At 40.2% G+C, this 72,089-nt stretch overlaps 1 protein-coding gene across 2 annotated transcripts; it reads right to left on the bottom strand.

The window, feature by feature from the left end:
* Nucleotides 1–29,762: 29,762 nt before the first annotated feature.
* Nucleotides 29,763–61,500, bottom strand: SLC17A6 (solute carrier family 17 member 6). Of its 2 annotated transcripts, none has more exons than XM_001504988.6 (12): nt 60,640–61,500; nt 57,756–58,008; nt 56,181–56,299; nt 45,116–45,230; nt 43,931–44,018; nt 43,311–43,397; nt 40,389–40,531; nt 37,594–37,743; nt 33,719–33,851; nt 33,191–33,301; nt 32,592–32,719; nt 29,763–31,882 (listed from the first exon to the last, which is right to left on the bottom strand). In XM_001504988.6, exons 1-12 carry the CDS (start codon nt 60,723–60,725, stop codon nt 31,547–31,549), a joined length of 1,749 nt encoding a protein of 582 aa, XP_001505038.3. In that variant the 5' UTR covers nt 60,726–61,500; the 3' UTR covers nt 29,763–31,546. The 2 variants fall into 2 exon arrangements, with proteins under 2 accessions (XP_001505038.3, XP_070129541.1); XM_070273440.1 differs by lacking the exon at nt 60,640–61,500 and adding an exon at nt 58,262–58,694.
* Nucleotides 61,501–72,089: the final 10,589 nt, after the last annotated feature.

The following is a 72,089-nucleotide window of genomic DNA, read 5'->3' as shown; positions in this document are numbered from 1 at the left end:
ATATACCCAAAGGCTTGCAGCCCCTGCGGGGCTGGAACATTAGGATTTATGGGCACAAAATGGTAAAAGTGCATTGAAGAACACTGAAGCAAAATGGAGTGCTTTTATTATTTGTGGGAATGAAAATACATTTCTTTTTCTCCTCTTCTTCATTCCCAATCAAATGTTGCATATTATATTCAGGATACGTGGCTTTAAAACAAACACCATTGTATCTACAATAAGCCTTATATAACTCAATGTTTTCCCATATTTGCTTCACAATTTCAAAATAAAGTATCACAGATAAAAGTGAAGCCACCATTGCATCCCATTCTCAATCACATTTCTCTCCACATCCACGACTATTTGTTGAATTAATGAGTAAACGAACTAACGAATGAATACACTCGCAATATCTTCCCCCTTTCCTTCTCAACAAAGCCATCCCCTAGTCTACTAAAACGCCAGCAAATGAACATACCCTGCCGATTTGAGTGAATAAATTTGAGGTGGAGGTTCCAATCCACCCAGAATGTCAAAGAACATCATTGGTAAATACATCCAGCAGTTATAAGACCCTATTGGGAAACCTTAAATCAACTCAGTCGTGGTCCATTCCTTAATCTGTGATCAACTTGCAGGCACTGGATGCATCTATCTTTTAAAAATTGCCATCAGAATCTCCCTACATCTATTTTTAGAATCATAGAATCACTTCTCTTTATTTGCTAGTGAGATCTGTACGTTTAGGTGAGGACTAATATCACTAAAGTTTATGAAAAATCAGCATCCATATGTGAAAGTTACTTTTAGCATGAAAGGTGTGATATTTTATACTCTGTTGGAAAGAGGAAGATGATATAGACATAGGTAACAGAATCACATCAAAGCTGTGTGGCTTTCAACATCTAAAGAACTCCTGGCTTTGAGTTCTGCTCTGGCTTTCATGTTCGTGGAAGAATCGCGTACAATCTCTGGCTGGCCCTGGACACTGGAGAGAGAGAGGAGAAAGCTGTTCTCACCTCACCAGGGTTCAGAATTCTTCTCCTCAGTGAAGGGAGGTAGAAATCTGGTCTGTAGCTAAAAAGAGACTTTTATAAAATTAAATGTCCATCATAGTCAACAGCTTAAACTCTGAGGCTGGCAAACCTGGTTTGGTAACCTGGCTTTTCACCTGACCAGCTAAATGAAGCCTGCACAAGTGACTCAATCTCTATAACTTAGTCTCCTTATCTGTGACATGGAGGTGATAACAGTAACTCCCACATTAGGCTAATACTTAATTACATATTACATCTAACAGTCTTCGTGTTGTGAATGACACATAGAAGTGCACCAAAGGTACGTAACTTTCATTACGTTTTTTTAATTTGTTTTTTGGTGAGGAAGATTGGCCCTGAGCTAATATCTGTTGCCAATCTTCCTCTTTTTGCTTGAGGAAGACTGGCCCTGAGCTAACATCTGTGCCAGTCTTCCTCAAGTTTGTGTGTGGGGTGCCACCACAGGATGGCTTGATGAGCTGTGTGTAGGTCCATGCCTGGGATTCAAACCCTTCAACCCCGAGCTGCCAGAGCAGAGCACATGAACTTACCCACTATGCCATCAGGCCAGCCCCTAATTAGTATTTTTAAGAACTAGGGACTGAACTGCCTCTCTAAGTCCCTTCCCCTTCTGGAAACTCTACCTCTACCATCAGTCATTTCAGGAGCCATCATGTGAATACATTATCACCTCCTTCCCTGGCCACAGTTGATGGTATTGGGTGGCCATCAGATGAGTCCTTTCCCGAGAATTTTGGAACCAGAACTGAGAGAAGCCACCTCTCTTTGAGTAACTTCTGCCAAAGAAGTAAAACTCAGAAGCTGACTTCTTGGGGGCCATGATCATCTATTATGACTAAAATACTGATGTTCAGTGGGAGGGAAGCATAACATCCATGTGCAAATGGAATAGATATGAGAAGCAGCAGTGTCCTAATGGCATTTGGATTTCTGACAGCAGTTGGTTCTGAGATGCACCCACATCCCTGCATTCTGGAAGGTCCTCATGCTCTGTGGCACATCCCAACAACCTTCCAGTACATTGCCCGTTATACTTCACCAGCTTGAAGCTGAGTCTACATCTCTAGCTAACGATGGCAGCGCTTTATGTATATTCCCTCTTTGACTTTTTCAGTAGTGCTGAGAGGTAAACATCATAATCCACATTTTATAGACAAGGAAACTGAAGTTCAAAAAGGTGAGTGGTTGCCCAAGGTCAAGTCACTAATGAATGGTAGAACCAGGATGGGATGCGATCCCTCTGCCTCCAAGCCTTTATTCCTTCATCTCCCTTCCATCCATCATGTTCTTGCCTTTTGTCTCTGTTCTCCTCTCTCCCTTCACCTAACTTCTGTTGCTCCTTCAGGTGCCAGCCTATTGTTTCTTCAGGAAGCTTTCTGTGACTCTGAGGACCTGATAAATGTTTCCGTTCTAAGCTCCCTCACTTCCAGGCTTCCCCATATAACATATCACAACATGAATCACCTCGCAACCTGAACGTCCCTCTTCCTTGTACTCCTCTACACTGTAAACTACCTCAAGGACGGAGGGGTCTCTTTTCCATCTTGGTATCTCATACCAGCACAGCCCCTGGCATAAAGCAGGCCCTCTGCACATGTATTTTGGATTGAACGGATACAAGATACATTCAGAGGAAGAAGAAGGAGAGTTCTCCAGGGCCCCAAAATCACACCACTGAGGGAGCCACCCACTTTCTCACACAGAAGATCAGCTCAGCAGTCAGAACCTTCTTTTCCTGGCCTTGGTGCTCCTGTCCTATAAAATAATACAAATCATCCTTGTGCTTCGCAGCTCCCCGTTCCACCCCCTAATCCTGGTCCTAATTCCCTGAGCTTTGCACCTCCGCTCCAATTGGGAGGAGAGAGCGAAAATAACAAAGAAAGACAATTTAAATGCTCTGCGTCATCTCATGGAAATTCTACTCATGGAAAAATGTGTCTTGGGCTAATAATGTTCATAAAATTTCTGGCTTTAAATTCAGTCATGCTGTCTCTGTAAACTTCAGGAATAGAAGCTATTGTTTTTCATTGTTTTACTTCAGAATATTAAAATTTATCTGGTTTTTATATTTTTTCTTGATATCCAAGGAAATTTATGCATAAACATAGTATACACCCACCCACACACACATACAGAAAGAGAATGTATAATTAAAATAAAATAAAGTCTAAAATAATTACAATATTATCAAAGATTCTTCAAAATTAAATCAATCATAATGAAGACAGTTGAAAGAACAATATTTAAGGTAAATTTTTAATGAGCATGGTCTGCAACTAATTAAATTTTTCTCCCCAAAACTGTTCTCAAGCAAAGGAAGAGCCACTGGAACGGATGCTAAAATGAGCCATCCGATAGGAGACTTCTTTTTGGTGTTTGACTTGGGGAGCCTCACTTCTCAGCTTGACAGAGAAGACAGCGTGTCTTTTTGTAAAGACCACACTGAAATGGTTTTGAATTATTAGGACTTCTGGTAAAATGTGCCTATTTTGGACAGGTGAACTGTTCTGAAGCTGTGAGTCTGTGACCATCCTCATTAAATAAAATCCCGAAAGATCAAATCCTCAGGCAGGTTGGGATCAGAAGGTTTCAAACAGCTGCTGAGCAGTGAGGGGCTTACTTTGTGGCCAATAGCCATCCCAGCTGTTCTTTGAAAGCTTTGTCTCCTAAGCAAATGGAAGGAAGGGGAGAAGAGCTCTTCAACACTAGAGAGGACACAGCAAACAAAGAGCAATGTAGTGTGAGTGCTTTCAGAGTAGCGCAGCTTAGCTCCAGATACGTGAGATGTCGCCTTTCTTCCTGCAGGTTGCGGGGTGGGGGGTGGGGGGTGGAGGGATGAAAGAAGTCACTGGGGCACAGAGGGTTAACGTAACCAAACCACAGCTCTCCAAATGTGGGGAATCGAGTTTGAGTGGAAGAACATGTTCCTCAATCACTGTCAAAACTATTTTCCACAGGGAATTTTTTGGTTCTCAAGCCGATAAGACTCTACAAGCTGTGTTCACCTTCCATGAATCTTTTCTTACCGAAAGTGGCTATTTCTAAATTTTGGTGTGATGGAAGAATTGTTCCGCTGTAGCTCTTCATCTGCTGCTTATAATAAGCAAAGGGTTAGTTGTTCTACAAATACAATTTATCGTGAAAGGTGCTAACTCAAAGAGATAAATTAAATTGATGTTTGTATTTATTGACATGAAGATGAAAAGAGTTACTTGGAAATAAGCTGCAAACCTGCTCCAATCAGAATGCAAGTGAAAATCAATAATTCATTCTCATACATCTTCCTGTACTTTGCTGGCAATTGCAGACAAAATTAATGACAACCCAGACAGCCAAAAGGAATGACTCTGCCATGTTCCCCAGGAGGGCTGTGCCATTTCAGTCCCACACTACATTTTTCACACTCTTTCCTCTGGGACCTTATGAGTCAGATATTTCCTGTGACTTAAGTTTTATCTATAGTCTGGGCAATTATTATTTTTACGTCCCCAAAAATAATGTTTCTGTTTGCATGTTCCTTCATGCTCAAGGAATGAAACTGTCATTCCTTGGGCATACCAGAACCAAAATTTGATAAAATCAAATTAGTCAAGACCACTTATGAGCTGTAGGAAAAAGCATCAATATTTTACAAGATGTGCGAGCTAGGGTAAAGGAGGGGTCATCAGGTGTCATAATCAGAGATCACTTGGCTGCCGAGAACAGAAACTCATCAAGGCTAGTCTAGATAAAACAGAATTTAGGATAAGGATATGAGAAGCAATCTCATAAACACATAAGGACAAGAAGTGGGGCAGATCTATGTCCTAGAGCGACAAAAATGGAGTCAGAAAATTGCTCTCTCTCATTCTCTTTCTCCGTTGAAGTCATCTCACAGAAACAGAATGGACCTCTGTCCAAAATTTAGTTCAGATATTGAGAGTGATAATACTGCAAATACACCAGAGACTATGAAAAGATTTATTATTCACATAATAAGGCTTTCTGGCGACAGTAGGGCAGGGTCTCAAACAGATCCAAAAATGGCTTGAGAAAGCAGCGATGTGCAATTGGCTTTGTGGTTTATAGGAGTTAGTGGGTGGTACCAGGTGGGGGGGGTTCTCAAACGGGGTTTTGCATGGTTTGGACTTCCCAGCAGTGCCAAGGGAGGGACACCTGTGCTTTCCCACCAGCTTGCCTAGATGTGGGGCAGAGGAGAATGGAGGAAGGTGCTTATAAGCTGTCAGTAGTCAAATGTTAAAAATGTGGTCAGACTCTTCTACACTCTCCCTGTCTCCTTCGGCCCAAATATTCTGTGATCGCAGATTCTCTCTGCACATCTGTTCCTTTATGTTCTTTGAGGACCTACTCCCTCTGTAAGTCTCTTGACTTCTGTGTGTCTCTTAGGGTTCTGTTAGCAATAGTACAAACTGTAGCCATACTCTCAGGGACCTGTTAACCTTAGTGCCTATCATCGTATAAATGATTAAACTTCTGTATCTAAGTCCAGAAGTGAGAGAAAGAAAGGGAGATGGGGAAATAAAGAGACAAAGATAGAGAGAATGAATCCTATGTTTGAATTTCCTCTGGGCAAGGTATCCACTCTGGCCCATTCGATTCTGTCCATTGAGGTAAAGTCATGTGGTCCAAATATGGCCACTCAAGTGTCCTCTTTCTAAAGGTCCTATGGTTGGGGTAAATTTTAATGAAAGGAGTACCCACAAGGAGACTATTATGCCATCTTTAATATACTGAGTCAACATCAAGAACTGCATTGTGAGATCAAATTGGAGGACCGTTGTACGAACATTGATCACAGAAGATGGGAGAACAGAAAGAGATATGGGCAACTGAGGGTATGGTAGTTCAACACATAGCATGGTGTGCTGTACAAATGAGACACATAGACAACTGATTGATTATTGATTGAATGACATCAGAAATAAGTGAAAGGTCAGTCATATTAGTAAAGAGAGACAGATAGATCCATCATTCAATAAATGCTTATTGACTACCAACTATGTTTTAGGTATTTTTTCTAAGCACTAGGGATCTATCAGTAAACTACACAGAAAATATCCTACCCACAAGAACTACAGTCAGGAAAGGGAGTTAGAAAACAAACAAATAAATGAATGACTTGTCATATAATGTTTGTAATGATAAGAATATTTTTATAAAACATACACAACAGAATTCTATGCCAGCTAACAGGGTGGTTCAAGTCAGCAGCCTTCAAAGCCAAATGGAATAATCCAGACAGAAAACCAAACTCTACATCACTCGGAAGCCCCTTTTTGTACTCTTTTTGGAAGGAGACTCTTAAAATCATTGTACCTGGGTAAACAAGTTATAGCTAAATTGGAAAGAGATGAACTCTTGTTAAACTTGCCCAGAGTCCTTTGGGATTTGGGGGAACTGATTCATTACCCTTTGGCTTCTTGTACAGGACTCTAAACAAAATTGTGAAGTTGACCATCACATGGACGCTACACACACACGTTCAGAACTTCCCTTCCTCTTCCACTGAAATTTTTCTCTCCCGTAATTGATTCTTTGCCGACTAACTCCTCACCTGGTGAGCTGACAGCGTTAAGAGGACAGAAAGTACTTCCATTTCTATCTTTTTTTCTAAACAGAACAACTAAATAGAACATATTTGTTTGAAGGCAATGGTGAGCTGCTGAGACAGCTGGAACTCAAGGTACCAAGATCTCGGAAAGATGTGAAGTTCATTGAGGTGAGTCCCTATTATTCCTCCAGTTAAAATATGACTCCTAGTCCTTTCTGAATTCAGGCCTATAGCACACACTAAGGAAGACGAACTATTATTAAGATAAAATACAAGTGAGTGCTGCTCTTGGTCCTCAGGGATTTCATCTGGTAACGTTTGTCTTCTTTCCCGAGTCCTTCATATGTCACCACATCCAGGCCCAAGGCAGTCATGCAGAGGCCCTCGTTTGGACCACAGCTCCAGGGATGTCTCCCCCCAGGGATGCTGCTCAGAGTTTCAGGTGCACTCCACGATGTCTACCCTACATACATCAAGTTTCAAAGAACACACAGAAGATTTTTTAAAATCCCTATGCTATATATTTAATAACAATCTAATTAAAAACAAGGAACACAGGATATCAGAAAGCAATACTAATCTTCCCACAAAATCTGCTACCTTCCCGTGTTCCCATCTCAGTGAATGAACTTCCATCCAACTAGTTGCTTATGCCAGGAGCTTGGGAGTAATCTTTGATATACATATCTCCTCAACACTCAACTCTCCATTACAAATTCCTTTGAATTCCTCAACAAAAATACATCCAATTTTAATAAAGTCCAATTTATCAATGCTTTCTTTTATGATGAGTGCTTTTGGTATCCATTTTAAGAAATATTTGCTTAATTCTCCCATATTTTTTTTCGAGAAACTTTATTGTTGAAACTTTGACATTTTCTATTTAGTCAATTTGCCCAGTTTTGCTTAATCTGTTCTCTACTGAATTGAAAGTGGCAAAATTTCTAGTAAGCCAGGTGACTATATATGTGTGGATATGTTTCTAGGAAACCTGCTTTGTTCCACTGATCAGTTTGTCTATTCTTTTGTCAATACCACACTGTCTTAGTTGTCGTGACTTCATAACAAAATCTTGGTATCTGCTGTGTAAGTTCTCCAGCTTTGTTCTTCTCAGTTTGTCTTGACTGTTCTAGGTTCTTTGCATTTCTAAATAGAATCAGCTTGTCAATTTCCAGGAAGATATGATGAAATTGTAATTGGGATTACATCACATCTACAGGTCAATCTGAGGAGAATTGACATGTAAAGAATATCAAGTCAATAATGTATATACTTCCTTTAACTTAAGCCTTCCTTAGTTTTTCTTATCAAAAGAAAAATTTAGGGGCTGACCCAGTGGCACGGTGGTTAAGTTTGCGCGTTCTGCTTCAGTGGCCCGGGGTTTGCTGGTTCAGATCCCAGGTGCAGACCTATGCACTGCTTGTCAAGCCATGCTGTGGCAGGCGTCCCACATATAAGGTGGAGGAAGATGGGCACTGATGTTAGCTCAGGGCCAGTCTTCCTCAGCAAAAAGAGGAGGATTGGTGGCAAATGTTAGCTCAGGGCTAATCTTCCTTAAAAAAAAAAAAAAGACAAATTTAAGGAAGTAAATATCAAAATATAAATGGGGTGAAGCCATTTATAATTCATATATCTGACAAAAGATTGTATCCATTATATATAAAGAACCCCTCAAATCAACAAAACTAATTAAAATGGCCAAAAACCTTGAACAAGTACTTCATAAAAAATATTCACATGAGGGGCCAGCCCCGTGGCTGAGTGGTTGAGTTCACGGGCTCCTCTGCGGTGGCCCAGAGTTCAGATCCTGGGCGCGGACATGGCACCGCTCGTCAGGCTATGTTGAGGTGGTGTCCCATATGCCACAACTAGAAGGACCTGCAACTAAGATATACAACTATGTACCAGGGGGATTTGGGGAGATAAAGCAGAAAAAAAAAAAAAGGTTGGCCACAGTTGTTAGCTCAGGTGCCAAAAAAAAAAAAAGAAAAAATATTCATATGAAAATAAACATGTGAAAGGCTCTCAACCTGACTAGTTATTAGGAAAGGCAAATCAATACTGTAATGTGAGATCACTACCTCCCCACCAGAACAGCTAAAGGTAAAACGTCTTAACAGTACTACATCTTGGTGAGGATGCGAAGCAACTGAACCTGTTTCTTGATGATTGGAGTGTAAATTTGTACAATCACCTGAGAAAGCCATTTAGCAATATCTACTAAAGATAAACATATGTGTATCATATGACATAACACTTCCACTCCAGAGAATATGTCCAACAGAAATAAATGCTTATGTCTACCTAAAGACATGTACTGGAACATTCCCAGCAGTGTCATTCATAATAGCTAAAAACTGAAGCAAGAAAAAAAATTCACCAATAATGGGATCAGTAACTAAAAGAAGATATATCCATCCAATGGAATACTTCACAGCAGTGAAAAAGATTGAACTATTGCTACACTCAGTAATGTGGGTGAATCTCACGTAACTAACAGTGAGCAAATAATCCAGATACAACAGAAGGCATGCTATATGATGTCATTTATATGAAGCTCAAAAATAGGAAAAACTAATCTATGGTAATAGCTGTCACTAACTTTGTAGGTGACCTGAGACGGATGGAGTATGAGGAGGTGTTCTGTGGTGCTGAAAATGTTCTATGTCTCTAGCTGGGTGGTAGATGCATTGTTTACATATATGTAAAAGTCACCAAGCTGGACACTTAAGTTTGGTTCTCTTTTCTGTGTGTCAGCTATATCTCATAAAAATTATATATGATAATTTATATATATAATTTGTATATTACACAGTCCCCACTGCTTTCTGTCCACAATGCCACTTCAATACTGCACTTGCTCTATAATAATTCATTCCTGTCCCTCCCTCTAATCCGGTAGCCACAGTGGTAATTTTAAAATGTAAATCAGTTACTTGACCTTGTCCCTAAAATCTTTCCATGGCTCCCATGGAACTTAGGATAAAAACCCAACATTTTAGCTTGACCTATTAGGCCTTACCTAATTTGTCACCTGGCCCATAGTAACTCTAGCAATTCTTTGTAGGAAGGGCTTTGGTTTAAGTTTCATAATCTGTTTTGATCTGCTTGTGTAAGACTTACGCATGTTTGATAAAATGTCGAGAAGAAGAAATGGTTAGTGAAGATTATAAGGTGTGGCAGATTGGATTACTGGCTGTAATTCTTCACGATGTCCTGTATTTACGCTCTTTGCCATGTAATTTTGGAGTTCCTCCCACAAACGTTGGAGTGGCCTCCTTTTTACCCTTGGCCTCAGCTATGTGACGTCCTTTGGTCAATGAGATATTTAGAGGCGATCAGGCTTAAAATGTGCGTGGGCAAGGGGACTTACCCTCTTGCACTTCTGCCATCACCCTGAGCTTGCTTGTCCTAGAGGGAGGATGAGAGATATGGAACATATCTGCCCAGCTGGACCTTAGAGCGAAGCAGAGCTGCCTCAGTTCATTCATAGACTTGTGAGCCAGAAATAAGTGTTTATTGTATATGCCACTGAGCTTTTATAGTTGTTGGTTAAGCAGAATTATTGTTGTAACGTTGGCATGAGAATTAAACCCCATCCCAACCCCCCTTTCATTGCTATCATCGTTGCTTACCTGGCCGTTCTTGTTTCAGATCATTCCTTCCTTGGGTCCATGTCCCAACCACACTGACTTCCTTTCGGCTTATAAAATATGCAAATTTCTATTTGGCCCAGAGTTCTTAAAATATACCATCTCTTTATTTGAACTGATTAATGCCAAATATTGACAGAGCAATTAAGTTTAAATATCATTGTTAAATTTTAATAATATCCATTAGAAAATAGAAATAAACTATATGAAGGAACTCTCCTCTCAAAGTTAGTCATAACCAAGGCAGGCAGTGAAAGAAACAAAGTAAAAAGAAACAATATGAAAGCATGATGGGTAGAAACCAAAAATACAGTGGTAGTTGGTTAAAAATCCCAGGAATAATAATAATTTTGAAAAGGTTAGATTCTCCCAATTAAACTCAAAGACTTAAGTCTCGTGTTATAAAACATCAGGCATATATCTATGAAAGGAACCAAAACAAAATAAAACAGAAAATTTGGAAATAAAGGATGGAAAAAATGATGTAAGTAAATGCTAACAAAGAGAAAATGGAATTGGCAATATTAATATTTCAAAAATATAATTCAAGAGGGAAATATTAATTAGACAAACCAATTCTTTTCCAAAGGTACAATTCAACAAGGAGATATGACTTCTGTGGACTGCAAAATTGTACTCCCCTGTCCTTTGCCTTCTGGTTGGATTTGGCCAAAGGAAGAGAGCGCAGGAGATGGAGGGTGGGAAGGGAGTAAGCAAGATCTTACACCCTCACTTCTTCCCTGCAGTGGTTGCGATGGATCAGGGTGTCCCTCTACCAAAGCCGTAGCTGCAGCCCGGTGGCCTCTCCCTGGGACTTCTCCTGCAGCCACATCTGCGGTGACTCTCCAGTTCAGCTCAGTGCTCCTTCACCTTGCCCCTTAGGGTCTGAGGTGTTAATGCCTCCTTACCTCTCTGAGCTTGCTACCCCAGGAGCGCTTCGCCATCTCTTGGTGGTTTCCTTCCACCAAGCCCACATTGGTAAATAGATCTGTAATAACATCCTTTTCATTTATTTTGTTCATGTTGCATCTTGATGTGAACCTGGCTCTGTATAAACATGTATAACATACATTTTAAATATATACATATATTTAAAGCAATGAATAGAAGTATCTGGAAATTATTGCTTAAATCAAAGAAAATGTTAATTTGACTTTCCACATTGTGTGGGATAAGTTGAAAATTTAAAACAGATTATTCAATTGTCAAGAAATACTTCCAATTTATAACAAAGTTGAATAGTAAGCTAAGCCTCTACTTGGTTAGTCCTGACAGCCTAAGAGATCAAACCCTAGAATATAATATAGACATCGCTGTGCTAATCAGAAACACTGTTCCCAACATTAAATATGCTCAGCTGCCCAAACATTTATTCTATCTCACTGTGTCGCCATGTGCAGAATATCTGACTTATAGAATTTCTATTTTTCTATTAAATACTTTCCCCATAAATTCAAAGAATAGAGATATTGGTGAATTTCATTATTGTTGTTACTGTCTGAAGACCTAGAATCTTACAGAAGTACAGGGAAAGGAAAAGACAAGAAATCAAAGAAAATCGTCGTCAGGCCCAGGCTCCAGTATGGCCCTCAGGAACATTGTGAATTTGACAGGGTCTTCTCAGCTCAGCCTGAACCACCCTCCCATGGTGTGCCTAACATCCTATTTTTCTCTCTACCTTTTCTCAAAACCTACTCCCGAACTTTTCACTCTCATTCAGATTTTATCAACTGATAAAACTTGAAATTCCATCTTAATTTATTCTGATCTTCTCCCCTATGTCCTTGAATCTTCTTTATACTGACCCATCAAAGACCCTGAAATCCAAGAATCTTGTCATTTGTCACTGAATCTCCAAGTCATAGCACTGTTTTATGCCAATGACTTTTGTGTCTTGAGTACCAACCATACGCCGGGCCCTGCTCTACGTCCTTGATGCATTCTCTCACATTTAATTTTCATAACTGCTATCACGTAGATACTCTGATTATCCCTGCTTCATGGATGAGGTTTCTGAGGCACCAAAGAGGTTTGTGGCTCAAGCTACACAGCTTTCAAGTGGTTGAGGCAGTAGCAAGGTCTGCTTAATGTGAGAGAAGGTGCATTTAAGTTCTGGGTTGTCTCGTGGTCCTGAGAAGGTGTCCAGTGCATGTATGAATAATACATAGATTCCAATCTCAATTACCAGTGCATCCCAATGAGAAATCTGTGGAAACCCTTAGCAAAAAATATTCTCTGTTCCAACAGCACCTGGATTTCTTTTCTTTATTCCCAGTTGTTTTTGCAAAGAAGAGCCAGAGCACCTCACAAGCCAGTGGACTAATTGTGAAATTTCTCCTGATCATGATCTCACAGGCAATATCTTTCACATCAAGTGGGTTTGAAAAATGGCTGAACTTTGTCTGTCTTAATCAAACTTTTCTTTTAAATATATGCTCTTCTCTAGTATTTAAAGAGCACATATTGCTGTGGTTCTTAAGCTTATCCAAAGGTCACACCAAGATAAATTATAAGTGGAAGAGGGGAGAAATGGCAAGGGAAAGGAGTGTGGATTTGTGGCAGGGGGAAAGAACAGGCCCAGCAAGAAGACATGTGCATCAGTGGGAGACAGTCAAGGTTGATGAATGAAGGAGGAAAGTAATCTAATTCCTACAATTGCCCATATTTGTAGGACTGAAAAGGGCAGGTCCAAAGCATAGTCCCTCCAAAGAAGGCTTTCTTAGAGTCTAGGAAAGGATCCTGCTGAAAAAGAGTCTGAATCCTCCTCATGTGTCTGTTTGCCGCCTGCCAGACAAGGTCTTGCCTGCGAGGACCTGCATCTTACCAAGATGAGAGGCTTCACGTAAAGACCGTCAAGACCGTCACAGGGGCTGGGAGGCAGCAGTCCTGGCTGAGGGGCTTCCCCTTGTTTCACCTTTCTTGGCTGCCTTTTATCTTATTTCTTGGTTTCTCTGAACCTCCCAGCTAAGAACTTTGCTCTCAGACACTTTGACCAATGCCGCGTCAGCTCCCGAGTCCGCCCACAGCTCTGTTTGCCTAATAAGTGACATGCCTAGAATTCATGATAAGAAAATGTAGTCTAACCAACTCCATTTATAGATGCATAGCAATATTCTGAAGATTTCCTTCGCTCACTCAGGACTTTGAAAGTCGTCAAATCCACTCTATGAACTTTTTTTTAAAAACATGAAAGGTCATTTTAACACAACAATATGGAGTAAACCATAAATAATACACAGCGTAGATTTAACTTAAAGTTTTCTCCCTTCTCCACTATTCTCAGTTCTTGTCCAATCCGATTCTTTCTCTTTTCTTATTGACCAGGATCTTTCTGTGTATATTTCATAATGCTAGTTAACTCCTTATACCTGTTCTTCCTTTTTGTTTGGCTTAATAGTTTTTGCATATATAATCACTCAGATAAAGACTGCATTTTCCAGCCTCCTCTATAGATATGCATGGCCATGTGACTGGGTTTTGGCTGATGGAATAGACAGAGCAACGTGTCTAACTTCTGGAATATGCCTCTTCCTGTGGACTGGCCTGTGGAAATGGAGGAGAGCCATCTGTGAACATCAGGTAAAGGCAATGCCCTTGAGATGGAAGAGCAACAAATGAACAGGCCTTGGTCCTCAGTACTGTCAAGTCATCTTACCAGCCTTGGACTCCTTCCTTGGAGATGAGCGGGAAGTAAACTTTGATCTTGTTTAAACATTTTTTTTTTTTTAAAGATTGGCACCTGCGCTAACATCTGTTGCCTATCTTTTTTTTTTTCTTCCTATCCCCGAAGCCCCCTGGTACATAGTTGTATATTCTAGTTGTGAATGCCTCTGGTTGTGCTATATGGGATGTCACCTCAACACGACCAAATGAGCGGTGCCATGTCTGCGCCCAGGATCCGAACCAGCGAAATCCTGGGCCGCCAAAGAGGAGCATGCAAACTTAACAACTCAGCCTGGGCTGGCCCCTGTTTACACCTTTTAAATCACCATGTTTGAAGTTGTATTCTTACAACAAGCAAGGCTACATCTCAACTACTGTTGCAGATGGCATAGAAAATCAAACCAATAAAGAAGAGCATAAAGTTTAAATAATTTCCTAATACTCTTTCCATTTAGCTTTTCTTAAAACAAAACTTTGTTTATAGTATATAACATTAGTTCATTGTCACTAAAAATTTATCTTAAATCCCACGAAAAATAATTTGCAATTACCAATAAGCCCAGTACCATTCATAGTATTTTGGTTTGTATTTTCCTGTTTCATTTCTGTTATTTTTCAAAATAAATGTAATAATACATAATTTTCAGATTTAAAAACGCAACTATATATTATGTGTATTAGTCAGGGTATGCTACTTGCTATAACAAACAACTCCAGTTGCAATGCTTAACATAACAAAGGTTATCTCTCACTTAACTTATAGTTGAATATGGTTCGTTTGGGATATTTACTCCATTCGGTCATTCTGGGACCCGGACTCCTTCCATCTCATGGCCATGCCATCTTCTGCTGCTTCAAAGTCTTACATTAGAGGCTCAGGATGTGGCAGGCAGATAAGAGTTAGCATGAAGGCATGGAGGATCTCATAGGAGATCACAGGATTAAGGTTTGAAAATGACATCCATGACTTCTGCCTGCATTCTGACCAAAATTCAGACATTTGGGGACAGCTAAATGCAAGAGGCTGGGGAGTGCAATTTAGCTGTGTGCTGAGGAAGAAAAGGTCACAGTTTGGGTGAGCATCTGCTTATCTCTACAACATAGTATTTTCCCGTGTGAGTAAATATTCTTTGAAAATGTGACTTTAAATGATTCCATAGACAGTTCCTGCCTATGCTGATGCTCATATCCCTGATTCTCAGGTTGCTGACTCTATATCCCAGCTTCCATGGCTGTTTTTGGAAGTATCTCATCAAATTTCCATTTTGTCTTCCCAGCTATTTCTTGATTCTGTTCTCTCTTCCCGCTGCAGCATCTCGCCATAGTGTTAGTGAAGAATTTTCTACTCAAAACCTGAACCTGCAGAAACCTAATTAGCTCCCAAAGTTGGTGTGCATTTGGAGGAATGGGGAGCAGAATGAATATTTGGAAGCTGTCAACATTCATCTTTTAGTGTTTGTGAATGGCCTCCTGTTTCCTTTCGGGAAATCATGCCCTACACTGCTCTCAGGTCATGAACTCCAAGTGGAACTGACTGTCCCTGTGATTCCAGGGATGTGGTTTAAACCTACATCTGGCTGATTAGAGCATCATACTCCCCTCTCCAACGCAGTTATTTCAAAGTGGCTGAAATTTAGAGGAAAGCAAATTAGACAGATTCCTAATTTCAACATTTTAATTATTGGATACGTCTATTCTTGAAATCTGTAAACCAATGGATTTTTCCATTTTACATAAGCCAATACATTCCAATTAGGATTAGGCTTCTGTCTCTCTTAACAAAGAGTTTCAACTAATAATAAATCTGGAGATATGAGGAGTAATTTAGGTTTTACCAGTGCAAGGAAATACCACTCCACGAAAAGAAAACAAAGTGACATCTAGGAAGCAACAGAACATATCAAAAATGAAAAAAAAATTTAAGAAAGCATTCTTATTGGGGAACTCAGTAAGCTGAAAGAGTACAGCAGAAGAGGAAGGGACTATTGGAACAAGTCTGTTGCAGAGAAGATAAAGTTTCAGAAATAGAAATAGAAGCGTCTCGGAAGCTGTGGAACTAGGGTGCCAAACTGCTTGATGTGCTGACATGAATGTTTGTTGATGTTGGGCTTAGCTGCATCTCTGAATACCATGTTTCCTTCAGAGAAGTTCTAATTTCCAAGTAAGGATTTAGAGCAGTGTGCCTCTGAAATAATTTGTGGAGCTATATGGGCTTCCTTTGGACTGCTTTGTCACAAGAGAACATTTGTCAACATTATTGACAATTTCCATGTTGCAAAACCTAAGCACTAATTTCTTTCCTCCTTTAAATTACTCTCAGCAGCATTTGAGAGTGTGGTCACCCCTTCCTGCCTGAAATGCTCTTCTCTTCTGAATTCTGCACCAACTGGAAGGCCTTGGATTGCAAGTTACTAAATGATACAAGATCTGGTTGAAAAAATAAAAAAGATTTATTGGTTTATACAAATATGAAAAGTTCAGAGGTAGCATAGGATAGATTCAAATAGAATTTGGTCCAGGCTCTGGATCCATTTATACACAGTTCTTTCAACTCTGCCCTTCTCCAAAAGTCAATATGCTCTTTACAGTTACAAGATAGCTTCCAGCACATCTAGGGTTAATAGCGTCCTCATTTACAACCAGGAAGAAAGGACAGCTTTTCTTTAACTATGGAAAAATAAAAACCTATGTTTCATATTGATTCGAACAGACTAGAATGGAATCCTAGAGTCGAGACAATGTCATGCACTACTTGACTCAAGCCAGGGCAACCAAACCAATTACTGAGTCAGGGGAAATGAGATTATCTTGAGAGATTCACACTAATTGGGGCATTTTCTTGGGACAGAGTGAATCCCACTCAAATTCCATGGCCACCATACCATGAAAAAGGGGTGAAATCAGTGATGGTTAACCAATACAAGGTTAGTCAAATACAACTTGGGTGAGATAGTCTCTTGTTCCACACATTTCCTTTGTAGCGTTCATGACTGGCTCTCCTCCCCTAGCCACGCTGTAAACATCGCATGTTCCAGAGCTTGACCCTGGGCCTTCTCTTCTCCAAACTCTCTCCCTGGCTGATCACACTTTCTCCCATAAAATTACATATCATCTATTGGCTAATGGCTCTCAAATTTATGTCTGTAGCCCTGACCTCACCTTGAACTTTAGACTCACTTATCCAACTTCTTATGTAAACTCTGCAGGTGAATGTTGAAGAGATATCTCATATTTAGCATGCCCAACATAGAATTATTCATTTCCTCTCTTTAAACCTTCCCTTTTTCCTGTCTACCCTATTAATTCAAGCTAATTAACAGCACCAGCACCTACCCAAATGACAAAAATTCTAGAGGTCATCCTTGATTTCTCTTTTTCCCTCACCTCATTATCCAATCCATCAGGAAATCTGTCAGCTTTTCCTTCAGAATATTTTGCAATTCTAATAGCTTCTCATCTTTTCTATGGTTACTCTCTCAGTCCAAGCCCCATTGTCTGTCACCTGCACACTACAGTAACCTAACTGGTCTCTTGCCTCTATTCACGCTTCCTCTACAATTTATCCTCCACAAGGTAACCTCAGGTCTTATTCTGAAATTTAACTTATCATGTCACTGCTCCCTTAAAACCTTATAATGAGTTTCCCATAGCACTTACAGGAAAATACATAGAGGTCTCGGTTCCAGCTACATTTCAGCCTACGTTCCCCATTCCCACTGAGCCCAGAAGCACTGGCCGAGCTTGTTCCCATGATAGAGAGGAATGCTTGCCTCTCTTCTTCCCCAAGCACTCTTTCTCCAGATATTTGCATGACTAGCTGTTTCTTACTTCCAGAGCCAAGATCAAATGTCACCCTCCATAGGAATACGGTTGGTGCCTGCTCATATCCTTATTGCTATGCACCTTTCCCCAGCTGTTGGGTATATGGGTTAACTCACACCCAAGTTAGCTCACAGCTGCCACCTTTTACAAAGAATTGCCCTCAGCCCCCTGGCCGAAGAGGATGTGCCCACTCCCCTTGCCCACCCCCACCACCAGGGGGCTGCCTGAAACCAATGACTGACAGGGAGATACAAGGGGCCAGCCCTCTTGCTTCAAGATGGTACAAATTTTATGGCGCAATTCATGTTCTAGAGCTCCTGGTGGGACCAGGCTTAAGAGACCTATAGCTGAGACCACCTCCCTACTTTGGTTTCTTTTCCCACCCTCTTCTTTCCCTAGTTCCCCTTCTCCTGAGAGCACACTTTCAACAAAACACCCAGGAATCCCCTCTCAGGCTCTGCTTCTAAGGAACCCTCCTTAGAGAGACTTTCTTGACAACTGAATCTGAGGTAGGACTCCACCCTCCCACCATTCTTCTGTATCTCATCACCCTCTTTTATTTTTGCCCTATCACATACCATTCTGGAGTTATCTTTTATGCTTAATTGAGTATAAAAAAATCTGTCTCCTAGACAGGTAATTAACTCCATGACACACATACATATGCTTAGAACAGAACCTGCCTATGTGGTCCACAGCCCATGTTTGTTGAATGAATGGAATGCAGGTTTAAACTTGAGTGAGGAGGGAAATGCTTCCTCTCTATGGACTTCTGTCTCTCAAGCCTGGCCTCTGAGGTGGGTCCATGTTTTGATCATAGCTGCCAGTGAAAGGGAAAAGGGGACCTCTGCCCCAAGGTTGTAGGCTATGAGCAAGGCAGGGAGCTAGCCCTAGACCTCGCCAGGAAATCAGGCCTGTAATGAGTGTGGGCCACCCCGCAAGAGATGCCTGAGGAATTCGCAAGTCACATGGCCTCTGGAACTGCCAGCCCAGAGATTCCCAAGTGTGAGCCTGAGGGCCAGATTGGCCTAGGGACATTTTGTTTAGCTCACATTGTTTGTTAAGGTGCCACCATGTTTGTTGATATTAAAAAAAAAAGTGAGATGTCGCACATATACCTGGATTTTCAGCCTCTCTTGAAAAAAGCGGCATCATTTCCAAATGGCTACAAGCAACTGGAACTGAGGAGCTGCTGCCTGCTTTCGGCTGGGCGTGAGTTTTCCCTCCACCACATCCCCGCTAGCCTTCCTCCTTCTTTTGCATGCTGCGTTTGGTCCCTACAGGCCTCTGAGTTCCAAACACAGTAGTGACCAGGTGAAAATCTCTATATTGAAATCTTCTATAATCCTGCATCCTTTCTTTGATAAACCTTTGTAGAATCTTCAGCTTGTCTAGAGCTGTGCTGTGAGTAACTAAAGGAGAGATTAGAGAGGTAAGAGGGACAGACCGAGGGAGCCACTGGGGCTAAAACTCAGCCAGAACTCTGCATGCCAAGCCATGTACCCTGACACCAAGCTGCCAAAAGGAGAGGTGTCCCTCTCAAGTCTTATCTGCCTCTTTGTCATTCATGGGCCAAGGGCAGGACACATGTAGAAGCTCTGGCCATGCAGGAACTATACCCGCTCAGGCGAGCATGGTGAAAGAATGAGGAGCTCCTGCTGGAACTTCTAGTAGTAGCATTGGCAGTGACCCATGGGTGGGTCAACTCTCTGGCACCAAATACAGTAGAAGCCCAGTCGGTGACTCAGATGGATATGGCAGTCCAAGGGGAGGTCCCCAAAAGGAAAGTTGCACATTGAGCCAGGAGTAGACTGCAGGCTTAACTGAATGGGATCACATTAGAACCCAGAAGTAGAATGATCTAGAATTCTGATTTTACTTGATTTTCAAGCAACTTCTTAGTTTCATATACTCTGCAGATCTCACATTGAGATATTATTGATTCATAAATAAATACTTACTCCAAATGATAGCTCTACCTTCTGCAGTGACTGGTGTTGCCATTACATTGGACAGCTTTACTGAATTTTCTGAGTGATGTTAAGCATAGACCGAGACACAAACCACCAAGTGGAGGAAATCAGACTCTTGAGTGATTTGGGACACCAGTCACACAGCCAGTACACTTGTTTTATGCCCTTGTCTCCAGTGCTCATTTCATTTCTTGCCCTTTGATCTAGGACTTCTGCCATTTGATCCTTGAGGGGATCGACAACGTGTCTTGTCAGACTGACTCCTTGTCAGCAAAATGCCGTGCAGCGTCTCTGTGATGTCGTCCTCGCTGTCCAGAATGCATGTTCACTCTCCCATTTCTGGTTGTGTTAGTGGTGGGATCAGATGATCTCGTTCCTGCATGCCTTGGAAAACACGCTGGGAAAACAATGCCCACAACAAGCTAAGTGTACAGCACTTTGCAAGAGTCTTATTACCCATAATAACAGGGAGAAATGGAGAGATCATTAAGAGTAGATGCTTGGTGGCCACTAATCAAACAAGTTCTTAACAACTGAGAGCCTTGTAGGTTCTCTTAAGACCAGAGGGAGGTTGTTATGGGTTGAATCGTGTCTCCCCAAGTTCATATGTTGAAGTCCTAACCCCCAGTACTTCACAATGTGACCTTATTTAGAATTACCATCATTGCAGATGTAATTAGTTGAGTTAAGATGAGGTCATACTAGACTAGGGTAGGTCCCTAATCCAATATGACTGTTATCTTTATAAAAAGAATGCCTTGTGGAGAGACAGACAAGCAGGGAGAAGAATGCCATGTGAAAGTTGGAGTTACACTGCCCTAAGCCAAGAACTACCCCAACCTAGGAGAGAGGACTGGAATAGATCATGGCCTAGTGCCTTCAGCAAGATCGTGATCCCCTCAACACCCTGACTTCAGACTTCTGACCTCCAGAACTGTGACACATTAAGCTTCTGTTTTTCTAAGCCGCTCAATTTGTGGCACTTTCTTATGACAGCCCTGGAGAACTAATACAGAGGTGTTCTGAGTTACCCTCCACTTGATTCTTGATTTATTAGGTGGACAGCATAGGTTTGGGTACTGCGGGAACAGAAGAGAAATAAGACATGATTCCTACCTTCAGTGAGTTTGATGGGGAGCGCGTATTTAAGCACAAATAAGAAGACAATAATAAATACAGGCTACATGGAAATAGAATTAACTTGCTGCCAGTGAGCAGAGAAAAGCATGACATACCAGCCTCCAGACCCACCCCTTCCTCCTCAGTGCTCCTTTTCTCCTCACGCTGCAGGGGATTTCCATTCAATCAGGTGGCTGCCCCTGCCCGCCCCAAGCCACGGGGGGCCCAACTGAAACTGCCCTCCCTGGGGAGCAGCTCTTTCCAATTACCACCCCTCTTGGGACTGACTTCTCTTGTGTTTATCCCATCCAAGAATGAGTACTGTGGTGTATCTGAATTAGCACTAGTTTGGGTTCAGCCCCAAACTGGACAAATCGAAGACTCTCTCTGTGTCTCAATATTTTTTATTTGAAAAAATGAGAATAATGACCCTTCCCCATTCTACCTCAAGGCATTGGCTTGAGGATCAAATAACGGAGAATGTCTGGAAGCATTTTGAAAACCTGTAATGTGTCATAGAACATTCCTGGTTCCTAATGGTCTAATATGTTTACTTCTACTTAAATAATTCCCTTTCCCAGGAGCCTCTGGGGGGGGGCTACCACCTCCACCCAAATGAACTGACTTGGAATCCTGCATTTGTTTGGCACCTTGTAAAGATTTGCAAAGCTTACAAATCAAATCACGGCACTTCATTTTTATCACAATTCAGTGAAAGATGTGCTGCTAGGCCTGTTTGCCGAGGAGGATATTGAGCTCAGAGCAGTGCAGTGGTTTGCTTGTAAGTGATTAGAGGTGTGATGCGAAAGCCTAGTCCAGTGCTCATCTCACTGCATTTGGCAAGCCCGAGTGAGGGGCATGTTTTGGATCACCCAGCCCTTTCGATGTTTTTCAAAATAAATCCTTAATACAGGCGACCACAATGTCCATTGTTATTGACGATGAAGTGCGATTTCGACCTTGAAAACCCTCTGGTGATACACCAAGTTCTCATTTATGTTTCTAAACACCCCATAAAGAACCATGCTCTGTGAAGAGCAAATGAAAACATACAATGGAAAAAAGCACACAAAAAAATGATGGGGCTGTGGTCAAAGGTTAAGGGGAATCTACCGTTAAGAAGAGTCTATTGTTCCCTGGGTTGAATGCATCGATTTCCTTGCGGAATGAGGTTAACTTGGGGATACCTCTGGAATAAATATGCCCCTAGAAATTAGAGAGAAAACAAAGCCAAAATTGAGACACTTTGTCTTCTCCTTGTGTATAACCTTGAGTTTCAGACAGGATTTTGAAAGAGAAGGAAGAGAAAGGGAGAATATTATTCATAAATATTGGGCATGGTTCTTTCTGTCTAGAGTTGTAGATGCCAAGGACAAGTGGACCACTCTGCCTTGGAATCATTATGCAAGGTGCAGAAAGCATGAATCATGTGTTTGTTGATATGTTTTGATTATCCACATCTTGCTCTGGGGTTTGAGTTGGGAGTGGGTGGGTATGGAGAGTGAATATGCCAAGATTTTGTCTTTACATGTGGAAAGACAACACGGTCTCCAGCACACACCGTCTTCCCCCCATGTCTTCCTTGGTATTCTTGTACAGAAACTGCTTCCAGTCCCTGTGCAACATTCTGCAAGAGAGATCTGAGCATCTCAGGTCCCGCTTAAAACTCCTTCAACTATAAGATGTCATCTGACCACCTTAGTCTGGCATCCAGGGCAGTGCATAGCCAGCCTAATCATCCCGTCCAGCCTCTGACGTGCTCCTCAGCACACTTGATAGTCCAACCACACTCTATCCTCCAAACACATCACGATAGGTACCCCTCCACGATCCGCTGATGGTATGGCCTCTGCCTCTGTGCCTTTTCTCCACTTACAAAGTTGATGAACATCTACTCCACTTTCAAAGTGTAATTTTATGTCTTCTCTCTATCTTCCTCTGACTTCCCTTCTGACAAGAAGAATTAATTTAATTGAGAAGGATAATCTCATCCTGCCTACCTCTAGAATTTTCTGTACATATCAAATATGACATGCGTTCTTCCATTCATTATGCATTGTTTAGTTCCTTATCTACATTAGGCCTTAGATATAGTATGGATAACAAAAGATGTTCCTGATGGCATTTATGGTTTAGTGGGAGAAATATGTAAAAGTTCTAAAAACTAATAAATGTCTAACTGCAAATTGTGATAAATCATATGCAAAAGTATTCTGAAAACTTTAAGTGATACACTTACGTGAGGAATGATTGTGAATATCTGTTGATACTCAGAATTTGCTGCCCAAATGAGAGATTCTGTGTATGTGAAGCTCTCTTTTATTTGCTCTGATAACATTCTATACCTATTTCTATTTATCTCCTTTGTCTCCTCTAAATCTTGAGCTTCTCAAGATCAGAGACCACACTTAATTCACTTTTGCATCCCCATAGTGCAGTAATAAACCTGCACATAACTTAACAGATATTGAATGAAGTAAAGCACAGCAAATATTATAGTTCTTGAAAAAATGTTTTTGTATGCTAGGCTTAAGCTTCGCTGATTAGCGTTTCTGTATATTAAATAAATCCCACTCATTCTGTATGTATGCTCACTAACATTTGGTAGTGCTAACACTAAATACTGACCCAGTTCTTTCTACCTTGGGGGTCTTTGAACATATCAATTCCTCTTTGTGAAACTCTCCTCCTATCGTGCTCTGCCAGCCTAACTCATACTCACCTTGAGGTCTCACGTCATATGTCACATCCTTGAGGGAATTTTCTTCAACCCATAGACTAGGCCAAGTGCCCCATTCGAACTTCTCCAAGCACCTGTACTTCTCTTTCACAGCATCTGTCACAACTGTGATTGATTTTTTTGTTCATGGCTTTGCCGTCCATCACCTGCACTGCATTAGGAGTTTTATGAAGGTGGGATCCATTTAGTCTTCTTCCCCACTGTCCCCCACTGTCCCCAAGTACCTGCCACATGACACATTCTCAATAACTACTTATTGCTTGATAAACTGCCTAACTTACTGAATGGAGGAGTGGTTCTTAATTTTCTCAAAAGCACTGTTGTGAATCCCAAGATGTATGTTCAAGCTTTCCCTCTGCCGCTGGTGAGTTGGGCAGACTTTGAGGAGTCTCTTCATTTTTCTAGCTGCAGCTTCCCCGTCAATGAAATAAAGGGGTCTGAGCATGCATTTCCACCCTTTCCAGCACCAGGACTCTATAACTTATTCCATTAAACTAGTAAAAGTTGCATGTGACCTGTTGTTAGAACTTCGACATGTTTTTCACAGAAGTATTCTAACCTATTGCAGAGTGTTTATTTGGTAAAGAGTTTCGTGAAATTCCCAAATCCAGAGTTCTTCCAGAAGAGTCAGGAACAAAGGGGCATCATGGAAAGAAGTCCATCAGGATGAAGGAACCTCGAATAATGTCCATCCTGTCAACTATCAGGACAGTAGCTAATTAGAAAAAAAAAAGGCAATAGGAGTGTAGGCAGAAAGTATACATTTAGTCTTAACATTTAATGGAATTCTGAGAAGGATTATAATACTTCTTTAAGTTGACCAGGAACTCAGCTATTTGTCAGTGAGAACAAAGTCAGGAAATTTCAGAGCTTCAGAGCTGGGGGATCTTTAGAAACCAATGATGCTAACCATTTCCTTTGTTTTCCAGACAGGGAAGCTGAAGCCCAGAGAGCTGACGTGACTTGCCTTGGATTATATAAAGGAGCAGCGGCCGACTTAGGGTTTGAACCCAAACAATTCTGCTTTTTCTGCTGTCTCATTGCAACAGGAATTGAGAGAGTTGACATCCCTTGAGACTAACAGTGATAGACTCATGTTCACTCTGCATTCATGGAGATGGACGTGTCCCCCTACACCCCTTTTTTTCAATCTCAAGAAGCAGTCCAATCGACTCTGATGAGATCTGTCAGAAAGATGGCTTTCATCTGTGACATTTATTCTCATGCACACTTTTGTTGGCTTTATGCGGAAGAACTTCATTTGGATTCATAAACCTATTCATAAATGTGGATAATTCTACCTTTACCTCGACTTTATCAGATAAAAACATTCTCCCAAAGCTGTTGCATTAAATTCTATGGCTTCAGAAAACTTTCAAATCCACTTGAAGATCATGACAATATCTTCATTGGCAGCTCAGAGATTAAAAAAAAAAAAGCTGGCGAGAAATAGGAGTTGTGTTCTCTGGAGAAAATATCTTATTTGGTTTGCTTGTTTTTGTGTTTTACAGTACAGAAAAGTACCATGAAAAATATAATAAAAAGCTATATATGAGTTCCCAGAATAAACAAATATTGATATTTTCCTCATATTTACTTCAGATCTTCTTTCAAATTAAAAAACGACAAATTTGAAGATTCTTTGATGCTTTTCCCAAGTCCACTCTCTTCCTTGTTCACCAGATGCAACCTCTATGAATACTTCTGTGTGTATCCTTCCAAACCGTGTCTTTATCTTCTTACTACACAGCATATAGTTTCTTATAGTTTTATAAATACATATATTAGATTTTACATAAATATCACCCTATAGTGCCTCTTGTTCTGCACATGTTTTGTGTCACCTAAAATTTATAAAATTTTCTTTCTTTTTGTTTTTTTTGGTGAGGAAGATTGACCCTGAGCTAACATGTGTGCCAATCTTCCTCTATTTTGTATGTGGGACCCTGCCACAGCATGGCTTGATGAGTGGTGTGTAGGTCCACACCTGGGATCCGAACCTGCGAACCTCAGGCTGATGAAGTGGAGTGCACGAACTTAACCACTGTGTAATAGGACCAGCCCTGAAAATTTATAAAATTTAAATGGAAAAATAATTTAGGTAACCAATCTAAATAATTTAGTTATGGTAAAAATAAAAAATATCTCAAAACAGTTTCCAAAATGGCCCATTTGATGAATCTGACATTGAAGTTTTACTTAAAGAATTAAGACATGTGCTTAGCACTATGGGGAAAGGGCAAAGGGAGGTAATGTGCGTGGTGCACGGCTAAACACTTTATATGTTGTTTGATTTAATGGCAAAACTAGCTACAAATGGGGTATTGAGTGCCATATCATAGACGAAAAAACTGAGCCTCAAGAAAGTTAAGTAACTTCCCAAAGCCACACAGCAATGTAGAGGCCGTGGACCGCAGTGAGGAAGAGCACAGGGTCTGGGGCCAGGCGGCCTGGGTTCACCTTCTAACTTGCCTCCATTAGCTGGATGACCTTGAAAAAGTTACTTAACTTCTCTGGGCCTAAGCTCCCTCATTTATAAAATGGAGTTAACAATAGCATCTACCACAGAAGGTTATGGTGAAAACTAAATGAGTTAATATATGTATAAAACCCTGAGAACAGTGCCTGGCATTTCATAAGCCCTATATAAACGATTCCTCTTGTTATTATTGGATCCCTCAGTCACTACCCCCTCCAAAATAAAATCTAAGGTAAATAACACCTAAACAAACAAATAGTGAAAAAGAGACAGTAAATGAAAATGAGGAAGGAAAAGAAATCTAGAAATGGAGCCCCAACGTGTGTCTCTACGCTTCCGGAGAAGGAGACAGAGAAAGAGACAAAGGAGGAGCCGTGGGGCGCCGGGCCCTTTCACGTCTGGCTGTTGGCGGTGCGCTAATGCGGCAGGAAAAGCATGGCTCACACGCGGAGAAACGCGGCGATTTTCATGCACTGCGCGCTGAGCAAAGCAATAGCACGTCCTCAGCTGTGACTCAACGAAACTGGCGAGGGTCTGCCTTTTGCTTGCTCCCGGTGAACGCGGACGGTTTCATTCGATAAAAGCTGCAGAATGTGGACAAGGGACAGCGAGACACGTCCACATTCTGCAGCTTTTAGGGGCCTGGCAGCATTCGGGGCAAAGCTCGGAGAAGCCTGAGCAGGGGACTGAATGATGCGGACGAACCTTCACAAATAAAGTGCTTTTGACAGCAGCTGAATGAAAATTCAGGTTTGAGGTCTTGCATGACGATGGAGAGAAAAGAAGAAAACAACCCTGCTAACTATATCACTATAATAAGAATTAAACCTCAAAGGCCATTATTTGTGGTTAAAACTGAGGCAGGGAGCACTAGACAAAGGAAAAAAATGGAAGGAGAAAATGCATAGGTCACTAGAGACCCAGAGGAGGAAGACAAATAGAGATCGGAAGGAGAACTGGAGAATGCGCTTAAGCGGGTCAGCCCACCCATCTCCCATCATGCAGAGATGCTGGCACTGTGGGCAGTTGACGCTGATCTCCCCCCACGGCCTAGACTCCCTGCAGTGGGGGACCTCTGAGTCTGAGCAAAGGTGAAACGGAAAAGGAAATTGACATGGGAACACCTTGAAGACTGTCCAACTTTCAACTTTGGGAATTTGGGGGATTGTGAAAAATCCTTTCAGCCTAGTGGTTAAGTTCAGTGCTCTCCACTTTGGCAGCCTGGGTTCGTGGGTTTGGATCCCGAGCACAGACCTACACGAGTCATCAGCCACGCTGTGGTGGTGAGCCACATACAAAATAGAGGAAGATTGGCAACAGATGCTAACTCAGGACTAATCTTCTTCAGCAAAAAGAAAAAAGAAAAGAAAAAAGAAAAATCCGTTCTCAGGGAGGTTAGCCAGGACCCCATGTCCAAGAGCCTCTTCTTTTGGTCACATCTCTGTGGCCGAACTGGGCAGCTGCAGGTGCTGCAAACACCTCTGGGAGGGAACTGGACTCCCAGTCCCACAAGAGCTGGGACTGGGTCTGTTCACCCACCACTGTATCCCCAGAGACTTCCACAGTGTAGGTGCTTCATAAACGCCTCCTGAGTGAATAAGTGAATTAGTAAATGAACCCCAGAAAAGCCAATTGCCAGTCGTACTCTCTGTGGACAAACACAGGAATAATAAATTACAGATAGCAGCTTAAATGTCCATCATGGTTCTGGAGGTTAAAGGCGTGTATGTGTGACCTCGCATTTCCCAAAAAGATCCACGTGAGCAGAAAGAGAAAGGGAAAAGGCTGCAAAGATGAGGTGTTCATAAACAAGGTATTAGATAAATAGATTAACTATAGCTCACGTCACATGATAGAACATCAGACTATAGAGTTTTGTTATTCAAACAGGAAAATGCACCTGCTGTATTGTTAAATGGAAAAAGTAGTTTGCAACAGTACGTCAAGTACTGTTTCCAAATTTGCAAATTACAAAGCATAGTATGTGAGTTTTCTATGTAATTTTCATAAAAAAGATTCTAGAGATGTTAACAGTACTTATCCGTGGATAACAAGATTATTGTTTACCTTTATTTTCACTGTTTTTAATACTGGTCTTTACCTAACGAAGCTCCCTTCAAACTACCTTTATAATCAGAAGAGTAGCGAAGCCATTTAAAAGTAAAAATAAATTACTCTCTTGCTGCGGCCAGAGAGTCTGTGTTCTTGTTGTAACTTTGCCTGGGGCATCTTTAGGAAGTTAACTACACCCTCTTAGACTTGGTGCCTTTACTTGAGCAATAGAAATACTAATATTTATACGATAATTAGAAATTGGAAATACTAATATTTATATATAATTTTGCAAGGCAGATGTGGGGACAAATTGCGGTAATGCATGGGAAACATTTTGCAAATTGCAAAACACTAGATACATATAACAATCCAGATGGGGATGGGCATTGAGGTGAGGAAGGAAATGAGGGAAATGGAAAGACGAGGAGGAGAAAGGGAAGATGCATGACTGAGATAAGAGAAAAGGAGTGTGGCCAGTGGTGAACATCGTTAGAACAATTTTCTTACAGGAACTGTAAGCTTTTGTGTTATGGAATTGGGGGAATTATACGGTGTTAGATTCAAGACATTTTCATTTCTACCATCACGTTATGCAAAGGTGGCACGTGAGCCTCCGTAAGGACTGGGCTGGAGCTCTGGCCATTGTTTCTCTATGCAGAGGACTGCAGGAAGAGAAAATATATTTTCTCATCTCCTCCCTCACACACACACACACACACACACACACACACACACTCTCTCTCTCTCTCTGAGGTTATGTGAGTGGTGAGTATGGGGTAACGGTTAAAGAAATAAATATTCTTTAATTAATTCCTTTAACAAAACCTGATTTAAAAGAAAATAAAAACAAAAGTACAGCTAACCATAACAACTTCTTTCCAAATCCATAACATCCTCTGTGTCCTCTTGATCAAGCCAGTCCCCTTATTGATCTTCAGCATCCTCATTCGTTCAATAAGGGGTGTCGAATACATCACCCGCTAAGTCCCCTTGAGCAGCAGAGTTCTATGAGTCTCAGATCCCCGTGCTGCAGAGTTCCAGTCTCTCCTTTCCCCACATTCGTAAATTAGGGGAGCTGATCTACAGGATCGGCTTTGCAGTGACACGGACCTTCCGTTGTCTGCCTTGATGAATCTCGCTCACTCCTCACTGGTGTGGCTGACACATTATAATATAATGTCATTACTCTATTTACCTTGGGAAAATTATTTAACTTTTCTGAGCTTCAGTTTCTCTATTTGCAATCTGGGATAACAAGACTACCTCCTTTGGAGGGTCACTGTGCAGTTACGGAAGATATTCTACACAAAATGCTTAGGGCAGCGCTCAGCATAAGGCAGGTGTGTGCAGCCAAAACTGGATAGCATCATTGACCTGGCAAGTTTTGAGGCTCTTCCTAAATTTTTCTTTATGCTTAGCAGAACTTGTGAGAAGACTGTCATTGAAAGATAGAGTTTGACTGAGAGATCTATTTCCTGATGTAAAACTCTCTCTACAAAAACACATCCCGTACAATCTAAAGAATGTCGTTTTCTTCCATTAAATCTCAGGTGGCTAAAAAGGCTGCTATTTTTGAGTCTAGATTTGGCATCGTTGGAGCATGCACATGCTCAATTCACATGAAAGCTACAAACTAAATGAAATAAACCAGCATTAATGTATTGTTTTCTTACAAAAGGATAAATAGAGCATTTTATTAACACTGTTTTTTGCAGCAACAAATGATAGTCCACATCTTTTCATTCAACACAGGAAAAGCTATGATCACATTACGTCACTCTGAGACACAAAGCAAAAGATACTTTTATTTTCTTAAGGTCAGGAATGGTTTGCGTTTTTAAAACAAACTTCATGTTTAGATTTGCAGTAGCAGGGCCTCCAGTGACTAGCACAATACAATAAACAGACCAAATATCCGGAAGAGACAATTAAATACACCAATAATATTTTGAGTTGAATCGGGAAATGCATTATCATTTTAGAACATTATAAAGAGGTCTGATGTTAACATTTTTAAAAGGAAAAAAATCATTCCAACCACCCAAACAGCTACCACAAGCAAAAAGAAGATAGTATACAGACAGGAAATTTTACGCATTGCACTTATTGCTTGGTACACAAATGTTGCAATTCCTGTTGAGTTATATTAAGAAATGACAAGCAAAATGCCTCTGCCCCATCTAAAATTCTATGACTCTAGGAAAGTAGAAATTGCAATCCCCTAACCCAACATTAGGTGTATGCTATTTTTGGTTTTTTGTGAAGAGTGTTTATTATGTTTCTGTGCATGGATATGTGTAAGATATACAGATATATATAGATATAATTTTCATATAATTTAGTGTCCTATATATTTAAGACAAATATCTTTTAAATGGGACTTTAAATAATAAAATTGTCTACTTACAATATGTCTATTTATCTTCTCATACTCTATATAGCTCTGTGGCACAAGTTTCATATAGTATTTAATTATTAAGGAAGAAGGAGAGCTAAATCATTTTCTCTTTTGTTGTTAATATTGCATTTTAAGGGCTATGTTTCCATAGTAAATTTCTTATTAGATTCTTTACAGTGTGTGCACTTTTGTTTTTCTAATGCAAGTTACAACCAGTACAAAGTTGTAATAAAAAATACATTGAAGTCTATTTCTTTTTTATATTTTTTGCAAAAGAGTTATGTGCTATGCTACATGAAAAGTCAGATTTTCTTGAAACGTGAAGTGTTTTATACTGTCCGGTACATGAATGGAAGAACATGAAGCATACCCCTCACTTTACAAGTTCTCTTTCACATATAGAAGCGTTTGTGCCCAAGCATTTCATATAAAACACGGCAAGATGTTCATTTTGAGAACCAACAAAATATTCCACATTATGTAATAACAATAATTATTTCGTACACCTTGCTAGTTGCTAGCCTACAATATTCTTCTCCGATTGAGAGATATCCCAACTCCATGGTTTACACTCAATAAATGTTGCCAACACCTGATGCAGCCAACATGTTTTTTTCCACAGGACTTCTGCCTGATATCTTGCAATACAGTGTAACAAATATACAAGTGCATTTTGCATGACCAAGTAGCTTTGGCTTCCTAACCTTTGTAGGACGGGATGTGCCAACTGTTTTAGTTGTGCTTTGTCAAATGGTGATGAGTTTTAGCTCATGTAAATCCAATGAGGAACTACTTGCTTCTACAGTTTCGACCAGTCAATCTTTAAATCACAAATGCGAGGATGGATGACCTGAATGGAAATGATGGAATTTCACAACTTCTACAGATTGCACTTGATGGTAACTTCGTGAGTTTCTTTTGATTTCATTTTTACAGCAAGACTTGCCTGGTTGATATGTTTACATGTTTACACCACGTTTTTTTAAATTTTTGTGCAATCACAATTAATTTAATCACAAACACTAAAAATAAACCCAGCAATTAGCTTTGTTATGAATAATCATTTCGATCCTTATAGGTGTATGAGCCTTGTCCTTCTTCTTGTACAAATTCCTCTTTCTTTTCCCAACCATTGGGCCAACCTCCATTGGCTTGTGTTGTGGCACCATAAGACTTGGTGGTACCATAATTTATATAATTTTGAGTAATGTCTCCTGTTTCTTCATCAAGCTCATCTTCGTGGATAAATCCACATTTTTCTTCACTTGTCTCCTCAGGGTCTGCCCAGGGTTGCTTCTCTCCTGAGGCAAATATTGCATAAAAGATTACTCCGCCGTAGTGGACTAGGGCAGCGATCAGGAAGACATACTGCCACTCCTCACGTGACTGCAGGGACAAAAAGCGGCGCTGTGAGAACAAACTCCCCACGTCTGAAAAGCCTCACGTCTTTGCTGAATGCCCCACCATCGAGCTTTTCGTACAGCGCTATCTTCAGGGGAAACCTCTGTTCTGATTATACAAAGCGAATACTGTGCTGGAAACTTTCTCTAATACTATGACTTTCATTATTTAAAAATTTTTAAATCTAAAATTCTGAAATAAAACCCCAAATATATCTATGGTCTGCTAATTTTTAAAGTATTCATAATGTCTCTTTTAACTTCCAATGATTTACTTATTTTTTCTCACACTTGTTTATTTCTTTTTGGTAAATATAATTTTTAAGGACAAGTAGCTAATAATAATATTCTTCCATCATTAACTGCAGAGAAGCCTGAATTGAGGTTTACAAATAAAGCTCAGAAGACTTCTGCTCACCTACTCTAACAAGCTAGGAGAAAAAGGGTTTGTTGTGGTTTTGCCACACCAGGAATATCAGGAATATTAAAAGGTGTTGAAAAGCATATAGTTTATTGTTTGGGGAAGAGGGCTCCTCAGTATTCTTCAAGATCTCCTTCTGAGCCTCGATTATTTACCCTCCTCAGAGATACAGTGACTGGCCCACAGGGAGAATGCCAAACAGTAGGTATTAACACTTTTCCCAACCCTGAGAGAGAAGCTTCTACCACTGAACATCTCTTTTGCTCTATCTTACCTTATTTTTTGTCATTGCACCAACAATGATAGGGCAAACCATTCCTGACAATGTGCCAACACCATTTGAAATGCCCATTAGGATACTGGCATATCTTGGAGCAATATCCAAGTGGTTAACATTGAAACCTGCAACACACACACAAGCTTTGACTCAGAGAATCCTAAACCTCTTAGATGCAGATGCCTATAGAGCATCCTCCACCATACTCACCACCCTCCTTAAAAGATACCAGCTACATAGCATGTGCTTCACAACTACCTTTTGATTACTTAGGTCAGGGATGGAATGGGAATGGAATGAGGCATGATTTCTTCTCCAACACTTAATACGTGGTGCTCACTGCACAGAGAAGGAGATGTCCTCTTAACAAGAACACCAGAAAAACCAAAATTAAATGTAAGCAGGGAAAGGTGAGTAGTAAAAAATCTAAATGATAATTTCTAAATGTTGTATTGTTTTTATTTCCTAGTGGAAATGTGCTGAATAAACTTTCTCAAAAATCAAAATATTAAAGAGGAAAGTAGAATATATACAATTTTTATCACCAGAAAACATCAAGATGTTACAAGTACAAATAAAAAAAAAAAGTCTCTTACCGGAAATGGCAAATCCACTGAATCCCACAGCAAGAACCAAGAAGGAGATAGCGACCCCCCTCGTATGAGAGTAGCCGACCACCAGAAGCAGTGTCGCTTCCATGCCAAAACCTTCAGGAACAAACACATGGGATACTGCAGAAGTTTGTGTAAATTTTTTCAATGAGCCAAACCTGCTAAAAATGCTCATGCTTATTCGACCTAGCAAACCACTTCAGGGAGTCTATCTTAAAAATAATAATAACAGTAATAATTTATGTGCAAGGATTACTGAAGGCTTTGTTGTGTTTTAATAAAAACATCAAAAACAACCTTAAGCTTCAGTGGTATGAAGGGTCAAGTTAGTAACACAGCTGTTTAAAATTAGGAGTTGTGAAAATTTGAAGTAGTATGGGGAGATGATCAGAAATGAGCGGTGAAGGCACAAATGTCACTGCAGATTTGATAGGCATAGAATAAGTTACTCACGCACGTAGATCAGAACTTGATAAACTAAAAACCTGTCCTCAACGTCATTTATGTACTTACCACCACAGTTCATGATCTTTCTTACTGTAGTAGTTGAAAGAATTTGTTTGCTTCTTAGAAAATCTGCAATCTGTCCTCCAATGGGCACAATAATTGTCATCACTAAGTGTGGCACAGCAGATAGCATGCCAACCTGACGAAACACAACACCGGGAGAAATATACGTGACGGTAAGTAACATGGGCCACTTAACAGTCTTGGTTTTTTTAATCCATGGTAAACTCTTTACAGACAAAGGAAGGAAAAAATACTGTCTCAGAATGACCACTTACTCATTCCTAGAATAAGCAATAACTTTCACAGAATAAATGAGAAAAGCTAAGTAAATTTACTTTGACCTCTTTTTTTCTTCCAGGAGAATACATTTTTTTCTGTTATGAGTCAGTAAACTTCGAGTTTATGAATAAATTATCCTGAATCTTATTGCAGAGTGATTCACATTTATGTGCCTATTTTATATTCTTAAATGTGTTTGCAAAAATTCATCACTAGCAAGAGACGGGGAGACAGAGACAGAGTCAGAGAGAAGAGAAATATGTTCCACAAACCTTGAAGAGCCTGTCCTTTAAAATTCATTTCTTAATTCATAAGAAGGCTAAAAGCCTCAGTTGCATTTTAATTGTATATCTCATATGAGTTTTATATTAGGTTCTGTAGATTAAAAGCCCAGAAAATGCAGGTCACTTCTTCCATTTTAGGTATTTTTCTATGTCAAATATCAATATTCGGTCACATTGTCATACAGTGATGTATAGCTTCTGAACTAATTTCATACTAAGTGGCCCAGTCTAAAACCTACCCAGCCACTATCCATTCAACACACTTTTTTTTTTTTTTGAGGAAGATTAGCCCTGAGCTAAGTCCTGCCAATCCTCCTCTTTTTGCTGAGGAAGACTGGCCCTGAGCTAACATCTGTACCCATCTTCCTCTACTTTATATGTGGGATGTCTACCACAGCATGGCTTGCCAAGTGGTGCCATGTCCGCAGCCGGCATCCGAACCAGCGAACCCTGGGCCACTGAAGCAGAACGTGTGCACTTAACTGCTGTGCCACCGGGCCAGCCCCTCAACACACATTTTTTGATCAATAATTACGTGCAAGGCACTGTTCTCTGGGAATCATGGGGGCAGAAAGAATGATAAAATGCTTTTTACTTGTGTATTACCACGTATCTGGACTTAGTAAATTTTGAATATAAACACATAAGGGAGTGTTTACTGAGTATATTTTGAGGCACAATTCCTGGCAAACGGTAAGTACCAGAGAAATGTTTATTATTTGTGTATAAAGATATCTTTCCAATTAGATCATTGGAGTGTGGAGACAAAGATTCTGCTTTATTTTGCGGTGGGTATACTGTGGTGTCGCCACCACGGACTGGGTTTTTGTAACGATTAATCAAGATAGCAAATGACTAAAATAGCTTATGTCCAAGCTATTTAATTCTCTCTTTCACTCTGGATGGAAGCTTTTTACATTATTATTCCCATTGTATCGATGAGGAAACTGACTCAGAAGGGCTAAGTGATTGTCAGAACCAAGTTTTGAACCAGTTCTGCCTGAGTGTAAAAACTGAGCTCAGCTTCATAGAAATCCCAGGTTATCAGACTTGGCCCACCCTCCACTTTGCTTCTCTGGGTCACAGTCTGCATTTCTCTCCCTGATCTGTTCCATATTCTGCTCAGAAACTGGCAGTCTACCAGTCAACAAAGAGCCGCCACTCAACACTGCTCTCCTCCACTCCTAAATGTGAAGTTCAAAAGGAATGAGCATCTCCTGTCATTTGGCGGGCTTCTGTGATCTGAACTCTCAAAGTGCTGGTTAATCCAAGCACTGGCCCTCCCTGGCTATGCCATTTTCAAGGGGCTGAAAAATGCTATATATGAGCATAGGCTGAGATAGATCGATCGATGGATAATGAAGATTAAGCCACTGCACTTGTGGTTTTGTCTGTTGGACACCCAACTTAACTAAGGTTGGAAAGAACTACCCTCCATGTAAGTATTTTAGTTCACTTAAATTTCACTGTACTTCTGAAAAATGCAATTAATACCATTATTTATAGAGAAGAAAATTGAGGCTGACAATTATTCAGAAACCAGCCCAAGGTTATGTATCAATAGTTTATTGTAGAGCTCGGACTCAGAGCCATGCCAGCCTGGACCCAAAGCCCATGCTCTGTGGCCTCCATCACTTCTTTTACACATTTCTCAGGTAAGCCAGAGATTTTTGTTTGTTTGTTTTTAACCAGTATAATTAAAATCTTCAGGCTAATCTGTGTGTGTAGAATTTATCCAAAATTTAGTTAAAAATATACTAAATGAATCAAATCAACACATCTGGTTACTATATTTAGTTTTTGCAAAATATCATCACTTTCACTGAAGCATTTTCAATTAGTTGGAGCTACAGGGTCAGAATGACCACACGGTTTCATTAACATCGGTTGGCTCCTTCTCTCTCCCCCATGGGACGTGACTTTATTAATAGCCTCTCAGTGTCACATTTGTCCTAGATTATGAAAATGGACTCACACCTCCAGCAGCCTTTGTTGAGAAGTATAGCACCTCTCAGAGCTCCCGAAGGCTACCCCGCAATGTTTGATCAGCTCCAGAGAGAAGAGGCCTGTCTAAAGCGGCCATTCTTCTCAGGGATGGAGGAAACAGTTTCCTTAGAAACGGGGATTACAAAAGAGCTCTCAGAATAGCTACTCCTCAACTCAGGTTTTCCTCAGTTCCAGGCCTCAGATAGTCTTTCAAGCAGAGATATAATATGAATAGTGAGCCCATCTGGACTTATGTAAGGACGTGAAGAGAAACGGCAAGTCCATGGCCAGGACAGACAAGTGTATTCAGGACTCAGCAAAGTGCTTGGCACAGAGACGGCATTCAACAAGTACTGGCTACAAGCTTAAAGGAACATATGGTTTACCTGGATTTAAATGGTGTAGCAAAAGGACTTGAAACATAAATCAGAGGATCTGGGCTTAAACTTCATTCTGTCATTTACTATCAGCTTGGCCTTAGCAAATTTAAATACCTTCCCTAGTTTCTGTTTCCCCATCGGTCCCATAGAAATGAGACAGTTATCTAGCTGGTCAGCCAAACAAGGTTGTGCATGAATATCAAAGGACCTTGTAAATTTCAAACCCTTATATAAAGCGTTATTTTTATGTACATTTCAACCTTACAGCAAATCTCAAAGTGATTATATTTTCATAGCTAAGAATAAATGTCTGTAGCATTTAGCATGCTGTGCTGTGATTGGTAACGTTGTTTTTGTCTACACCACCAAATTGTAACTCTTGAGGACAGGAACCGTGTTTTTATTTCCGAACTAATACAAAGCTTCATATAAATGTTCCACAAACGCATGCTAAAAGAATAAACTGGATAAACAACATACAAGAAGGTTTTCAGATATTTTTGCTATCCTCGAATCTTTTAGCCAGACGTATTTCTGAGAGCATTGAAGAAGAGTTAGATTGGTAACTATACAAATACAATTCCACTTCAATAAAACACTTTTTCATTCACTGTCATATTGTTTCCGACCTGAGATGTAAGAGGAGTTCTGTTTATTTACAGGGAAAAGGCTACACTGCTGGCCACATCGACTGACATGGAAGCTGCATGAGGGCAACGACTGCGACTGTTTGGTCTGTGTTCCCAGCAGCAAAGAGCAGCTCCTGGCAGACAGCTGAGTGCAGGAGACGCTCAAATACCTTATTAATCTTTGTTTCCCAGAAGTTATTTGTTGAATGAATAAATAAATAACTCATGAAATTTAGAAGATAAAATCTTGGCAGAGGAACTTACTAGTCACTTAAAGACAAAAATAATGCACTAGTTGAATAAGGATAATTTTTACATACCTTGCTGATTTCAAATCCAAACACTTCCTCAAAATATGCTGGCTGACTAATAAGCAATAAATAAAACGTCCAGCTTCTGCAGAAGTTTGCAACGATTATTGCATAGACTGGCATAGATGTAAAAAATTTCCTCCATGGAGTCTTGAATTTCTGAAATTCAAAAAAAGGAGCCATTCTGCCTATTTTAAATATTTTCTAACTTAAGTGGGAATAATAGGCGCTGTAGATACAAACTTCTAGTGACTGCATTATAGATGGATTCAAAAAGTGCAGGATTTTTTCTTAAAAAATTAATATGTTCTGGGGAGGTGACACCAGATGAATATACTTATTCTCCAGAAAATAAAAATAGCCAATACAGGAATATCTACATTATCATATTATATTTGTACAGGAAATAACTTCAGAAAATTATTAGAAGGCAATAACCTGCTCCTGCTGGGAAGGTATTTCTTTTATTCATACGAGGATCATCTCCACTGAGAATTTTACTCTTCAAGTCACAAAACACTTCATCAAATGTGAAAGAAAAATATCTAATTTTATATGTTAAAAAATAGTTGGGGGCCGTAGGAGTTATGGTATTCTGATAACAGTCTGCTCATTAAACTAGCCGTTTCCTGCACAAGTGTGTTCAGTTTATAAAATTCAGCAAGCTGTTAGCTTATGATTCATGCATTTTTTCTGTATGTTATATTTAATTTTTTTAAGAAAAGAAGAGAAATTTAAGACATACTACAGTCAGCTACAATGTGTGACCTTTAATTGGATCCAGATGCAAAACAAAGACACCATTATAGACTAGGTATTAGAATTTGGACTGAGTATTAGAAATTTGAATATAATCTAGGTATTATATAATGTTGGGATATTATTCTAATTGTGTTACATATGATGATACTACTTCAATTGTGCAGGAGAGTATTCTAATTTTTATAGAGATATATGTGAAGTATTTACGGGTAAAGTGTTATGATACCTCATTTACTTTGAAATTATTCAGCAAAAAGAAAAACAAAATAAATAAGGGAAGATGCTAGCAGCTGTGTGTCTGCAGTGGACACATGCGTGTTCCTGTTCTTGCTGTTTCGCTGTGTTATGAATTTGTTCACAATAAAAAGTTCCCAATAACTAAAGTACAAGTTCTATTCCCACCTGACCTCAGTCTTAAAAATTTCCTTTGAAGCTACAGGAAAGTATAAAATACCAGCAAGAAGTGAAATATTGTGTTTAGAAAAGCAGTAAGGAATAGAAGATAGGGAGTTTGAGATTATCTAGGCTGTTTTATCAACCTCGTGGGTGTTCTTTTGGGGTCATTTCCAGAAACTGGTTTTCAAAAGAACTAAATTTCTGATTGTTTTAAAAAACTTATGCCTGATCTGGACATACAATCTCTCAAGAACGGGTAAATAAAAGAAGTATATTTAACTAATGAATCTATAGGCTGATCCGATTATTTTTGGCTGGAAATTGAAGCTCAGTTCCGAACTCACCACAGGCCAGCCTATATTCAGCTTCTGCTCGCACAGCTGCCGCTGGTGGGCACCAGGGCACACTACCAACACCTCCCACCCTCCCCCTGCCACTGCCACACCACCACTTGTTTCTGGAGTAGCCATTATTAGAAATTATCAGTCCATTTACAGAAGGAAGCAGGAGGGAAAAGTTCCAACGCCAGTCTATTCAGTTCATGGAACAACCAGAATGTAAGGGTTTTCCTTTAAGTATGGAAGTTCAACTTCTGAAAGATATGCAATATGGGATTTTTCTTATTAATTAAAGGCCAAGATACCCTTGGCAACAATGGGTGATGGATCTTTTTACCTAGGATGAGATGTCAAAGACAGGCTTTCTCTAACAAATGAAGCAGACAATCAGAGCTGGAATAAAATACAATTAGGATGACAGCAGGGGCCTTGAAAAGAAAGAGGAGAAGCTTAATGTATAAGGAACATTGGTCCTTAGCCAGTGTCTGGTATCACCAACTCTTAGCATAAGGAAACTGAGTTACTGATTATGTGCTGAATTACTGAAACTGTCTAAATATATTACTTTTGCTTACCAGTTTTTTCTTTTTTATAGTATCAGATGGCTATTAATAACTATTTATGATATATTAATGTCACATGGACTAAAATATCTGCATTTTTGACATAGAACTGCATTTTTCTTTCCATAGGTGGATCCTGTCCAAGAAATCAAATCAGAATCAGAAAAAGACTTCACAACATTATCTTGATCTTCATGATAATAATCCTGAAAAATGGTAATATTTTATCAATAAACGGATTTTATTATATTAAGAATATTTTTGTCAGCTATCTATTATTGGCATTCTAATGCTTTAGTATTTCCTAAACTACATATAACTAAATATGGATGTATAAAATTTACATTTAAAATATTCAATAAACAAAAAGTAGCCCTTTTTATGACTGTATTAGGGCATTTAGCATTTCCTACAGTCTAAAATGAACAAATCTTGACTGATTTTTTTAAAATTATGGGCCATATCGAACTGTTGTTAAAAACTTGTTTAGGTTTACAGTCATAGTCATAATGCAGGTAAAATCTGAAGATGCTTAAGAAAAGATAAATTAAAAAAAAAGAAATTATAGATGAAGGAAGTAGCAATCATTTCTAAGTCAGGGAATGTGGATGGAGTAAAGAAAACAATAACGATTGATATCAAATTATTTTTGTTGAATAGTGAATCATAAAATAGTTTGGTTGGTTGGAGGGAGGTGAGATGGAGAATAAAAATAGGAAAATATACACCATAATAAAGTTCTTACTTCCATTGCACCTAAAAGATTTGCACTCTCTCCAATGCTTTCTTCTATGTACCTACGTTCTTCATCTGTAATAGTAGGATGCTTTGCAGGACTCTCGTAAGACACCAAAAGCCAAAACATGTACCAGATCATCCCAAAGCTTCCTGCAAGGAAGAATTCAAGAGGAGGACATCAGAGAAAACTGTCACAAGTACTTCCATTTAACGTCATTTGCTGGAATAAAACTACAATAATCATGTGACAAACATTCTAGAGAACGTGAATTCCAGCTTATGTTTCTCCAACTGACTTTAGCCATCTCTTCTTGTCTTTTGCCTTTAGACTTCAAGCTTCTTGAAGGCTGGTCCTGTAGTTTTATCTCTTTGTCACTATTAAATAACACTAATACACAAGAAACTCACGATAAAGAATTATTGGATGGTGTGGTCTGGAACATGTTCATACATCCAACAACATTTACTGAGCAATTACTGTCCCAGGCACTCTGCTAAATGAGACAATTATGAAGAACAAGACCAAATTCCCGTCCTCAGAGAACTTTGCTGGGGGTGAGTCCTTTTATTATTTGCCTGCCTTGAATATATGAGACTAGTCTGTATTTCCAGAGAAAAGAAATGCTCTTTTCCCTCTCCTGTTAGCACTTCCATATCTAGTAAACAGACTATTAAATCAAATCTAGAAGATTATTTTAGCTTAACTGGCTATGGTACGTGAAAAAATGGGCTTCTGTTATTAATGTAGTAACATTTGACACTTGATGTGACTGTATACCATATTATTTTCAGTACATACTATTGCCTATTGATTATTGTTTGGATAGATGAAAGTTATAAATTCCAGTGCAATAAACTATTTGCAAGTCCTTTTTCAGTCCCCTCTTTATTTAGCACTTTCACCATTAAAACATACCCCTATTGTGCAATATAAATCAGAAGCATTAATAATAGAAAGAATTTCAAGTGATTTATTCCGGTTTCCCAGCAACTGGCCATTTCACTCTTGCCTCCTACTGTTCTCTTTTTCCCTTGGGTAACAATCTAAATGCCTCTGATCTCTATAATACTTTTTCTTTTGCCTGTTCAATCTCCAAGAAGTATTCCTTAATCTCAGAGCTTCTGATGTGCCATGCTCCTTGTAATTACTGAACATGACAGCATACACACCTGTGGATCAGAGTGTGTGCGGAAATTCGGTCTCATGTAGTGGTTATGGCCTCGGACTCACCCAGGTTCAAATGCTGGCTGTGTCACTCATGAAACCACACGGTCTGATCACTAACTGAAGGTCTCTAAACCTCACTATAAAATGAGAGAATAATTCCTTTTTTATGAGATTGTGGCAAAGAAATGTTAAAGGAGATAATCCATAAAGCAATGATCACAATGGACGGCACAAAATAAGCACTCAGTAACTGAGAGTTCTTGTTCTTGTAATTTACTAATCATTATCATTACCATTAACTAAATGCATCCACCAGTCACTCAGATTATATGCATTGTCTTTTTTAACTTTAGCCAGGTCTTATCTTATTAATTTTTAAAATATCAATATTGAATGTGTGGCTCAAAGATCCAATTTTTGCTACAAACAGCAAGTAGGCAAGTGCTATGATCTATTTTCAGATTATCTAATATTTAAACTTTGTACCTCTCAATGATAAATGAGATATAGCTCGAAATAATGAGACTGATTTTCATGAGTGCTTTGTGGAAATTGATATCCTTACTTTAAAGTCACATTATATCTCCAACTAAGTAATGGACTAAGGCACACATCAGAGGATTTAATGGGTGGCGATCCCAATTTGTACTATACACCCTATAAACAAGTGTTTTAGTTTTCTTTGAATTATGGACTCTTGAAAATTTAATGAAAGATATGGATTAAAATCTGATAAAAATTTCTCCCCAGAAACAAAGAAAATGTACAAATGCATGTGTGGCTTACTATTTAGGGCATTCATGAATCCCAAACCCATCCATGGCTTCTGAACCAGGATAAGAGGCCCTACTATAAAGTACACTTAATAACATCCTGCAAACAGAATTTTCTCTGATGAGAACATTTCAAGATGGGAATGCATCATGGGAAACGTGGAAGCAGCCAGATACCGTTCTGTTCTACTGCATGACTTCATGAATCTTTCAGATTCTCACGCCCATGCCCAAGATGCTAATGATCGTGACCACATCAGCTGGACTCCACCTCCCTCACATTTCTCCTTTCTTCTTTATTGAGAAAGCGTCTCTTAGAGACAGACTTTAGGGCTAACCTGAAGTGGTAAGCTGTTAGCTTCTGGTCAAAAAGTGAACAGAAAGGGAGTCTGAACTTAGGGTTTCTTGTAATTTTTTATTCCCACTCGGGGGCTTAATCGCCTTTAGTTCTGGGGAAATGAAGACTAGCACGCGCTGCTGCAGCAGCCGACTTGCTAAGACTTCACCCCAGAATCACACTGCCACATCCACACTCCGCTCACCTCCCAGCCCTCTGCCCAGATTCAGTCTGGAAGAGGCATGATCCCAGAAATGACCAGGAAAGCAGGGGCCACAAGGAGAAGTGGGTGCTGCCCAGCTCTTTCCTCTGAATCAGCTCTGAATCAAGAGCTAATTTAATCCTCTTCTTCGTAATCAAGGACAATATATGTTACACATCACAAAGTTCCCATCAGTAATGTGGTTGCTTTTAGAAATCCTAAGTTACAATGCAGGGAAAATCATAGAGATAGAACATTTTCCCTGATCTTCTCAGAATATAAGGAGAAGATATAAGGAATATAAGGAGATAGAATATAAGGAATATAAGAAGATATAAGGAATAGAAAAAAATTCAATGAGTAAACACAGAAGTATATTCAGTGAGCTATCTCACTGTCTTAGCTTATGCACACTTCTTTTATCTTTATTGTATAGAAATGCAACATACCATAGACATAGAATACTGAAGACCAGCCGGTGTACTGTACGAGAATGCCAGCCAACGGCATTGCAATCACAGCTCCAGCATAGGAACCTAAAGTAGAAGGAGAATGGGAGCAAGGTAAGTAACATCGACAGAAATTCTTGACTTCATCTCATGTCCCTGGGTTGGCTCACAGAAACGCAACTTGCATGCTCAGGTACATGTGTACTCACACCCATATACTTCCAAACACACGTATGAATGCTTAGCCAGGAATACAGGACAACACAAGTGGATATAACCTACTTCCCCAAGACTCAACAGAGGTTTAAAAATAATAAAAGGCTATCATAAAAAGTAAACTGAAAAGACTATAATAAAAACCATTCATGAATATATTTGAAAATCTAGATGAAATGAATGAACTAGAAAAATATAAAACCCAAGAAGAAATAGAGGATTTAAGGAGACTAATAAGAATTAAAGAAATTGACATGGGTGGTAAAAAACCTTCCCTCATGTACACACACAGACATACACACTCCCCAGGTGGTTTTACAGGTGAGCTTTACCAACTTTCGATTCTTATCCAAGTTAGTCCTGAATTTTTAGCCCCCAAGACTACATCTGCGCACAGTGCTCACCACAGAAGGAGGTGGTTGCCAGTCTACTCCTCTCGAGAGGTGGCGCCCATTTGCTCCAGATGCCATGACATGCTGGGTAGGTGACGCCCTGTGAGGGGGGAAGATAAATATCACTATTCAGGATCCAGGATCACTGCGAAAGAAGCACATTCCCTTCTCTGATGCTGTTTCCTTAGGATGGGCACCAGGGTTTAGGGAAAGCTGCTACCTATGGCCTGTGCTGACTCCCTGAAATCCCGTTTTAAGAACTTTCAGCCCAGACCAGGTAAGACATGACCTCTTTTTAGTGATCTGTTCAAATTCTCCCCACTCTTCAAGTCTCCCTTCTACTTCAATATTCTTGTGATTAATGCAAAAGCAAAGATTCTATATTACTCAGTTCATCTGTAATTCGGAACAGTTTGAGAAATTTGGGAGACCCTTTTGTGAGGCGTTAAACTCAGTGATTCCCAAATATAAGGAATCCATATAAAGGAAGGCGAAGCTGAAATTCTTGAAGCTCACACTTCCTAAAAGTCTTGCCTAGAACTTAACACCTTTAAAATAGCTATCTTTTTTCTATTATTTTTATCCTCTCATTTTTCTTTCTTTTTGGAGAGAAAGAAGATTGTTTTCAGCACCTTAATACTTTATCTGATTTGTCTATTCCCACCGTACTCCACGGAAAGAGAAGAGGCAGAAGGTAGGCCAAACTTAAGTTTTTAAATGATATTCTTTCAAAGGATATAGGTTGATGGAGCCAAAGTCACTGATTAGAGTCAGATGGCCAAAGAACACATTCAATGAAATATTCTAGTGAAAACTCAAATCATGATTCAAGGCCAACAGGGACTTTGTATAAAACTTACAAAAAGTATTAATTCAGGGTCAGCATCAGCAAAGGACGGACTCAAAAATTCTTATCATGACACATTAATAGAGGCGCTGTTCTTTTTTTTTAAGTCAAATAGTCACTAAACATTTCTTTAACATCACTCAATTCTAGAGAAAAAGAAGTAAGCAATCACAGTTGTAGTTTAGCATCATTTAAAGACAGAACATCTGATCGCCTAACTTTTCCAATTTTTTTAACACTACAAGATATAACCTAATAAAATATATTTTTTTGTAGATCAAGACAAAGATAATCTGCTGGTTCTTATTAACATGCCAACCTTAGGATGATGTCACCCTGCAGTGCCATACCTCAACAAGTCCCTGCAGTATCCGAACAAAGATGACACACCCATAATGCACTCTGGCTGCTGACGGGATTAGCATATTCAGGGTGGAGGTAAGAAGGATGGCAGCTCCGAAAACCCTGGAAAAGAAAAGGAGTGAATAGATCGAAATTGCTCAGGTCTAGCTAATTACAAGCAATTTTAAGGTACATTATTTTTTCTAAAAAAAAAAATAAGATACATTCGGGACTTGATTGGACAACCATTGCAAATAAACACTTGGACTATCCTGAAATAATGCATTGTTTGAAGCGCAGGAAATAAAAGAAGGCTCCAATAAACCTGGTTAAATGTACTTGTATTTATTTTCTTCATAGATATAATGAAAAATTGCAAATATTCAAAGAATCATTGTGTATGTTTTTGGTCTACATCTCAGGCTACAACACAAGCTGCTTATGAGCAAGAGCTGGTTTTTCAGATACACTGTTCCATCCCCGATACATAGCACAGTGCCTGACACATAGGAGATTCTTATTGAAGAGTTGTTGAAAAAATAATAAATGCCTGAATGGAATTGTGCCTCCCATTCTACAACCATTTGCAACTTCCCTACAAGCAGCATATACATACAAATTTTATGAATGGAATCATATTTTAAATGCCCCAAGAAATCTCATGATGAGATCCCACAGCACATGTTTTTATGACAGAAATAACTATTACTTAATATGTCTGTCTCAGGTTTTCTTTCTTTTTTTATGTGTGGGTGGGTGAGAACTCCTGTCTGAGGCCACCTCTAGCTGCACACACATACACAACAATTCAAGAAAGAATTGCTGAAAATATGGCACAAACATCTTTATCCATCTGCAAGTAAAAATTCCATGCCATCGTTTAAAAATGTATATTCCATGACGTTTTTACTAAGCAAGAGAAATACGCCCCTAACTGGGTAACTTTAGAAGGTACTTGCGGAGAACTTTGGGGACACGCTATCTCTAATGAGCTAAGCTGTGTTCTGTGCAAGTTTTCTCAAGTCGAACATTGAGTTTTGAATTCAGTCAAGATGGTTGCTTCGTAGACGCTCTAATTCTTCCAAGGGGCACAATTAAATGTAAACTGTTAAAGACTTGAGTTTCTGGAACAGGCCTTGAACATTATTAACTTGCTACTGAAATCTGAGCAATGACTTTATGAAGAGCTGAAGTGGATCAGCTCTTTTTCTATGAATCATAGACCAGGTCAAATATTTTTGTTTACGTGGTGCAGCCTAACATCCGCCTGTCCTCAGTGGCTTCTCTTCACTGAGGTAAATAGTCTCTCAGGAGGTGAACGTTCTGTTCCATTCTTCCTCTGTGCTAGTTGCTGAATAGGTATCTTTGGGTTTGAGTCAAAGTATAACTTATTTCCTAAATGTTTCGCACAAAATAGAAGCTTTCTATTTCTAGAAATGATTACTTCCATTAAAATGCCGCACACTCAGTGATATTACACTTCTGCCAAATATGAATTTATTTTTCAGAAAATAAATGCAAAAATACCATGACCTATCTTTATAAAGTAAGAATCCAAACTTGTTATAAAAATTGATTTAAAATGTATTTTATTTTATTCATTTATCTTTTTGCTGAGGAAGATTCATCTTGAGCTAACGTCTGTTGCCAGTCTTCTTCTTTTTTTTGTCCGTGAGGTGCCACCACAGCCTGGCCGCTGACAGACATGGCCCAGTCTGGCTTCATCCTTAAGTCTTCCAAACAACGTTATAGAATCTCCTGAAACCAGCTGCCATTATGCTTTCTGTTCATCATGGCGTCTTCATCAGCCTCTGAAACCACTGTCTCTGAAGCTCTACTCTCAAAATTAGGTGGTAATGCCTCAGAGGTGATATATTGTCCTCTTGAAGAATCTCACTGTTTACCAGTACTTAATGTAGTTGTGTATACTGTATTACGCTCCACAGTCGTCATTCCTATTTGGCCTGATGTTACAAAAACAAACAAATAAAGGCTGGCCCAGTGGCATAGTGGTTAACTTTCCATGCTCTACTTTGCCAGCCTAGGGTTTGCAGGTTCAGATCCTGGGTACCGACTTACACACTGCTCATCAAGCCATGCTGTGGCAGCGTCTCATGTGCAAAATAGAGGAAGATTGGCACTGGTGTTAGCTCAGGGGCAATCTTCCTCATCAAAAAAAAGAACCAAACAAACTAACATAAGCATTGAATATACTTTTGATATCTCAACAGACAGAAGGAAATAGATTATACACCAAGAAACATTTAATAGTCCTGTGTGTTTTATTATCCCTAGCACTGGTCCCAACTTTGACACATACTTGTGTTTCACAGCAGTCCTGCCCTGAAAACAATACCCACCAAAATAGGTTTTTCAAGTTTACCCTCTGATCAAAAGACTTGTCTAAAAATCAAAATTATGCAAATAAATACATCTTGTAAATTATTCTACAGTCATGCTCTTTCTTGTTGACCAAGCCCCGCACCAAGTAATACAGTGAATTCTTTTAGAAAAGCGCACACAATAAAGCTACTCGATAGGAGAAATGTGCTTAGTAAAGAAGCATATTATTTGAAATCAGATATACCAGGGTTAGTGGCCCAACTCTTCCTCTTGGCAGCTGGTGATTTTTGGGAAAATAACATTGCTAATCTGTGTTCAATTCTCTCATCAGTAAAACAAGCATAAGAGTGTTTGCCTTACAAAGTCACTATAAGGAAGAAATGTGATGTACTATATAAAAAGTTTAGTGATACATATATTTATTATTCTCTTCAATTCTAATTTCATCTGCCTCCTGAAACGGAGAACTAAGGCAATTATGAAGATGATTTATGATTCATATCCTCTCTCTCCCCACCCCCAGCACAAATGTACTATCTAGGGAGGGGGGGGAAATTTCATCCCTGAATGATCTGCTTCTCATGGATTGAAAACCCGGCTGACAGTCACCACCCCCGCCCCACCCACCTCACACGGTCAGAGCATCTCTTCTGTGTTTCCACTCAGTTGAGCTGGATTTCTGTATTTCCCCGTTTTAATCCAAAAGCTAGATTTCTAGACTCTTTTTAGCTACAGGGAAGGAGAAGGCTGCCCCGTACTCCATCATGAAAACCAAGCGACTGAGTTACTGCCTGACATCAGTGGCCTAAAGAGAACATTTGTGCTGTTTTTTTGGTTCATTTTCATAATCTTTTTGTCTTAAAATTCCACTGTGGATGTTTCCAGGTGCATTTTCAATGTTTCCCCATAAGATAAATGTTAAATTTTATAACATACCAGACAATAGTATAATTTATCTGAGGACATTTTAATGAATTGGTGATGATCCCATAGAAATTTAAGGTTCTATTCAATACAATTAATCAAGTACACATTTGTAAAATTAACCTGACTTCTGATTTATATTCTGGGTTTTTGCTTTATTTTGTTTTTTGCCTTATAGTCCATTTCAGTTAAGAAACTCACTCAAGGTCTGATCACCGCTTCTTCCTGATAAAGTTGAATAATGTATGAGAAAATAAAGAAATACTATACTCACATAAAAAAACACTTTCTAGAAATAAATAAATTTCCCCGAATAAATATTTGTCCATTTTTTTTTACTTTTGAATTGTAAATCTAGGGTCTTTATAACATCAGGCAGTATAGTTCTATCAGCGTATTTATATTAATGTTAGTACTATATATAAAAATAAATCATTAATGAAAATTCTAGCAAGTTACACAAATTCTTTCAGCAACAAGCTAACATATCGCTTTTGCTGAACAAATCATCAGACTGTACAGTTATCAATTAGGTAAATATTGCTGAACTTGAAGTTCCAAACAGTAAGTTGAAGCTCAACTAGAATGACATTTCATTTTGCTTAAAGTCCTTCTTTTCATAGTTGGCAACTAAATTGCTACCTTAAAAACCCACTCCTGGTCTCAATATAAGTCAGAGATGGGCCATCAGTAACTGGGCTGAGAAAAAAAAGCAAAGTATCTGCAAACTAAATGTGAAACTCTTGGCTTTTCTATGCCTTAACAACAGAACTAGAAACTGATGGGTGCTCTCGATTTCTCGAAGAACATCATTATAATCTCCATGAAATAAAATAAGGGCCATTTGCTTATTAAGATTGTTTTCCAAAATGATAAACCACTTGAAAGCTACTTAAAATTGTTGTTTTCCTCATGATTTCCTCTGCAGCAAATGACATACTAAAATGAATTCAATCTGCTTATTTTCAAGTTAAAACTTAATTTCTACTTGTTTTTCCACTGCTTGTTACACACACACACACACACACTCACACACACATTTTTTTCCCTCCTTTGTCTTCTAGTGTGAAATGATTATATTCCCCTACAGAGAATCACTTTAAGAGCACTGGTGTGTATGTGTGTTTGTGTGTATGCATGTGTTAGGAGGCTCAATATTACTAAACAGATTGTCAAAATTGAGAGGCATACAGTATCCCCCCAGTACAGAAATATCTGGGAAAGCAAATGTAATTGCTGCAAACCTGCCTCACCCCTGCCTCAAGATTAGCATCCAGTGTGGGCCGGAGCGAGTGAGCTCTGAGATTCCCAGTCATACTCGTCTTCTATGACCCACAGCCACAAACACCCTCACGTGTCAAGCCCACCCGACAAGGTCTTGCCCAGAAGAGGTGACAAACACTGGTGACCTGTCACTTCTACAGATGATATCCATTTTCCCTGAATCAGTCAATCAGTTTCCATTTGGGCAATGGCTTGTCACCTAACAGGGAACTAGGGTGCTAATCCCCTCCTGGAGGGTGTGTAGGAATAGACTGGTTCAGGCTGGTTAATCTATTTAATCTAATCAAATCTGGGCTCAGGCACCTCCCTTTGTCACATCTGATGCCCCCTCTTCCATATTAAAAAAGGAATACACAAGCACAAGCCAGCCCTGTGGGTCCCTTGGTACATTATTAAGTTGTAAAAATGACTTCATCACTCATGACAGAGAAATGAGGCAGCCCCAACAGTGGCATATGGCAGCGGGAGAATCATTCTACCAGCTGCCCACCTGACTCTCTCCTCCCTCAAAATCATGTCCCTCCCCTCCAGGGGCTCCCCCCCTGCCTCCCCCCCCCCCCCCCCCACACACACATAGGACACGGCAGCAGCCGCAGGGGAAGCCAGAGCTATAAAGGGGTGAGAGGAGAGGAGGGGGAATGAGAGAGAAGCTGGTGTCAGCAAACCACGTGCAAGCCCTTGGGGACCCCTCCCGCTCTCAATCCCTCTATTCATCTTGCAGAAAGGGTATTTTCTTTTGTCAGAAAAAGGAAGGCCTCTTCTGCATTGCCCTAGATACCTACCCTATAAGAGCCACAATTGGAAGGTGGCTAGATGTTTGATAGGTAGCTGGGGGAATGAGATAGAGACAGTCACCTCTGGCCTTAAAAGACTGGATGCTATAAACTGTTTTTTCCACCATAGCAGGATGGTGGTCCCTTGCAGCAGGCTTTATGTTCATAGCCTGAATTATTTTCTCACACAAAAGGAATCTGCAAATGTTTCTCACTGGAAGGGTTAGGGAATCCCTGATTGCAATGGCTGTTGCAATGGATAGGTAAGCAGAGAGGAAAAAAAATATAGATAGACAGATAGATAGATAGATGGAAAGACAGATAGATAGTAGACAGATAGATAGATAGATGATAGAGTATGTTGGTGCACGTGTGTGTTTGGTGGTGAAACCTAAGAACTCACTTCCAGTGCTTATTCCAATAAATAAAGCAAATCCTCATTGTTTTATTTCTGGGAAGGAAAAAAACAGAACAGCAATGGCAAAATCATTTATTCCTGTGCTTAAAATATGAAGATGTCGTGTTTTAAATCTCTTCGTACCTCTCTTTCTGAAAATCATTCTCACAAGAGGATTTTTCATAATCAGGCAAGCCAGAATATTTACCTAAAGTACATCAAATTTCACTTTTATAAATGCAAATGGACATTAGTAAACAACTTTAAAATCCATGCATTTGAATTTGTTCATTTTTAAGTATAAATTACTCTCTCTTTTATCATATCAGTGGGATGAATTGAACTTTTTAATCAAAATCCCAAGGATGCACCCTTCTTCTTTGCAGACAAAAGACCTAAATCGCTCCCAGTCGTGCTCAAACCCCTGCCATCTTCCAGGAGCCCAAACTGCCAAAGGGGCCAGGCAGGGAGAAAAAGTTCTAAATACTATGTTTTCTTCTACAGAAAATCAGACTCTTTGTTTAAGACATCACCACGTTTGGGTTTTGCCTTCTGCAGAGCAGAGAACAGAACCACTCATGTTGTGGCCGAATATTTTGGGAGCCTGTACACACACAGAAATACAGTGCTTCTCCTGCCACAAAAATCTAAGGATCCCTTGGGCCTGCTAAAGGCTTCTCTCTCTAATTCGTGGATTTCTGTCCCGGATTTGGGACATGATAGATTGTAGGTGCTCATTCAGAGAGCAGATGGCTCAGCCACTGCTGAAAGTGAATTTGGGATGAAGCACATAACGCCAGGCAGAGATGTTAAATTTCAATGTAGCGATAACCTGTGGTCATGTATTACTGCACTCCTGATTTTAGTCACAGTCTCTTAGTGACCTTGGGTAAGTCACCGCCTCCGTGATTCTCTGTTTCCTTTCCTGGTCTGTGAAATGAGAGGACTGGATTGGAGGAGCCCTGTGCAGCTCTAACACAGGTTCTTTCTGTTACCAGAGTTTATTCTATGCTTCAGAAACATGGGACCCTCAGTCTCTTATTCAAATAAAGAACTACTTTTCTTTAGCAAAAGTCAAGTTAGAAATCCAAGAAATACCTAAAAAGACAAAATGGTGCCCTAGGAACTGAACCCTCTCTAAATAAAGGGTAGGGACTGGGGATATAAATTGTAACTTCCAGCAGAGAAATCTAACCTCAAGCTTAAATGGATTTCTCTAAGTGTATTTAAAATATTTGGCTAGAATTCAAAGATTGCATGCACCAAATTACTAGCACTCTCTATACTCTTGGTAAAAATATTTTTTAAGCTAGCTCTTTAAAAGCTTTCAAATGAGACTTATGGCAATATCAGTGACAACAATTTTAATTGTGAATAATGTGTATGGGAAAATAACTTTAAAGGAAAAATTTGACATGTGAAAAGAGGTAGGCTTTTATCACAATGGAAAAAATCGTCCTTTTGCATTACTAATACTTAAGGCAAATTTAAACACAAGTAATGCTGAATGTTCATAAGAGTTTTTTTCTTTCAATTTTTTTCTGAATTTAAGATTTTATTAATGAGAAATGACAACAGCCAACAGTTATTGAGTGCCAGGCACGTCTAAGAACTTTACACACACTTTCTTACTTAGCTGTCATGATAGCTGTATCAGACAGGCACTTGGATTAGCGCCCTGTCACAGAAATATAAACTGGGGCTCAGAGAGGTTAAATAATGTTTACGTCATTCAGTTATTAAGAGGCACATTCAGGAATCTGAACCCACACAGCTTAGCTGGACATCCTCTATCTCAACCACTTTGCCATCCTGCCTTTTGTTAAAAGCCCAAAACACTTTGTTGTGATGTTTGTATTATTTATCCAATGAGTATCTACCCTGGGCCAGGCACTATTTGAAATGCTAGGGACACAGCGTGATAGCAACGTGGACAGAAACTGTCTGCAGTCCAGGAGCATGCATCTTACTGGAGAAAGGCAGACATTCAACAAACAAGTAAACAACTAAAATATTGGTATGACAAGTAGCAAAACATGCCATGTAAAAAATTAAAGCAGAATTGGCAAATCAGGAGGACGGTAGCAAGATCGAGAAAATGTTTAAGTAGGGTTTAAATAAAATTGCCACCTAGACAGAGGCAGGAATAGTCTTTGTGAGCACTATGCCATCCATTAACGCAATGTTGCCCAAATTTCCTTTGGTAAATCTGACCTTCTTTGGTTATGGCCTTTGCAAAAATTCTGTTGTTTCTCCATTAAATACTTGCCCAGGCTCCTCATCACTCTCTGAATGAGAGGTAAAAATAGTCCTTGGCAAGTTCAGATTTGTAAATATCTGGATTACTGTAAGCCCCATATCCTATATTGTTTAAAGACAAAATTCATTTGCCCCAACACCTTTTTATCACCTTATTATACCTTATTAAATATGTTCTCATTTTAAAACATCACAGATTTTGTGGGGAATCTCCCTTTGATTCCACCCTAAGGCCCTCCACGGAGGTGAGCTGGCCCATGAATTGCAATAGCCCTTTAAAGAAAGACAAAGGAAAGAAGTAAAGAGCTCTTCTCAAGACTGACTTTCCTCTCCTCACTCCTCCCCTCCATGAGCAGGAAAGCATGAATACTTAGACTTTCACCAGAAAAAGAACCAAGATTCTGTATTCTGACCAAGAGTGGGGCTATGTTTGCTTAATCCATAAAGTGGAGAAGCCAAGTTTTTACTGTTTGTTTTTCATTGAGAAATTTGCCAGGAGGTGTAACCAGGAGCCCTTCTCTCTTGAGATGTTGTCTCCACACGCCTCTACTCCAGTTCCACCAGGAACAGTGATGTCAAACACTTTCCAAAGTGAGCTGCTTTTACATCTAGAGGGAGAGCAATCTGTCCCCAGTACCCACCCAAGGGAGATCTTGTTCTATGATTAAATGATCTATGGGGAGAAGCTTATTTGAATGGCCATCCAATACTTATAGGTGGAAAACTGATCTTGCTGTGTTGCTTTCACTGCTTTTTAAAAACAGATCATAATAGGAAATACATATCTTTCAAATCAATTCTAAATATCACTGAGAAGTTGTGTTAAAAAAGCCGTCTGAGATAAAAGTCTATGTAGCACGTGTAGGACTAACTGGACATCTCCCAACATGTTAATAATAGATGTCTCTGGGTAAATACATTACTTATAATTTTTATTGTCCTTTCTTTTTATATATTTTTCTTATTTAGTATGCAATACTTTTATATATTCAGAAAAGGGAATGCTATAAACTTTTAAAACCTGTTTTCACAAGTGCCTTCAATTGTATTTGTAATGGCTCATCACATTTTAAAAAATGAAGTGAATATGTCAAAATCCTAAGATGTGATAAGAGTTAGTCTATAGTCTTCTATCTGTTCATATTTTTTACAATAAATTTTGATTTAACTTTCTCCATCTTGTAGAACACAAAACATTGTATGTGAAAATATTGTCTCTCTCCCTTGAATACCCTTCTAAAGGTAAGGTGAATTCAGACCCAAATAAGAATTTTAAAATTCAGAAATATTTTCTTTGAAGAAAATCTATCAAATAAATTAGACCCTGAGTCAGTATCAGTCTTTTCTTTAATAAACATGACACAAATGATAGCAATGAGCTTGCTTTTTTTTTTTTTTTTTTTTTTCCAACCAGGAAAACCTGTTCCTGCCCTCCCAGTGTTACAGAGAGGGAAAGCCAGGCATCCCTGGTGTTTTTTGCTGGCAGGAAAATGTTAGCATTTTAACATTTGGCAAGCTGAAGGTTTTGACTCCAAAGAAAACTTAAAGGCACAGCCATTATATTTCCATTTCATACTATATTGAGTTTCCTGTATCATTTTGGGGTTTTGGTGAATTATTGGATGTTTTCCCCCTGAAGTAAAAATATTTTATATATGTATATTTGGAGTTTCTTTCTGGGAAGTTTACTTTGTTTTAGAAAATACTTTTCAGGAAAAAAAAGGTTCAAGACACTATGCATTAGGGATATAAAAGTCAAAACTGTAACATGTTCATTACCAGTAATATTTAAGGGAATATTTCCTTTACATTTTTCTGCCTAATAATTTTTTCCTTGATCTATCCCATCCGTAAAATTGGGTTCTCTACACAGTTAATGATTTTCGTTTTAAACTGATTCCTTTTTTAAAAGAATATTTTGTCCCCTGTTGGGTCTGTGCGCTAACCATGGTGCTGTTAGGCCTAGTAAAGATGACGTTCAAAAGGTGCTACTCCTAATCTGTTTTGCTCTCCTGTTGACATTTTGAAGGACTGTCCAAAAAATCCTCGCCCTAAGATCCTTAAGCCTAAAATCTATTTCCAAGAATTCCTCCCTAGGTCTCCGAGACGACTGAGAAACCTTGGGCCCGAGACACCTCTGGGGAATGGGATTGTTCTGACAGAAGCCCGGGAAAGGGGGCTGGGAGAGTGTTCACCCAGAGATGAGGAGGGACCAGTTTATAGAAGAGGAGAGGAGATCAAGACTAGAGAGCTGCCAGTTTTAGATCTCTTCCCGCAAAATTTGACTTTTGGAGGGAGGGAAAGGGGTGAAGTCCTAGGTACAAGGTCTGAAGGAAGCCCGAAGTCCTTATTTAGGGTCTCTATGCAGCAATACCTGCAAGACGCGTGCTTTCTCAGCATAACAAAGACTTAAGGAGCATTTACTTTCATTTATCATAGTACACACAACGAAGCTGCCTCTCATCGCGGTGCGAGGGTGTGCTCCTTGACACCCCCACCCCGTCAGTCCTCATGCCCACACTTAGGGTCGTCGCTGCAGGGGGCGCTGGGGCGCTCCTGCAGGCTGGCGCTAGGACCTCGGCTACAGCCACCGCAGCAGGGCCGGAGGCCGCTGGACGCAGCTGAGCGCCCTCCCACCCCCGCCCCTGCTCAGCGGAGCTCATTAACAGGTGGAATCGCACCCCAGGCGCCTGAAATCCCGCCCGCCTCCATAGAAACAAATCCTACAGACCCAGAGCACCATCTGGGCGGGCTCCCCGCCGGGCTTTCGACGCGCCCTGCCGGGAGGTCTGCGTGGCAGAAAGCCGGAGCCCCGCGGGACGCGCGGGCGAGGGAGCAGCACGCGACCCCCAGCCCTCGGGGCACCCAGCGCCCTGGCCCTCCCCGGCCTCCGCTCTCACCAGGCTGTAAGGCACGTCGACCACTGCACGAAACGCCGGCTCAGCCGCGCAGAGAGGGCGAGAGAGCGTGCACTCGTCACCAGAGCCCAAACCCTAGGAGACTCCGCCCAGGGGTTCCCGCCCTGCCCCAGCCCTGCTGCCCCTTCCGAGGGCACAAGCCCACGGCCCGAGCCCCCGCCGCCCGGCGCCTTACCTGTTGGCGGCCAGCCGAGACGCGATGTAGCCGCCCGGAATCTGGGTGATGATGTAGCCCCAAAAGAAGGACCCGTGGATCATCCCCACGGTTTCCGGGTCCCAGTTGAATTTGGCTTTCTATGGAGGAGGAAGAAAACGGGTGGAGGGAGAGAGCAGAGTCAGTGCTTGGGCTGAAGATGCACGTTCAGTCATTCTCGGACCAAAGAGCCTTCAACCCCCGGGTCTTCCCTGCATTCCAGCGGGGAGCGGCTTAACTTTCGTTTCCTAACAAAATTGAATCTATACCTTCTTATCGAAAATTGAAAAACGGTGCTCGTTTGAAATGTATTGTGATTAATAGCGAATCTGGGAGCCCTGGCTTTGCTCCCCGATACTGTCAGGCAGGTGGGACCACCTCGATGAATGCGGCATCAGCAGGGCCTGAGTTTGGGAAATCTGGACCCTCCAGGAAGAGATTCCGTTAGCCGCCTGGCCGGGCCCCGTTGAGCCGACGCCGGGGTGAGGGTGCGGAGGTCGGAGGAGCTGAGGGGGAAGGGCGGTCCCAGCAGAATGGCAATGGGCGTGGGCCAGAAGATTTGGAGTGGCCTGGGGAGTCGGGGGAGAGGGAGGGGTTGCCCAGGGGTGGTTCAGAGAGCCGGCGAGGGGGTGTGTCTGAAGGTCGAGGCCTAACTCCGCCCTTGCCAGGCTGGGCGGCCCCACAAGGTGAACCTCAAAGTAAACTGGGGCGACGTATCTGCATCGCGGAAGGGAAAGAGAGCGAATCTGCCGGGGAACTGGCGATCCTTCTCCCCTCTTTCAGTAAAATTTTGAAGCCTGCACTTTGCAGGGCCTCCGGGAATCTCCAGGGCCCAGCGGCTCTCACCGCTTCGCATCCACAGTCCTCTCCCTGATTTCTCCTCCCAACCCTTGCTCTGCCTGGCTTACCGTATCTCATCTCCCTGAACAGGAAGTCAAGACCCACGGGTTTCTGTGACCTTGACGTTGACCCTCATTCCCCGGGCGTCTCCCCAACACACGCGCCATAAGACCGCGGGGCCTGGACTCCCTGTGTCCCCAGACACCTGCTCTGCCTGTGGGTCCTCTCACGGCTCGTTAGGTGGTCTGCATCTAGAGGCCCGTGGGCGGAAACTGCTGATATGCGCACAGTTGATTTGATTTGTTTTTTGATTTGTTTCATTTTGATTAAGAATATTTGGCGGGAATTGGAGGAAGCCAGGGGGAGGGCATTATAACCGATATGCTGTCCTATTCCTCCGAGCAAAAGAAAAATGTTCCCATTTAGATTTAGCGGACATTATTAGGCACCAACTTCTTTTATGAAGTCACACTTCACAAAAACCTAGTGAGCTAGACGCTATTTTCCACTTTGCAGATGAGAAAGGAAGGCCCAGAGAGCAGAAGCGACTTGCTTCAGGAGCGAACAGGGAGGCGGTACCACGACCGCGGTGCGTTCTACAAGGGCAGTGCGGGAGGGGGCCGAGGGAGCATCCAGGCCTTCCTCATTCCCCAGAAATGGGCTCAAACAGGTGATTTGGCTTTGTGGAAACCACAAGGCCAGTGAGCAGGTGCCCACCTCCTTGATGACCTTGCCCCCGCGGTGGATGGTGCTGTTGTTGACCATGTCCACGATGGCCACGCCCAGGTTGCAGCGGATGCCGAAGGAGATGCAGAAGCCCAGGCCGCTCATGATGGCGATGATGTAGCGACGCGGCAGGCCGAAGCACGTGCAGTCGCACATGGGCGCCTTCTTCTCGGGCACCTCCAGGGGCTTCCCATCCTCCGTCAACTCGATGGTCTCCCCGGTCTCTTGCTTCTTTTCCAGCACCCTGCGCAGCAGAGCAGGGGGAGGCAAGGACGCCGCGGGTTAGGCACCTCCGACGCCGGCCCACTCCCAATTACCCGGACACGCCAGGGCTGGGGGGAGGGTACTAGGGGTCACTGGGCTCAGGACCTCCCAGGATCTCCAGCCTTCGCCCAGGTGTCCCTCCCCGCGGCGGCCTCTCTTCAAATTTAATACCTTCTGGCCTAAGGAGGGCAGTCCCCAATCCCTCAGGATACTCCCACAGCGCCCGGGTTCACCTGCACGGCTTGGGCCTCACTTTCCTGCAGGACTGCGGCGTGCGAGGGAAGGGGCTATGCGGGCGGGCCTTCTCAGCACCTGTGTAGACGCCTCCCACCTGCAGGGGTTTACCCCAGCGACAGGCGGTTTCATCCAGCCGCCCAGCCTCCCGCGGGCCCTCTGCTGCGGGCGGGCCCAGCCTCAGCCCTGCCCCGCGCGGCCCCTTCTTCCTTCCTTCCCGGGTAGAGGACGCGGCGATCGCGCCCCGCAGCGGAGCGCGGGCCCGGGAGACCAAGGCCGCCCCAGTCCAGAGCCCGCGCGGAGAGGGTCTGCGAACGCCCTCTAAGGGTGTCACACGCTCCACCTGCCCTCCTCCAGCCCAGGTGCCAGTGCAACGTTTACTCCCCAGTTACACATCTTACTTTCTGTCCCCTTGTTACTCGAGTTTGAAACAAAGGCCTCCGCAACATATGGCCGACACCTAAGCTTTCTACCGCCAGAACATGAATAATTAATTATTCACAATCTTGCGTCATTACTATCTCGGTTACCAACACCGAAAGATGTCATGGGCCCGTTTCCAAAGACGTAAAATGGTACTCCCAGATAGACAAACGCGCCCCCAAATCAACTCTGGCAAGATGTTCCCCACCGGGGTAGAAGATCTCACATTTGGCTTTGGTTTTGCTTTTAAATTTGCATAGTATTTCACCCGTCTGATTCAATTCCTTTTAGGTTTTTGTCCTTGGCGGAAGGTGGAAGGGAGGAGGGGAAAGAGGAGAGGCGGAATGGTTTTACTTAAAGCTGGTAGTGTAGTTCTAGTTCACAATAGAGCCTTGGAATTTCTGTTAAAGAGGAAGGTGAGCCGGAACGTCACCGTGGGCCCTTGAGATGGAGACTTTCGATATTCAAACAAAGAACCTCTCCGTTTACAATTTGCAGATCTTTTCCAGTCCACCCTATAATTTATTATTATGTGTGCCTTTTAAAATTATATATCCCCACACAGTTGTTTTCATTCACATGGTAAAGCAAATGAAATTTTAAGATCTATTCCAAGAATACACAGTTTGGGAGATGGCTGTCAAGCAGTTTGCAGCTACCAGAAAAAAAAAAAATCAGACTTCCAAATTCTGCAAAATATCACCTGGAGAATAGGTCATAAGGATGTTTGGGGCTATGTTAATGCTTAGTCCTAAAAGCCAGTTCCAATGTTAGAAAACATGGCAATTTATTTATTCTGGGATAGAAAATTTCAGCTACTGTGATCTTTTGACTATTGGCTTCATAGGCTCATATATGCAAAGTTGAACTGGGCACCTGAACTCCCCACCTGATGGCAGCTGGGCTGGGCAAGAACAGCTTTCTCCAGGGCAACTGCGGACTGCAGGGCCCTTGCGGTATGTACTGCCGCATAGGTGCATGATCCTGCCTACATGAAGCCCCCCAGAATCTAAGAGATCTGGAAAACTGGGAGGTGCATTTGTCATTTTCTTTACATTTCCTATACATTTCTACAGGCTTCAATTTCCCAAATGTGAAAATGAGCGCTCTCTTGGATTCGTTTATCCTTTTGTTTCTGTCCCCTCTTCTCGATTTTGCTCATGTTACTAAGAAAAAGTGTATTCACGTAATATTCTTGAAAGAATTTAAAAGTTGTGAAACTTACAGCATAATTAGTACAGTTACTACAGGGAGGATAAAACAATTAAACCATTTCTAGTACTTTCAAAGTCATTTTTCTGGTTATTATTTATGGTTTTTCTTATAAGCACTGTGACATTTCCCATGCAAGAAACAGACTTCTAGGATGGGTCAAATAACTCAAAATGCATATACATGGTATTGGGTTCAGAAAGGAATTGCTTCAGCATCAATTATTTATATATTTTGATTCTTCTTCCTTCAGTGCAGAGGAAGAGTCCACTGGGGGGTTCTCTACTCGAGTGATTTTGAAGCTGGGATCTAAATTTCTTTTTGCCATTATTCTTTGAAATTTCTTGGTTAATTTTTTTAGAGGGTTGTATATTTTAATTTGTCTGCATCAAAGGAATTTAACTTGGTGTCACTATAAGCACCAAAAGAAAGATTCTTTGAACAGGTGCTCGTCATTTCTCAATTGTAAAGGGAGATAAATCCTGGAAGGAAAGGATGAGAATCTGCAGGTACCAAAACCAAAATCACACACACATACATACACAAAGAGGACAGGTTCATTTAGTTCAACATTCCTGAATTAATAAGCAGGTTTCCAGAGCAGCCCCACTCCAGCAATGAGCAACAAAAAAAGACTTTCTGATCGTATTACAATCTCTCTAAGCAACCAGGATTCACGGAAATAGCCCTGCAGATTTTTTCATGCTGAGCCCCAGGCAAACATGGGTTTGCTTTCTCTTACCTGTAGATCTGGCCAAGGGACTTTCCGGCAAAATTCTTTAGCCCCTCTTTTCCTGGGGTCAAAATCCTTTGTTTTACCGACTCCATTCTTGCAAAGACTGGTGTCGGCTCTTGCCAGATTTAAATAGTGATAGCTATGAAAGGTGAAAGGCGAAGGTTGCGCATATTGCCTTAATCTCTTAAGGTAGTTGTGGGCTATTCCTTCTCAGCAGAATGGTATTGGTGTGCCTCCAGCCCGAGAGTGAGTGAGAGAGGGGAGGGAGAGTAAGAACGAGAATACAACAGAATAGCTGCATGCAACCCACGGGGTTCCTAATAGGAGAGTTGGTAGACACAATCAGAAAGTCTCATTGGAAGGGGAGGATCCGGCGGCGAAGGGCGCACGCAGTGCCATGGTATTTGGGCGGGTGCAGATAAGTCCTTGTCCTGGAAGTCAGTCCACGGAAAAACAATGTAAATTCTCGGTTTTGAAAGCCTTATTGCTGTCAAATCTTCTGGCTTTTAAACGGATGGCAGAAATATCACAGAACCCTTGTGTAAGGGCAAAGTCAAAAGAATAGTACTTTTGAAAATGGTGTCTTTGCTGTAAGGAGCAGAGCGGCTTCCAAAACTCACGGGAGTATCTTAGGTCTCAGGTGAGCAATGCTGCTGTTAGTTTTTCCTCCTTGCCTGTGATCCCCTCCCATCACGCCGGCGCAACTCTGCTCTGCGGTAGAGTCGAATTAAGATGGAGAAAGCTTGCTGCTCTTTGAGGACGTGAGTAAACAGCAGATACACTGCTCCGATTTGGGCAGCGTCAGGAAAGATTTTTTTTCAGCACGGCTGACAGCGCCCATCTGGGCGCGTCTCGGCAGAATGGTTCAGCACCACGGACAGAGTAAGTTTCAGCAAAAGGGGAAGCTTCTTTGGGCTGGCCAGGGTTCCAACTTTCTAGGGGAGCTGGGCGGATCGCCCTGACCAAGGACCATTCTGGGGATCTTCAGGAACGGATGCTATGGAAACCAAATGGGAAGATGTCATCATCGCCAGAGTTTGTAGGGAGAATGGTGCATTTGGCTCTGCAAGGGAGGAAGACTTTATTAAAAATTGACAAGTTACTTCTAGTTTCCTACGTTCTGTCCAGCACTCTGATGCCAGCTCTGAGAGGGTCACAGGAAGGGATGGGTACAGCACATTACACTTATGTTTGTGGTCTTCTGGGGCACCTGGGCCCCCTTGAATACAAAATATATGTACACAAAATGCGTAATTATATTGTTCATGTGTTTTGTTTTAAGCCCTGATGAAGAAAGAAAGAAGGAAAGAAAGGAGGGAGGGAGGGAGGGAGAGAGGAGAGAAAGAGAAAAAAGAATAGCTGTAACCTCAGCGCCCTTGGATAAATAAAAGACAGGCAATTTAATATAAATTCCTTGGAATTTTGTGATTCTTCACGTAACTAATTTACAGCACACTACTGAAATATCAATATACTGATGAAATTTGTGGCTATACCTTGTGCTTGTCAGCAAATTATCACTGACAATATTTTCAAGATTGATTTTAAATTACTTATATTCCTTTAAAATGTGATTTTTTTTCCTTTGTACTATCTTCTAAAGCAGATATTCATGTAAGACTCCTGTTTTCACCTATAGATATCCCATCAATGAATCTATTTCATTAATCAAAGCAAGAAAACTATGCTAGCTTAGTTTAATTATTAATGCATTTGACATGAATCACAAACCTTTTAGATGTAATTCAGGCAAATGATTACAAAACAGATTGTCCTTGAACCACATTCTCAAGGTCGAAGTCCTTGGATTTCACTTAAGCCAACAGGGGGAGTAAATTTTTCTTTGGGATTCTGGGACCAAATCTCAGAAGTATGGCTCTAAATACAGATTCATGTAAGAATGCTTCCTGAATAGGGCAAATAATATAATGGATATGTATACACTGAACGGATAGGTGAAAAAATTATCAAAAGTAGCTAAAATGATCTGCCATTATTAAATTTGATAGTCATATTTCATTATTAATTATGATAAAGAAAAGGACACTAGAGGCATCTTTCTAGTATTTTGATAAATACGTATTAAAATATACATCTCCTATAAAAAACTGAACCAGATTTTTCTAAAACTCTGGAATGCCTCAGAATATTTTCTATCCCCAAAGGTGATCAGTATGAGGATATAAAAACACATTAAACTACCTCCTTTCAAACAAAAGATTCAAGCTGCTCAGGACTTGACTCATCTAGGTGCTTTTCAAAATATGTATGTTTTTCAACTCTTTGGGGGCCAAATTCATTAAATTTAATTCATTTAAGGATACCCATGATTTTGAAATTCTAAAAACTTATGCAAAAATAAAAGTTGAATAAATATCTGTGAAGCCAGGATGATGACATAAAAATGATTCTCCTAAGCACTCCTGCTTAAGTCTGCCTCCAGAGGACTAGAGATCTAACCCACCAGTAACCTGATTGCTAAGTCTGCACTGTATACATCTGAAGGGGCACAAAGCAACACAAATCCAACATGACAGCGTTCTTTCCAGAGTAAAGTGCTTACATTCACCTTTATTGAAATAAATGTCATCTGACTCTCTCTTCCACTCTCTTGATAACAAGGTGAGTACTTGAATCAGAATTACTTCTAATATTGATTTATTCATTCTAAAAATATTCTTTTAGCACCAAGAATTGCACTAGGTTCTGGGAATGTCCCCTAAAAGATCTCACAAGCTACATGGGAAATAGACACATAAATACAATTACAAATAATTATGGGTGAGATTGGACAAGTTAAACAACCCAGCCTGGGAGTGAAAGTGGACAGAAAAACTTCCAGGAGGTGAGGTTTCCTTGTCTGTCTTAATATTTTAAGAGGAGCTTAGCCCTATGAAGATGATGGCAGCCCAGTGCAATTGGTGGGGAGGGATGATGCTACTTGGAGAGTATCCCAGCTAGAGGGGACATCTTGAGCAAAGTCATAAACAAGGGAAAAATGCTGTATGTGGAAAATTACAAGAATTTTTACTACGCTGCCTGAGACCAAAGAATGCCATTTAGGCTGTTCTTAAATTAATAGCTACGCCGAATACGAGAGATACATATTCAGACACTATTTACTAATCCAACCAATTTTCTTCAGGTGTGGTCCCAAAATCCGAACTCCAAACATAGACTTTTGTAACCTACTTCACTAGATTATTCTTTATGCAAGGAAATGTTAGCAGTTATATATATGGTATTAATTTAGTGATATTGAAAATCACTTTTTCTGGACACCCTCCCTCACCCCCAACATCTTCCACCCAATTTTAGCAGTGCCTTAAGTTGAATTATTAGACAACTCTTCCTATTGGAGAAAAATTGTCCCCTCTTCCCAAGCACTCAAAAATAAAAGGAGAAAGTTTCATCGAATATACTTAACGTATGTAGTGTATTACAATTTATGAATGACTTTCATTTACATGATCTCAATTATCCTTATAATTCTTCTTCAAACTAAACTCATTTTATTCCCATTTTATTGAGGTGGCAAATGACATTTAATGAATTGCCGGAAGACATGCAACCAGTGATGAAGCAGCATGGGTTAGAGTAGTTTCTCACAATTTAATATCTTTAATGATTCTGATTCAATAGGTCTAGAATGGAGCCCAAGATTCAGCAGTTCTAACAAGTTTCCAGGATCACCTGCCAGTGGATCACACTTTGAATACCAATGGTGTGAACTTTGAAATGTGACATCAGTTGACTTGGGTTTGGGTCCTGATTCTGCTGATTATCATCCCTGTAGCTAAGAATCAATCACTTAATGTTAATAAACTTCAGTTTCCTTATTTGCACAAGTGAGGGTTTATAGTAATCGATCTCTATTATCCCTTCCACTTATAAAATTTTATGACTGTTTCATTAATTTAACTATCAATGTAAAATTACTTTGTCTCTGTTTATTCTACCCTGAGATTATTCCACTGTATTTGAGCTAAAGGCTTAAAAATGAACTGAAAAAATGCTAATAATATAGAGAAATGTGCTCCCTTCTGAAGTTCTGTCTTCTGATATATTTTGAAAAGAGTAAATTTATTGCTTGTTTTACTATGAGTAGGTATGGGGTTTTATTTGCAGTAGTCTAAACAATTGTCTTCATAGTATTCTTTGAAATTTGCGTAAGATACCACCAGTAGCAATGTGATAGGTTTGCACTTGTGTATATCCTTGAGTGAGGAAATACTTTTGACAGATCATTTAAATGTCTTGCAAATGTTGCCCTCTGGTGGAAGGACATGTTATTATTTTAGAAGCGAATGTAGTCCTTAATTATGTAATTAAAACTACTGTATTCTTTCCACTTTTCTTTGTACTTGTTAAATTAATATCTACACCTAAAAATATGAAGGGAATACATTTGCAATTGCTGACCAGGTACTAAATGTCTTTAGAAATAACTTGATTGTCTGAGAACCTTTCAGTTAACCAAAGAGTTATTACAAGGAAACTTAACTCTTATCAAGATTTAGGAATGGTGTGGCTATCACATAGGGAAAGAATAGGTTAAAGTTTCTAATCCCAGTAGAATAAATTGTGATAATTTTATAAATATTTTGAAATAGTAGTATAAGTTTGATGCTTCTTTCCCCCTTACCACAAAAATTATTTTAAAGGCATTATATTTACCGCTACTCATAAATCATTGCTAGGCTGTTTTCAAGGCAAATTTGTTTAAAAAAATACTTCAAGTTGTCTAACTCTGAGGGTATTTTAAATACAACATTTTCTATATATTATTTCAACAAATATTCACTCAACAGATACTTTGCACCTCTTGTGGGCTAGGCCCTCTTCTGGGATACAGTAAACCAATTAACTCAGGCCAGTTGTATAGCTTTTTATAATAGATGTAGAGATTGCACATTCTTAAAGAGAAAAGTGCCTCGAAAGCTTTTTTACAGTATCGCTTTATTTGATTTTGAATTCCTAAATCAACGTTCACTCTCATAATTGCACACTTCTTTCAGGCTGAGGCTGTACAAATAAGCTGGAAGATTCATCTGTGACTTTTTCCTTATCCACAGTTTTTAAGTGGACTGTACTTAGTCCAGCTTTATTTGACTTGACTTTGCAGTGTTAGCCTCAGAGACATTTCCAAGAAATTATGATTATACAATTTCTTCAGAGCCAGAGATAGAATAACTTAGTTTGTCTTCCTCATGTCTGTGGACACAACTCAATACTCTTCACTGCTATATTTAATGGCCTAGTATAAACATCTTTTGATTTCTCTGTGACCTGTCTGATTAAAAAACTAGAAGCAAGAAGTTTTAAATAAAGATACATTGTAATCTTGAGTATAGGTTTTAACTACCAAAAATGTATGTACAGTGTATAATCATATACACAAAGTATCTTTCTTTTTGTGTGCATCTTACTCTGTATAATTTGCCACGAGAAAGATTTATACATCTTATTCCAGTCTTTTCTTTCTGTACTCAAGGAAAAATAACTTATTCACTACATTCCATTGTGCCTTGGAAAAACCTAAGTTTTAAAGTGAATAGAGACCAAATACTGTTCTTCTAATTCCAGAAAAGTATTTCTAATTTTGAATCCTGCACTATATACATAGAGTAATGTGATAAATTACAGAAGAACTTTAAAAATATTAGCCTCTTTAAACGTTCAAAAAATATTTTCTTCAAGTAAAAGATATGATTGTATAAGGCAATATTGGGAAACATTAAGAATGGGAAAGAGATGCATCTTGGAAAGAGAATAAAAGAAATATACACTTCAATATGAGGGAGACCAAAGAAGAGATCACCATGACTTAAGGTATTTTACAGATAAATAAATAGATTCTACGACAAGTGCTATGTAATATTCTTCGAGTCTGATGAAATCTTACCTCATTGAAACGTCTCTCTCTCTGGGTCCTATAGGGGTCCTGTTCAGCTGTCATCCTCCCAGGTTACTGATCCCTTCCTTTGGGTACCATGTTTATCATTGCAGATTGCGGAACATTATCTTCCATGAAGGAAAGCATATAACATCATAGAAATCTCCCACTTGGCTGCAAACAGCTGGAGGATTTCTATTTAACTTCTTCACACTATTTTCTAAGTTACTTAAGATATCAGAAGCAGGAGGCGGGGGATTTCACTTCCAGAATATTTAGAGTGACGTTTTCGAAAGTAAAGATCTGAATATACAGTTTGGTAATAGGACAGAATATTTAAAGTATTGAATATTTCACTGCTGTAAGCATACTCTAATCATAATTTTGGAGAGGTGAAAAACATTAACAATAGCAACAACAAAAACAATGAAACGCAGTGCTGGCTAGAAATATTTTCTAACTGCTGCCCTCTTGTGGTGAAAAAAGAAAAAGATGTCTTTGCCTTAAAAAGGCAAACCTAAAGCAGGTTGATTTACATTGTTTTGAAAGGAGTGGGTAAACATGTTCCAAATAATATTCATATAAAATGTGTGGCTTTTTTTCCCCTAGCACAAAGGTAGAAGGGTGCTGATAAATCCGAATTGAAAAATTGTGCCACAACTTAATTTTTTGTGCCTCCCTGTGGATTATACTAATGGTAAAGACACCGTTAGACTGTGGCGAGAACCGTGGTGGGCAAATCTCATTGTGGAAAATGGAGAGGTTGTGGTCAGTCACTGAAATGCTTTTGGATATTGAGTGTCAACACCTTCAGTCATTCATTGTGGAAAAACAGAGTCAGAGATCTGATCAAACCACGCCTGAAACTTGATCTCTACCTACACTGATTTTCCAAACTTTTGAGCCAATGAACCCCATTTAACTAATATTTAAGTTGGAGTTGGAGTTTCTATTACTTGCAACTGAGAGAATCTTGATATATCACCTTAAAAGTATTTTATGGATGGATGAATGGATGAATGGAAAAAAGGTTGGATAGATGGATCCAAGGTTTAGAAGATAATTTAAAGCACTGGCAGGAAGGAAAGGTCATATAGAGCAACCACAGAACAAAATACTAGAAAAGCAGAATAGAGTAAGACAAAAGAAAACCTTGAATTTTGAGCTAATTCGATTAAACTTTTACTCAACATTTCTAAGTTATGACAATATGCCAGGCCTTTTGTAGGACACCCGGGAAACAGGTAAATAAGACATAGATCTTGCTCTCAGAGAACTCAGATCTCAATTGAGAAATTTGGATTTTTTCTTACGGATAATTGATTAAAAAAGTTAATTATGAGCAAAGCGATGCTTTGATCAAGCACAGTAACATTCTTAAAAGTTTAACCAGGCAATAAAGTGTGATAAATTGTGTGGAGAGAAGATGGAGGCAGGGCTCTCGGTTCAGGAGATAATAGTCTCTTGAAATGGTCTATGCGTCAGCTGGTAAAAGATTTTAAAAATTAGTCTTCTTTCCCACATGATGATCAGGCTTTCAACTCACTCAGGGACACGCAGATAGTACACCAGAGCCAAAATTAGAACAATTGTTTACATCAGTTTGAAAATTATTGACTCAGATGTGCTTCTGTGGATAACTTAATTTCTAGCAAGCATATTTCATTTATCCTTAGCTGACTCTCCTGTTTCATAAATGGTATGACCCCAGACATTATAAAAGAAAAAATAAGAGCATTTATTTAGTGAGTGGACAAGAGGAAATGTCAACGGCAAATGGCATCAATCAACAGTCCTTACTCTTCCTACCCTTGTGCCTCCCACAGGACATTCCTCCCCAGGACAGCTGACAGTGGATCTGGTGTGACTGACTCCTCTTAGGTGGGTTGACTTGGAAGCAAATGGACCCCCATTTTCTGGCCATTTGTGTTTTTATCCTAGGGAAAGCCTACAAGGTGCAACTGGGTCTTGAAACAACATCAGAATTGCAAAATGTGTACCATAGCAGACCCACCATTTGAATGGAGCTCAGCTTTCTTATAGTGCTTCCCACCCCGAAGCCTGGAACATCAGAGGCAGGGGGGTGGCAGGGACAGTAATTTTCAACAGCTCATTACTTCATATTCAAGGGAGGCAAAACTTTGCTAATGACAGAATTTAAAGCCCTTTTCTATCTTAGCAAACAAGACAATACAAAATATCTCTAATCCATTACATATTTTACATTTAGTTTAGCTTTTATTTTATCAAAGTGATGCATGTACGTAGATTTAAAAGCTAAATCATTTTTTAAAAGCAGGAATCCTTTGACTTATTTCACCTGCTGACATTTCTTGCTACAAGATTGCACCACGTTTGTGGAGAAGATTAGATGATTGTGTGTGTGTGTGTGTGTGTGTCTTAAAGGATGAAGGATTTTCTGGACTAGAATAAGCACTATATGTGTCAGCTATTGTAATCATTACACTGCTGTTGGCTGATTTTCAATTTTTGATATGTTTATTGACATCCTCCTATGAGAGATGAGGAATTAATTTTAATTGTGCTTCCCCTTCTTTCTTTCTCTTTCTCTCTGTCTCACACACACACACACACACACACACACTTACCATCCCTCATCCTCTCACTAATTTTATTTAAATCAAAATGTGATGTTTATATAACAACCATAATGATGTTAAACAACTCTCCCACGGTCACACAATTCAGTGGCAGAATTAGAATGGCCACTCAAGCAATCCTCCTCTTATTTCTCACAGCCAAACTGTACAGCAACTTTGCTTTCATTTCCTTTCTTAAACAGCATTTTCTTTTTCTTAGGGTTCCTAATTGCATCCTTCTATTTGTTGATGTGGTTTTCTTATGCTTCTTTGTTCCTGCCATCAATCCATCTCAAAACATTCCAAGAGTACCATAAAATTCCCTGGATATAATCAGACTCCTCAGGTAACCTATTGATTCCATTTTCTTCTTGGATACATTTCTCCTGGTGCTCCTTGCCCTCCTGCCTCAGTCTGAACCAGACACTCTCCAGTTCTGTTAGACAGATGCCAACTTGGAGTCATCTGTCACCAGCATTCTGGGAGGTCTTTCTGCCTCTCTTCTGAGTCACCTTCTTGTTTTCTGGATCCCATATCTTTCCTGGATTACATACTCCTGCAGTTTCCTGAAACAAAGCTCTGTTCATTCATTTAATTCATTCAATTAATAACAAGGGCTTGTTATTTGAAAACTTGCATATCTGAAAATTGATCTTTTTCTATCTTCACACTTGGTAGTTGTGCTTCTGTGAATTCTAAGCACAGTAATTTTCCCTGATGATTTTGACGGCAATGCCCCACTGCTTTCTATCACCTAGTGTCGTCATTGAACAGATCAATGTCATTCTAATTCCAGGAGCATTGTGTTTACTTTTTAAGAAATTCTTCTCTGGAAACTTTATGGTGCTCTGTGTCAAGTGTTATGAAAATTTATGACACATATTAATAGGGGACTTTTTTGTAGTCTCTCTGGTTGTCCCTCAGAGGCAGACACTTTCACGTCCTGCAAGTCTGGAAATGCTCTTCTTCCAATATTCTTGATAATTTCCTCTCCTCCAATTTCTCTTCTTTCTGGAACCCTGCTAGTTGGCTATCGGCCATCCTGAATTGATCCTTAATGTTTAGGATCTTCTTCTCTCCAACTGTTTATTTACTTAAAATTTTTTTCGTAGATTTCCTTCTTTGTTCTTCCAACTTATCAATTAATTCTTAAAGCTTTTGCTGTTAGATTTTTGATTTCTAAGAGCCCTTTATTCTCGGTATCTTCCTTTCTTCCAATAGCATCTTATTCTTGTTTGAAGGATGCACTATTTTCTCTTTCTGAAAATATTAATTTTAACTGTTTCTATTTTTAGTTTTCTTCTGTTCCCTGTTTCTGTTTAGTTCCTCTTTTTCAGTTTGTTTTAGATTCTGTTAGTCTTTCCTTAAATTTCTAGTGGTCATCGCTATCCATTTCTGTTCAACAGCAAGGCGCTGTGGGGATGGAGCTCACCAACTGAGATTAATCACACGAGAGATCCCCCTTCAATTACAGGCCCCAGATAGCAACAATATGACTTTTTTCTCGAGTTGATGAGCTTCTCCAGTCTCTTTCCTATAGGAGTCCTCCCATCTCTTTCTGAGAGAAGTTTATACATCTGGCAACCAGCAGCCTAGAAGCTGAGTGGAGAAAGGAGCTGGGGATAGAGTCATGCTATTCAGCATTCAAACCTTCATTTCTCCTCCTGTTTTAAGTAAGGCATCTCACTCCAGACCTCAGCTGTGCCTGCTGTCCTCGAGGCCTGGGTCTATATGATTCTCCAGAGACGAATTTCTGCATTCTGCCATGATAGGTGGGGTCCATTTGCTTGTCTGTATAGGCTGGGATAGGTCAAAGTCCTCTCTACATGGAATTGCAGCAAACCATCTGGTTTTAACCCCGGGCCCACAACGCTGCTTCCAGAGTTACTGCTCATTTCAACTGGCAAGCTTTTCCAGGGTTTGTGCACCAATCAGAGTGCTCCTTATTCACTTCCCCCAAAAGGCATTTAGATTTCATCCTTCCTCGATATCTGGGTCACTTTCCACTTGCCCATTAGCTTTCCATCTTCTGAATTCTTGTTGACATCTTCTAAATATTGTGGCCTCATTCTCTTTATCTTTGAGGGTTTATAGCTTTTTAAAAAACTGCTTTCCTATCATTTTAGTGAGGTCCCAAGAGAAAATGAACATAAACCCATATGTTCAATCATACTCAATTAGAAATCTGTGTCCATTTTATACTTAAAACAAAACTCAGTTGAAAACATGTCTACATGAAAACCTGAACATGGATGTTTTTAGTAGCTTTACTCATAATTGCTAAAACTTGGAAGCAACCAAGAAGCAAGTGTCCTTCAGTAGGTGAATGGATAAATAAACTTTGGTCCATCTAGACAGTGGAATATTATTCAGAACTAAAAAGAAATGAGCTATCAAGCCATGAAAAGACATGGAGGCACCTTAAATTTATATTATTAAGTGACAGAAGCCAATTTGAAAAGGCTACATGCTGTATGCTTCCAACTATATGACATTCTGGAAAAGGCAAAACTATGGATACAATCAAAATATCAGTGGTTGTCAGGGGTATGGGGAGTGGGGCTGGAGGGGAGGGATGAATAGCTGGAGCACAGAGAATTTTTAGAGCAGGGAAAACACGCTTCCATATTGATGCATACATGTCATTATACATTTGTCTACACCCATAGAATGTGCAACACCAAGAGTGAACCCTAATGTAAACTATGGACTTTGGGTGATTATGACATGTCCATCTAGATTCATCAATGTAACAAATGTACCCTTTAGTAAGAGATGTTGATAATGGGGGAGGAAGGGAGTATATGGGAAATCTCTGTACTTTCCCTTCAATTTGGCTGTGAACCTAAAATTTCTCTAAAAAGATAAAGTGTTAATTTTGTATTAACTATATTTACTGTGTAAACTTTGAAGCAGGACCCATGTTTCTCGTTTTCAAGGGTAGAAAAAACATAACAACA

Source organism: Equus caballus, chromosome 7 (genome assembly GCF_041296265.1).
Source record: "Equus caballus isolate H_3958 breed thoroughbred chromosome 7, TB-T2T, whole genome shotgun sequence".
NCBI classification, from domain to species: Eukaryota; Metazoa; Chordata; class Mammalia; order Perissodactyla; family Equidae; genus Equus; species Equus caballus.
The sequence above is the reverse complement of the archived record's forward strand: the minus strand, read 5'-3'. Positions and strand labels throughout refer to the sequence as shown.

What these genes read in the sequence shown, in the direction of transcription:
- SLC17A6 (XM_001504988.6), bottom strand. Translation starts at nt 60,725, where the DNA reads ATGGAGTCGGTAAAACAAAGGATTTTGACCCCAGGAAAAGAGGGGCTA. An exon ending in GGGGCAAGGTCATCAAGGAG is followed by an intron (nt 56,300 to 57,755) that starts GTGGGCACCTGC and finishes CCTCCTCCATAG; the next exon opens with AAAGCCAAATTCAACTGGGA. An exon ending in GTGCAATGACAAAAAATAAG is followed by an intron (nt 31,883 to 32,591) that starts GTAAGATAGAGC and finishes TTGTCCCTGCAG; the next exon opens with TCACGTGAGGAGTGGCAGTA.